This window comes from Oncorhynchus tshawytscha, linkage group LG04 (assembly GCF_018296145.1).
Source record: "Oncorhynchus tshawytscha isolate Ot180627B linkage group LG04, Otsh_v2.0, whole genome shotgun sequence".
Classification (NCBI taxonomy): domain Eukaryota; kingdom Metazoa; phylum Chordata; class Actinopteri; order Salmoniformes; family Salmonidae; genus Oncorhynchus; species Oncorhynchus tshawytscha.
In genome coordinates this window covers 15,955,608-16,027,696 of record NC_056432.1, presented here as the reverse complement: position 1 = coordinate 16,027,696, position 72,089 = coordinate 15,955,608, and the positions used below count along the sequence as shown (strand labels likewise).

General features: G+C 42.0%; 1 long non-coding RNA gene across 1 annotated transcript; it reads right to left on the bottom strand.

The window, feature by feature from the left end:
• Positions 1–14,291: 14,291 nt before the first annotated feature.
• On the bottom strand, positions 14,292–70,007 carry LOC112249645. The gene is made up of 2 exons (XR_002953370.2): positions 69,931–70,007; positions 14,292–15,053 (listed from the first exon to the last, which is right to left on the bottom strand). It is a non-coding gene; the product is annotated as an uncharacterized LOC112249645 (long non-coding RNA).
• Between the last annotated feature and the right edge of the window lie 2,082 nt (positions 70,008–72,089).

Below are 72,089 nucleotides of genomic sequence, written 5' to 3'. Positions count from 1 at the left end.
ACTGCAGGGATGACCCACTGTAGGACGGAATGAAGAGTGCCACTAGAGGCATGGCATTCATGTATGTACCTCTTCTTGAAAGCTCTGAAAATGTTGCCAGTTTCTGACTCAATAATGCAGCAATTTTCCAATGGACAAGTGTTAATATAGTGAGTCATCATTGGTTGTGGATGAGGTGAGTTTCCCACTTACTATGTAAAGTGCTTTCAGTACCTCGGTAGAAAGGCTCTATATAAATCCAATCCATTATCAGCATTATTATTATGATGGCATCTGTTGTAGTATTTGACTTCAGGCAGCTGTTGGATGATGATTAGAAAGAGTTAGGCCACGTGACAATAGTGTCCAGACTCATATTAATCCATATGTTACCAGTGAAAAACATTAGCTTCAATTTGAATTATTTCCAGTATTGTCTCATTACGTGTGTTCAGTACAAAACAAATGGACAGAAGTGATACCTTGCCAAAGACTCCCTGTGTAAAGGGCTGAGTTACCCTGCTCAGATGTTGCATGGGTTAAAGGAAAACTCCACTCAAAAACTATCATTTGGTCTTTTTTTCCTTAGTCTACCATTGATACAGTCCCAAAGTGTTTTGCATGTCAGCAGTAAAGTTTTCAAGATATTGGACTTTTAAGAAGCCAAGTGTCACTTCATCATGAAGTTTCAAGTGACAACTTTGATTCTTGAAAGTCATATCTTGAAAACTTTACTGCTGACATGCAAAACACTTAGTCCACTGTTGATACAGTCCCAAAGGAAAAAAATACAGATGAGTGGATTTTTCCTTGAAGTGCCATGTCATCGACTGTGGAGTCTAGCACCAGATTTCTATAACATGGTTAGCTGATACGTTAAACGCCAATCCAGGAATTGTAAGATTGGCATGCATCAACAACACCTGAGCAGGGGAACACAACCATGTGTCCTTATATTGTCCCTCTCTCTGTGTCGACACCTCTCTGTGCTCTCTTCTCAAAATCATAACAGGAGAACCATTCTTTCCTGTTTGAATGTGGTTTTGACAACAGTGAGTTTATACTGTTTGGCACACTGTGTGTGTGTATAGTGAAATTATTCCCAATGATTTAACAGTTCTCTGTAGACTATAACAGGCAAGTAATTACTTATTTTTACTGAGTGGAAAAACTGACTGATTTTATACATTGTCTGAATCTAAATTTAAATTCAAGACTCAAATTGTCTGAATTTGAGTCTTGAATTTAAATAGTGGCATTTGTTTTGTCATTTTCTTTGTCATGTCTTATTATGACCTATGTTTAACTTATTTGGTTTAATGTGGAGGAAAGTTAGACTCACTCTCTGATATGGTAAGCAGGAATCTGATGACAGTCAGTCAGTCATACTGATGCATGCCAGATCTTACAACACCTGGATAGGTATTTTACCTATCAGCTAACCACATAGTGTTATAGCAATCTGGTCCCCGACGGCACAGTTGATGATGTGGCACGCAATCATTGGTTGATGCATGTAACGTCTGAGCAGGGGAACACGACCCATGTATTGAAAAGCCCACCATGTTATTTACAATCCAAAATGGCTGCCGTGCATCACCCAGGTGGATGCTACATATTGTCAGTGGATGGGATGAATTAACCCCATGCAATTATGAGTGTTTTAAGACCTCAGTGAAAAGTGCTGCTTGAATGTAATACATAGCATTGCTGTTTGTTTACATTATGACACTACACCACTGCTTTTATTTATTTCAGGAGTTACAGTAGCATGTGTAAACTGGCTACAGGCAACAGCATTTTACAGTTCCAAAGTTAAACAGAAACAAATAAAGAAATGAACTTTAGTAACTGGCCTTTTCATTCCTGATGTCTTCCTCACATTTGGCTCTGTCCTGGTTGTGCTCCTAACAGGGTGTGGCTTAGCATCAGCCTGTCAACTAGACTGATAATGAAAATTCTCTGATAAAGCCCCTCACTGTAAATTACTTGTGTTCATTTTGGCTTTCCAAGGCCTCCATCTAGTCACTTTTGAGGACACATTTTCGGCTTCATTGTAAACCAGAGTCTCAAGATTGCGTTCAATATTGTTTTGTCGTCATATCTTTTTATTTAGCCTCGAGTGACACTTTAGACTAAATGGAAGTCCTTGTACCAACTGAAATTTATTTAGCCATTCTCTATTGATTTGCTTTGCCTGTCCTCTGATGTCCTTGTATGTTGGAGTGAGGTGATGAGTTGTACGACAGGGGAGTCATACTCAAACTCAGGCATTATGAGGCATTCCTTGAATAGTACAGCGCTATAATAAAGGCTGAGTGTCATTGTCCATACTCCATATGAACAGGGGAAACTGGGCCAATACATTCATTTCAAAGGCAGCTGGATCAATTGAGACAGATCCCAAAACCAACCTCTGGTGAGGCTCTTTTCTGTCCCTTGAAAGGGGCCCATTCAGATCAGTCTGTTCACCACAGAGGGCCACAGAGCACCCCTTTGGGGGGTTGGCGTACCCCTCCAGACCCCCATCTCACATTAAGAATGATGGAATCTTCTGGAGAGGTGTCCCTTTAATCACTAGGTCTCTGAGGGAGAATAGGAATTCAACCATTGTGTTATTGGAACTGGGAGAAGTAGCAATAAAGAGGAGCTACTCCCTGAATGACCTAACCTTGTAGAATGAATGGCTCAAAAGAGGACACTTCGGTTCTCCTGGACACCTCTGACCTGTTTTTATACATGTAGATCATTTTTGCAATTCTACTTCAGATTTGAAAAAAGGAAAAACGTGGCCTGCTTTGGTATTATTTTCTCAAGTATGCGGTGCCGTGTATTCACGGATGCCAAGAGAAGCCAGGCTTCCCCCAAAAATGGACCAATAAAACATTTGAAAAACATACATTTTTTTCTTTCGTCTCTCTGAGTTTCATCATTTTCCTTAAATTCACAAGAGGATAAATGTATCTCACAGGAGAAAGCATCCGAGCGAGTGAAACAGCACCCCTCTGTCTCTCTACGTGTAGGCCATCTATCTGATTCTTTCTGGTCCAAATGAGTATGACATTGTTGCCGCCCGTAGCATTGAATCAAATCAAATCAAATTTTATTTGTCACATACGCATGATTAGCAGATGTTAATGCGAGTGTAGCGAAATGCTTGTGCTTCTAGTTCCGACAATGCAGTAATAACCAACAAGTAATCTAACTAACAATTCCAAAACTACTGTCTTATACACAGTGTAAGGGGATAAAGAATATGTACATAAAGATATATGAATGAGTGATGATACAGAGCAGCATAGGCAAGATACAGTAGATGGTATCGAGTACAGTATATACATATGAGATGAGTATGTAAACAAAGTGGCATAGTTAAAGTGGCTAGTGATACATGTATTACATAAGGATGCAGTAGATGATATAGAGTACAGTATATACGTATGCATATGAGATGAATAATGTAGGGTATGTAACATTATATTAGGTAGCATTGTTTAAAGTGGCTAGTGATATATTTTACATCATTTCCCATCAATTCCCATTATTAAAGTGGCTGGAGTTGAGTCAGTGTCCGTGTGTTGGCAGCAGCCACTCAATGTTAGTGGTGGCTGTTTAACAGTCTGATGGCCTTGAGATAGAAGCTGTTTTTCAGTCTCTCGGTCCCAGCTTTGATGCACCTGTACTGACCTCGCCTTCTGGATGATAGCGGGGTGAACAGGCAGTGGCTCGGGTGGTTGTTGTCCTTGATGATCTTTATGGTCTTCCTGTAACATCGGGTGGTGTAGGTGTCCTGGAGGGCAGGTAGTTTGCCCCCGGTGATGCGTTGTGCAGACCTCACTACCCTCTGGAGAGCCTTACGGTTGAGGGCGGAGCAGTTGCCGTACCAGGCGGTGATACAGCCCGCCAGGATGCTCTCGATTGTGCATCTGTAGAAGTTTGTGAGTGCTTTTGGTGACAAGCCGAATTTCTTCAGCCTCCTGAGGTTGAAGAGGCGCTGCTGCGCCTTCTTCACGATGCTGTCTGTGTGAGTGGACCAATTCAGTTTGTCTGTGATGTGTATGCTGAGGAACTTAACTTGCTACCCTCTCCACTACTGTTCCATCGATGTGGATAGGGGGGTGTTCCCTCTGCTGTTTCCTGAAGTCCACAATCATCTCCTTAGTTTTGTTGACGTTGAGTGTGAGGTTATTTTTCTGACACCACACTCCGAGGGCCCTCACCTCCTCCCTGTAGGCCGTCTCGTCGTTGTTGGTAATCAAGCCTACCACTGTTGTGTCGTCCGCAAAATTTATGATTGAGTTGGAGGCGTGCGTGGCCACGCAGTCGTGGGTGAACAGGGAGTACAGGAGAGGGCTCAGAACACACCCTTGTGGGGCCCCAGTGTTGAGGATCAGCGGGGTGGAGATGTTGTTGCCTACCCTCACCACCTGGGGGCGGCCCGTCAGGAAGTCCAGTACCCAGTTGCACAGGGCGGGGTCGAGACCCAGGGTCTCGAGCTTGATGACGAGCTTGGAGGGTACTATGGTGTTGAATGCCGAGCTGTAGTCGATGAACAGCATTCTCACATAGGTATTCCTCTTGTCCAGATGGGTTAGGGCAGTGTGCAGTGTGGTTGAGATTGCATCGTCTTTGGACCTATGGGGCGGTAAGCAAATTGGAGTGGGTCTAGGGTGTCAGGTAGGGTGGAGGTGATATGGTCTTTGACTAGTCTCTCAAAGCACTTCATGATGACGGAAGTGAGTGCTACGGGGCGGTAGTCGTTTAGCTCAGTTACCTTAGCTTTCTTGGGAACAGGAACAATGGTGGCCCTCTTGAAGCATGTGGGAACAGCAGACTGGTATAGGGATTGATTGAATATGTCCGTAAACACACCGGCCAGCTGGTCTGCGAATGCTCTGAGGGCGCGGCTGGGGATGCCGTCTGGGCCTGCAGCCTTGCGAGGGTTAACACGTTTAAATGTCTTACTCACCTCGGCTGCAGTGAAGGAGAGTCCGCATGTTTTCGTTGCAGGCCGTGTCAGTGGCACTATATTGTCCTCAAAGCGGGAAAAAAAGTTATTTAGTCTGCCTGGGAGCAAGACATCCTGGTCCGTGACTGGGCTGGTTTTCTTCTTGTAGTCCGTGATTGACTGTAGACCCTGCCACATACCTCTTGTGTCTGAGCCGTTGAATTGAGATTCTACTTTGTCTCTATACTGACGCTTAGCTTGTTTTGATAGCCTTGCGGAGGGAATAGCTGCACTGTTTGTATTCTGTCATGTTACCAGTCACAGGCAAGGGAAGCCAGCAATATTTGGCCTTCCTTGACAAAAAAATGTATTAGTCAATCTGTGTTGAGCTATACTTTGCGAGCTCAACTGTGAATGGTCCTGGCGTACCAAAAACAAGTGTCAAGGGAAGCCAGCTTGGATTTGGAGTCACTCCTATCAAATCCCATTGAGAGCATATAGTCGTTGACAGAAAAATTTGAAGTGTTGCTTCTTGGAATTGTTGTTGTCTTTGGGTGGCTAGCTAGCCAGCTAGCTAAAAGTGTCCCTTTCCTAAATCAGCCATGGATGGACTTGTGGTTTTACTTAATTCTCTGTACTGGCCAATGATTGCAATGGCAATTCTAATCCAACCATTAATTCATACATTGTTGTACCCCTGGCCTGAGAGGATGGAAGTTCAATATGTAGCTATATGTAAAAGTCTAATATTAACTAGCTAACGTGGCCCATGAATGGAAGTTAGGATAGCGAGCAAGCATTTTTAGCAAGGTAGCCTATGACAACAAAAACTTAAAGCGTGTACTGTATGACAGAGTCATAGACCGATTCGTCAACATGAAAGAGGGGAGGATGGCACTGGCATTTCTCTACAAGTAGTGTGAGCCAATGCGTTTTTCTACTTGCACGAATGCGCACACACACAGAAATCAGAACCATGGACAGCCACATCATATTTAGCTTATGTTGATTGGACTAAATTGTTTTTGGTATCTTTTAGTTTAGACTGTATTCGACTAAGCAGAGGTGATTTGATGATGTTGAAGTTGAAATGGTGCTGGAATAGCAGAGGCAGCTTCTGTTCTCTTGGCGACTTCTAAATCAATCATGTTTAGTGATCTGAAAATGTTGGAAACATTAACTTGCTTTAACCATACTGTAGGTCATGTAACTGTACATGCAATATGCTTTGTGGAATTCACTGGACAGAGGTTGCTATCCGGTTTGGTGATAAAAACAACGTTGTGGTTGAATTTATTCTGCCACTGTGTCTTCTTATTTTCTCTGCCTTCGGCCTATATGTCACAGTGGCAAGGCATATGAACTAACAGGTCATCGAGCAAACAACGCAATTATCACAACACATATGTTGTAATATGGATTTGGGGGGCTTTGCAAGGCATATGAACTTACAGGTTATCGAGCAATCAACGCAATTATCACAACACATATGTTGTAATATGGATTTGGGGGGGACTTTGCTTCCCAAGTGATTTTACTCACATACTGCAAGTATGTAGTACATTTTCACAACTCTTAGTACAAAACTACAAACTGGTCACACTTGTAATGCCTTTCATTCAAAACATGTCACTGTGCATTCATTGTTGTGTGTTTCACCACACAACCATTTATTCAAAATCTAAGTTTGTGAAATGTAATGAGAACATTGGTTTAATCACCAAAGCACAACATACATGTTTTCAATTTAGTCATTTTAACTACCAGTCAAGCCAATAGTAAACAATGCAAGATACGTGTTTCAAATCTCCTTTAGAAGTACAAAGTAATATGATACAGTACTGTAAATTACAGTAGATTAGGCAGAAACATGTGACATTACCCAACAAAATATACAGAAAATCTATCATTTCCATAATATATATCCAATGTGTAATGAAAGCTGTGATTAATGAAGACATCCTCCACAATCATTAATGCCAAATATATACAGAACCAGTCAAAAGTTTTGACACACCTACTCATTCAAGGGTTTATCTTTATTTTGACTATTTTCCACATTGTACAATAATAGTGAAGACATCAAAACTATGAAATAACACATATGGACTCATCTAGTAACCAAAAAAGTGGTTACTTTTTACATGTTTTATATCTGAGATTCTTCAAAGTAGCCACTCTTTGTCTTGATGACAGCTTTGCACACTCTTGGCATTCTCTCAACCAGCTTCATGAGGAATGCTTTTCCAACAGTCTTGAAGAAGTTCCCACATATGCTGAGCATTTGCTGGCTGCCTTCCCATCACTCTCTGGTCCAACTCATCCCAAACCATCTCAATTGGGTTGAGGTCAGGTGATTGTGGAGGCCAGGTCATCTGATGCAGTACTCCATCGCTCTCCTTGGTCAAATAGCCCTTACACAGCCTGGAGGTGTATTTGAGGTCATTTTAGGTCATAAGCGCAAACCAGATGGGATGGTGTATCGCTGCAGAATGCTGTGGTATCCATGCTGGTTAAGTGTGCCTTGAATTCTAAATAAATCACATTCAGTGTCACCAGGAAAGCACCCCCACACCATCACATCTCCTCCATGCTTCACAGTGGGAACATTCATGCGGAGATAATCCGTTCACCTACTCTGCATCTCACAGCGGTTGGAACCAAAAATCTCAAATTTGGACTCATCAGACCAAAGGACAGATTTCCACCGGTCTAATGTCCATTGCTCGTGTTTCTTGGCCCAAGCCAGTCTCTCATTATTATTGGTGCCCTTTAGTAGTGGTTTCTTTTCTTTCTTTTTTTCGACCATAAAGGCCTGATTCACGCAGTCTCCTATGAAAAGTTGATGTTGAGATGTGTCTGTTACTTGAACTCTGTGAAGCATTTATTTGGGCTGCAATCTGAGTTGCAGTTAACTCTAATGAACTTACCCTCTGCAGCAGAGGTAACTCTGGGTCTTCTTTTCCTGTGGTGGTCCTCATGAGAGCCAGTTTCATCATAGCACTTGATGGTTTTTGCGACTGCACTTAAAGAAACGCTAAAATTTCTTGAATTTTTCCGTATTGAATGAGCTTCATGTCTTAAAGTAATGATGGACCCTCGTTTCTCTTTGCTTATTTGAGCTGTTCTTGCTATAATATGGTCTTGGTCTTTTACCAAATAGGGCCATCTTCTGTATACCACCCCTACCTTGTCACAACACAACTGATTGGCTCAAACACATTAAGAAGGAAAGAAATTCCACAGTTTAACTTTTAAGAAGGCATGTTAACCTGTTGAAATATATACCAGGTAACTACCTCATGAAGCTGGTTGAGAGAATGCCAAGAGTGTGCAAAGCTGTCATCAAGACAAAGGGTGACTATTTGAATCATCTCAAATATAAATATATTTTGATTTGTTTAACACTTTTTTGGTTAATACGTGTTATTTCATAGTGTTGATGTCTTCCCTATTATTCTACAATGTAGAAAATATTTTTTTTAAATTAAAAAACATTGAATGAGTAGATGTTCTAAAACTTTTGACTGGTAGTGTACTTTTGAGAGAAAAAAAACAGTAAATCGTATGCACCATTCCAATAGCTGTAGTCCAGTAATAGCTTTTTTCCTCAAACATGAAATCTATTTTCAAAATCTTTATCAGTTGAACAAGGGTAAACTGTAAAAAAAAATATATATATATATATTTTCAACTAAATATAATTACGTAACTGGTTCCACAGCCTTTTTTTGTTACTCAACTTTTACATTTTTTGTTGGTCACAAAACTTAGCTCCAACACGAGAAAATGTTGGCAAAAATTAAATCAACGTAAAATGATGTGTTTGCTCAATTTGACAGCAGAACAAGTATACGGAACTAGTGATACGCACACACAGTGCTTTTATCATACTATGTTTTCAACCTTTTCACACACTAACCCCCCCCCCCTGAAATAGAAAGACTTGTTATGCTATTTTCAGTCATGTTACAATGCTTGTCGGGTGTTAACATTACAGTTCCATTGATTGTTCCATCCATTGATTATGACAACGGAGACATTTAAGCATTTTATTGTTATGAATGAACAAGAAAACAATGTTTTAGTTAGTGGCAGTGTTTCTCTACCAAATGTTCATGATATCATTGGTCGACATAAATGCACCATCTCGTCTTACCTAAGTTCTGTACAGCAAAGGGACCCACATTGTATTTGTACAACCTTTAATATTTCAGTCAATCACATTTTAATAAATATAGACAAAATATTTTGGCCAGAATATTTACAGTGCTTCAGAAAAGATTCCTAAAAAATGTTGTATGATTAAATATGGAAATATGAATACTACAGTTAGCAGCTATGGCAACATCAGTACTTACAACAAGTCATGATAAACATTTTTTTTAAACTTAGGCAAGTCAGTTTTAAGAACACATTCTTATTTACAATGACGCCTACACCGGCCAAACCCAGACGACACTGGGCCAGTTGTGCACTGCTCTATGGGCCTCCCAATCACAGCCAGTTGTGATACAGCCTGGACTCAAACCAGGGTGTCTGTAGTGACACCTCTAACACAGAGATGCAGTGCCTTAGACCGCTGCACCACTAGGGAGCCCAAACATGATCTTGAACATGATCTTGAATCTCCTCAGAGCCATATGAAATGTCTTGCTGCCCTCCTCGTAATCACCAGTACTCTTACATTCATTCACATTGAGATGAACATGGCTCCTCTGGGGTCTCTACGGTGCATTCTAGCGTGGCCTTTAATTAGAAGCTTTCTGATAGTCTGAGCTCTGTGTGTGTGTGTGTGTGTGTGTGCGTGTGTGTGTGTGTAATCAGTCAAGTAATATAATGATCATTCATAGTAGTTTATAAAACAGAACTACAGTAAATGTGATTTTAAAATGAAAACACAATAGCTGTTAGATTTGGTAGTTGACCCTTCTGTGGGACATATTCTAAAAATAATTGACGTACAGAAGGACAAAAATAGGGCATTCATGAGACTTCTACACTGAAAAGGAACAAATCGGGAAATGTATTAGAATTGTTACAACATGTCGGAAAACACCATCAAAGTAAATGCCAATCAACTGATCATTTTAAATAGATGTTTTTTTCTTTTTATATACATTTAGATTTGAACACTTCTAGGGATCGGCTCACTGAGGTGAATAAACAGGGTTGACTTCCCCCTAGTGGTCTTTGGGCAGAACTGCACTGTAAGCCTGAAAATCAGCAGCAGAATCCTCAACCTTCAGAATGTCCAATGAGAAAGCATCTTATAAAGTGTTCATATCCAATGGAACCAGGTGAAGAATGCAAGTACATATTTTTTTCAGCCTAAGAATAAGATCAAGGTTTCTCCTTGGCAATGGTAGGGCACTTGTATTTCTTTCAAGATCCAATCATGATAATAACAAGAACGTTTTGAATACCCTGAAATTCAGCTATTTAAGGATGGGCAATGAGGGTGTATTTGTCATGAGATATTAGTGTCCCACATGGAACAGCAGGATGATTGACAGATTGTTATTGTGATCACGGAAATAGTGGTGTTGTCCTCATCCATAAGCCTATTGTGTGCTATCATTACATTGCATCGAAGAGAGTGGGGGAAAAAAAGTCTACCCAATGAGTAATCTGTCCTAATTCAATTAAATATCGGTCTGTGGATTGCATTTTGGTTGGACAGGATTTAGACTGTCATAGATTGATATAGTGTGTAACACCAATACTTGAACATCCAGAACCCTGTGCATTCCCTCCTCCTCCACACACACACACACACACACACACACACACACACAGCCGACCGATGCCTGCATTATTGTGCTACAGGGTATGTTTCCTGCATGCCTTAATTCTAATAAGAGTTCATTTGCAGCACTGTATTTCATCAAGGCTGACAATGAACAATACATTCCTGGAGTGCTACATGCCCAGTCCTTTCACACCGTTCTTAAAGATCAACCTATGTTCCTCATGACGGCAATTTAACACTCTACTATACATTCAGGAAATGTCATTTCAATTCTGATTAGAGTGAGATCAATAGAATGTCATCATACAGAGGATAGTATACACACATCAACTTTTTCAAGTTTCGTTATTAATCTGGGCAAATATGCTGAACACACAGAATTCTTACAGTATGTGTCCATATTTATAGCTCTATTCAATCAGATCCGCTTTAGCCGACATCCACATAGCGGTTGTTTTGACAGTGTCGGAGGGGGAACTGTGTTAGAGCTGTCAAATGCACAAACGGCTCCTGGCATTATACCGAAATCTACACCTCCATTAGGCTGATAGATGTAATCTGCACCTCCATTAGACTGATAGATGTAATCTACACCTCCATTAGGCTGATAGATGTAATCTACACCTCCATTAGGCTGATAGATGTAATCTACACCTCCATTAGGCTGATAGATGTAATCTACACCTCCATTAGGCTGATAGATGTAATCTGCACCTCCATTAGGCTGATAGATGTAATCTACACCTCCATTAGGCTGATAGATGTAATCTGCACCTCCATTAGACTGATAGATGTAATCTACACCTCCATTAGGCTGATAGATGTAATCTACACCTCCATTAGGCTGATAGATGTAATCTACACCTCCATTAGGCTGATAGATGTAATCTACACCTCCATTAGGCTGATAGATGTAATCTACACCTCCATTAGGCTGATAGATGTAATCTACACCTCCATTAGGCTGATAGATGTAATCTACACCTCCATTAGGCTGATAGATGTAATCTACACCTCCATTAGGCTGATAGATGTAATCTACACCTCCATTAGGCTGATAGATGTAATCTACACCTCCATTAGACTGATAGATGTAATCTACACCTCCATTAGGCTGATAGATGTAATCTACACCTCCATTAGGCTGATAGATGTAATCTACACCTCCATTAGGCTGATAGATGTAATCTGCACCTCCATTAGACTGATATATGTAATCTACACCTCCATTAGGCTGATAGATGTAATCTACACCTCCATTAGACTGATAGATGTAATCTACACCTCCATTAGGCTGATAGATGTAATCTACACCTCCATTAGACTGATAGATGTAATCTACACCTCCATTAGGCTGATAGATGTAATCTACACCTCCATTAGGCTGATAGATGTAATCTACACCTCCATTAGGCTGATAGATGTAATCTGCACCTCCATTAGACTGATATATGTAATCTACACCTCCATTAGGCTGATAGATGTAATCTACACCTCCATTAGGCTGATAGATGTAATCTACACCTCCATTAGGCTGATAGATGTAATCTACACCTCCATTAGGCTGATAGATGTAATCTACACCTCCATTAGGCTGATAGATGTAATCTACACCTCCATTAGGCTGATAGATGTAATCTACACCTCCATTAGGCTGATAGATGTAATCTACACCTCCATTAGGCTGATAGATGTAATCTACACCTCCATTAGGCTGATCGAAATCATCATTCTTTTGTTTAAGGATTTTAAATTTGAGCGTCATTATTTCTATATAGGATACACTTTCTCGTTCTGAACTTCTAACGCGAGTGAGACGGGTGTGGCTGCATGACAATGATCCCAAGAGCAGCTGCTCACGCCTCCCGGGTGGTGCAGTGGTTAAGGGTGCTGTACTGCAGCGCCAGCTGTGCCATCAGAGACTCTGGGTTCGCGCCCAGGCTCTGTCGTAACCGGCCGTGACCGGGAGGTCCATGGGGCGATGCACAATTGGCCTAGCGTCGTCCGAGTTAGGGAGGGCTTGGTCGGTAGGGATGTCCTTGTCTCATCGCGCACCAGCGAATCCTGTGGCGGGCCGGGCGCAGTGCACGCTAACCAAGGTTGCCAGGTGCACGGTGTTTCCTCCGACACATTGGTGCGGCTGGCTTCCGGGTTGGATGAGCGCTGTGTTAAGAAGCAGTGCGGCTTGGTTGGGTTGTGTATCCGAGGACGCATGACTTTCAACCTTCGTCTCTCCCGAGCCTGTATGGGAGTTGTAGCGATGAGACAAGATAGTAGCTACTACAACAATTGGATACCACGAAATTGGGGAGAAAAAGGGGTAAAAATAAATAAATAATTTAAAAAAAGAGCAGCTGCTCAACTCCAATGCATTTCCACCTCCGACACCACCTAAACATCAGCTATGCGGGTGTCGGCTATCTTCAGCTACCGCCTGATCTGATTAAATCTAGGCTTTCATTTCTACACCATCGTGTAAAAAAACATGTGGGGTCCAAATCTCATCACCGTGTACAGCATGGTTGAGCTCTTATTCTGATTACTGTATTTGTTTAGTTTTATCCATTCATTTTCAATAAGGTTGACTTGACCTAACGAACCAAAATAAACACATACGAATGTAATTTCTGCAGAGGTAATTCATGTCATTGAAAATACAACTTGAAATTAGCCTGTTTGACAAAAATGAATAAGGTTGTGTTTTAGAGTCCATTTACTGCTGTGATTGTGTTAGGTAACATATTGACACACACATTGACTTGATCTTTCACCCCTGCATGCCATGCCACCTGTTAGAGCGTTGGCCGGCGGCCTGGGAGCAGCTCAGGTCATTAGGGCCATTCAGAAGAGTCAATGGAGGTTCCCAGGGGAGACTGTGGAGACTGGCCATTCCTGCACTGCACACTCCACTGTCCGCAAGGCTGATCCTCTGCTATAGCGCGGAGCTGGCGGATGCATGGAGAACCAAACCACTCTTGCATTTTGGGGGCCCTAAACAGGCGAGCAAACATTTTTAGTGGCCCACCTTTTGACTGGGGAGATAAGAATGTACGTTTAAAGTTAATTTCCAATTCCACACATTTTGCCATGGGGTAGAGAAAAGTTTTTGTTGTTGTTGCAGTTTTAAAGCAAGTTTTCTGCAGTTCTACCCATTTTGCCATGGGGTGAAGAGAAATCTTAGCAGATTTAAAGCACATTTCCTACAATTCTACACATTTTGCCATGTTAATGATACCTGAGTGAGAGTGACTAACAAAATCAGTGGTGGCCCCTTGGAGGTCAGGGTCCCTGGGCACATGCCTTGCATGCCCAGTCCATATTTGGCCATGACTATTACAAGTTTAGATAACTGGCTAGACTAACTTACCAATCTAAAAATGGTTAGCTAATTGAGTGACTGTCAGTGGCCCTAAAACCACTGTTGTGGATCTGCTGTTGACCTGTGTGTGTGTGTGTGTGTGTGTGTGTGTGTGTGTGTGTGTGTGTGTGTGTGTGTGTGTGTGTGTGTGTGTGTGTGTGTGTGTGTGTGTGTGTGTGTGTTTCAAATTATATCCACAGTGTGTCTTTACAGCCAGTTTCACACATGTATACACTCGGGAAAATCACAAACAGTCAAAATGGGAAAAGCATTGCTTTATTGTCTATTCTCAACCATACTTTATCCATGAATATGAAAAATAAAAACAAGGTACCTTTGAAAAGAAGATTGATCAGTGTACTTTGATCAGTAGCAACTTTGAATCTTATGAAAGAACAGGAATTATATAACTAGAACATTAGGGGAAGAATATGACCAAATAACGAATTCCTTTTGAAGGTATTTCTTTGTTTTCCTCTTACCAGTAGGCTATTATTTGTTAAAGGCTAATGTGTATTAAGTCTAAAAGCAACTATCATTCATCTTCCATAATGCTTGGCTGTAAATTACAGCATTATCTCTGTAGACATGGATGAAGAGAAGAGAGTGGGGGTGGAAATAAAGAGAGAGAAGGATATAAAAAAAAAATAAGAAAATGAAAAATCCTTAGTCTGGGAAAGATTAGGCCCCTTCCAGTAGGGCCTGTCAGATTTATTTCCAACATCAAGGGCTTCTCTTCTCTCTCCAGCCCCATCCATCAGAGGCCTGTCTGGGGTTTATGTGTGGCCAGAGCCCTGGACTGGGGACGCTGGGTGAAGGGATGGAGGGTTGAGGGGGTGGAGGTTTGGAGAGTGGAGCTGTAGGCTCCATGAACGGTTGCCAGGGTACCTGGGCTAGAGGCATCCTCCATCGTCTGGTATCCCAGGGTGCAACAGGAGCACCGGCCCCCAGTAAGTCACCAATGGAGGTGAAAAGCGGTGTCACCAAGATAAAAAGGGACTTCCCCACCCTCTGATCTGTGAGAGAAATGAAAGAGAGAGAGAGAGATGGGGAGAGAGAGAGAGAGAGAGAGAGAGAGAAAGAGCGAGATGGGAAAGAGGGTGAGAGAGAGAGAGAGAGAGAGAGAGAGAGAGAGATGGGAACGAGAGAGATGGGGAAAGAGAGAAAGGGTGGAAGGAGGGAGAGAAAGAGAGCACTGTATTACATGTCAATACGTCTAATTTGAAATTATTATTATGGATTGGGTTTGTAAAAAGGATGTGCGTTCATTGTTTGGGGACAAGTCCCCTCCTCAAACAAACCCCTCCCTATCCCCCACCACTACCACCCCCCTCACCATGTGCCTCTGCCACCACACACCCCTGCCGTCTTGCTCTGTGTAACCTAGCAACTATTTAATTAAAATAGCATCAGCAAGGATAGGGCTTTTTTTTCTTCCAAGCCCAGGATTTCCTCCAATCTCAGGTCTTTTCATCACAACGTGAATCAAAACCGTGACACGTCTGCAACTGTATAATACCGTTCATTTTCCCTGCCTTCTTTGTTGCTTTGTTTTACCTTTGCCATTCTAACATGGCCACAGTTCGTCTTCTTCCACCATCTCTCTATGCTTATCTGATTGAATGCAGATGATGTCATACCCACACCAACAGCACATTAGTGGTGCAGGAGGCTTTAAAGGTGTGTGTAGGATTTGAGCCACAGAGAACTACAAACAAGGCCTTCACCTCTCTTTCCTTTACTTGCGTATATCAAGAGCAATGAGGCCCCTACCCATCCTCTTTTACCTCTCTCTCTTTCTCTCTCTCTCGCTGTGCCGTCTCACTTGACCCTAAAAAAATGCCATTCACCACCTTCTACAAATGTGCCAGGCTCGAGTAAGGCGGAGCAAAAATTAGAAATGTAAAGCAGGTTCTCACATCGCCGTGCATCGCCCGTGATGTCATTCAAACAGCATCCACCACTTCTATTCAGAGAAATAAAACAATGGGGCAAAATGTGGCTCAGGGCTGCCAGCGTGAACATCTCCATCTTTCCCTTCTTCTCTACAGAGCCCATAGAGCCTACAGATATAATGGAGATGCCTATGCATTCCATAGTGATGTAATAACAGCCCAGGCTTTCTCTCTGAAAGTACTGTATTGTAAGTGTGCTTTTGTAGGATTTCCACCATTTTCTTCGAAGTACTTGAGAGGAACCTACAGTGTGATTACTAGGGTGTAGGGAAAAGTCATGGTAAATGGCTCTAATGATGCTCCCTACAAATTGGTATATTATGGGGTTGACCTGCTCTCCAGGTTCACGCCTACCTTCTACCTTCTCCAGTCTAATCTTCCCTCTTACTGTGTTTCCCACTCTCACCTCCTCCCACACTCACCCTGCTTCCAATTTTACCTCAAAACCTATTCAGACATTTTGATTCAAACACAGACACTTCAGGCCAATGAAAACGGAGAGAGTTTAAGAATTGTAAGGGATAAAGCTACGTAATACTTTTATATCTAGTATGCTCTGTGAAAATCTTTTAAAAACCAAATTCAGAGGTTAAGTCCATGCAAGGACACGTCTATTTAGTGTGATATTTCCGAGAGCTGGTATCAATGGATGAACATCCTGTTAAAGTGAAGCATATTCAAAAAGCAGGGGAGACATGGCTCTGACTTGTGTATGACATATATACTGCTTGTCTCTGGTTGCTTGTATAATTGTACAGTAAGGACAATGAACACGCTTTGTAATTGTGTAGCAATTTTTGTTTACTCCTGATTACCGTTGTCATTCTCACTCTCTGATTCACACGCACACACACACAATTCTGCACACATACACACGTAATCACGTACACACACACAATCACGCACACACAAACACATAAGCGAGTGCAGACAAACACAATCACACACACACATCCATTAATTACACAATAAAATACTCATTACAGAGGTGTAGAAAATCTGTTCTGAGGTAACATTTGAGTTCTTTCCCTCAGAGCATCATAATACATGTAGGCTTTTAATTGATTTGAAAATATCAAAATAGCATCATAGATTATTATTGTTGACCTTTGTCATTAGAATTACACACCAACATACTATTGCTATTTTGACACACAATACAAATACACAATTCAATTGATTTAAAAAATAAATGGATTGTAATACGCAACATCAAGGCAAATGTCATGTGAAATGTTTTTGGTATTTGTCCTTTGTTGTGTCACAGTGGAAATAATTATAGTAGGTCATGATAATGTAACGTCACATATTATGATTTTATATATATTGAGGATGTGTGTCTTATTTTCCCCCAAATACTACAATACTTATTGAACATTGATGATGACCAAATGTTATGTGAATTGAGTGTTTTGAGCTTTGAAAGCAAATGCACAGTACTCACTGTATTTCATACATGTATAGACGCCTGTTTTTGCTATACGCCTGTTTGGTTAGTATCATTGTATCACCATGGCCACAATGCATGTCATCACCAGTTAAATATGTTAATCCTTCACCAGAGTTTATGTTCACAAAACCATTTGACATAACGACATGTGGTTTTGAAATGAAAGAGGGAAAAGCCCTTAACATTTTATAATGGCACTTTACATTGGAGGATGAGCAAGAACAACATTTAAGTTCCTCAAAATGGGTCCAGAACAGACACCTGTGATAGGTTATGCTATTTTGTATTTTATACTTGCTATTTTGCATTTTATACTTGCTATTTTGTATTTTATACTTGCTATTTTGTATTTTTGTTGTTGGGAATACAGGGGGTAATACTTAGGCCATTTAAGACTATGGGGAAATGTATTTGTGATACATCTGATGTTTGTCTGTATTGAATGGCGAATAAAACATTGACATAAAAATCTCTGTGGTCCAAGAAGGGAGAAGAGGGTGGATGTTTACAGTACCAGTCAAAGGTTTGGACACACTCACTCATTCCAGGGTTTGTCTTTATTTTGACTATTTTCTACATTGTAGAATAATAGTGAAGACATCAAAACTATAAAATAAGTCATTACATTTTTGTAAATGTTTTTTTTATTTTTATGTAAACTTTATTTAACTAGGCAAGTCAGTTAAGAACAAATTCTTATTTACGATGACGGCCTACACCGGCCAAACCCGGACGACGCTGGGCAAATTGTGCGCCACCCTATAGTACCACCAATCACAGCCGGTTGTGATACAGCCTGAATTCAAACCAGGGTGTTTGTAGTGATGCCTCAAACACTGAGATGCAGAGCCATAGACTGCTGCGCCACTCGGGAGACTTTTTTATTAGATTTTATTTAACTTTTATTTAACCAGGTAGGCTAGTTGAAAACAAGTTCTCATTTGCAAATGCGACCTGGCCAAGATAAAGCAAAGCAGTTCGACACATACAACAACACAGAGTTACACATGGAATAAACAAACATACAATCAATAATACAGGAGAAAAATCTATGTCGAACATGTGCAAATGAGGTAGGATAAGAGAGGTAAGGCAATAAATAGGCCATGGTGGCGAAGTAATTACAATATAGCAATTAAACACTGGAATGGTAGAATTTGCAGAAGATGAATGTGCAAGTAGAGATACTGGGGTGCAAAGGAGCAAGATAAATAAATAAATACAGTAAGGGGATGAGGTAGATTGGATGGGCTATTTACAGATGAGCTATGTACAGGTGCAGTGATCTGTGAACTGCTCTGACAGCTGGTGCTTAAAGCTAGTGAGGGAGGTAAGAGTCTCCAGCTTTAGTGATTTTTGCAGTTCGTTACAGTCATTGGCAGCAGAGAACTGGAAGGAGAGGCAGTCAAAGGAAGAATTGGCTTTGGGAGTGACCAGTGAGATATACCTGCTGGAGAGCGTGCTATGGGTGGGTGCTGCTATGGTGACCAGTGAGCTGAGATAAGGCGGGGCTTTACCTAGCAGAGACTTGTAGATGACCTGGAGCCAGTGGGTTTGGCGACGAGTATAAAGTGAGGGCCAGCCAACGAGAACGTACAGGTCACAGTGGTGGGTAGTATACAGGTATGGGGCTTTGGTGACAAAACGGATGGCACTGTGATAGACTGCATCCAATTTGTTGAGTCGAGTGTTGGAGGCTATTTTGTAAATGACATCACCGAAGTCGAGGATCGGTAGGATGGTCAGTTTTACGAAGGTATGTTTGGCAGCATGAGTGAAGGATGCTTTGTGCGAAATAGGAAGCATAATCTAGATTTAATTTTGGATTGGAGATGTTTAATGTGAGTCTGGAAGGAGAGTTTACAGTCTAACCAGACACCTAGTTATTTGTAGTTATTTGTAGGTATTTGTAGTCCACATATTCTAAGTCAGAACCTTCCAGAGTAGTGATGCTGGACGAGTGGGCAGGTGATCGATTGGTTGAAGAGTATGCATTTAGTTTTATTTGCATTTAAGAGCAGTTGGAGGCCACGGAAGGAGAGTTGTATGGCATTGAAGCTCATCTGGAGGTTAGTTAACACAGTGTCCAAAGAATGACCAGAGGTATACAGAATGGTGTCGTCTGCATAGAGGTGGATCAAAGAATCACCAGCAGCCAGAGCGACATCATTGATGTATACAGAGAAGAGAGTCGGCCCGAGAATTCAACCCTGTGGCACACCCATAGAGACTGTCCAGACAACAGGCCCTCCGATTTGACATACTGAACTCTATCAGAGAAGTAGTTAGTAAACCAGGTGACACCAGGTGAACAGGCGGTGATTGACAGAGTTGAAAGCCTTAGCCAGGTCGATGAATACGGCTGCACAGTAATGTCTCTTATCGATGGAAGTTATGATATCGTTTAGGACCTTGAGCGTGGCTGAGGGGCACCCATGACCAGCTCTGAAACCAGATTGCATAGCGGAGAAGGTACAGTGGGGATCGAAATGGTCGGAAATCTGTTTGTTAACTTGGCTTTCGAAGACCTTACAAAGGCAGGGTAGAATAGATATAGGTCTGTAGCAGTTTGGTTCTAGAGTGTCTCCCCCTTTGAAGAGGGGGATGACCGCGGCAGCTTTCCAATCTATGGGAATCTCAGACGATACGAAAGAGAGGTTGAACAGGCTAGTAATATTGCAACAATTTCAGCAGATAATTTTAGAAAGAGAGGGTCCAGATTTTCTAGCCCGGCTGATTTGTAGGGATCCAGATTTTGCAGCTCTTTCAGAACATCAGCTATCTGGATTTGGGTGAAGGAAAAGTGGAGGAGGTTTGGGCGTGTGGCTGTGGGGAGCGCAGGGCTGTTGACCGGGGTATGGGTAGCCAGGTGGAAAGCATGGCCAGCCGTAGAAATGTTTTATTGAAATTCTCAATTATAGTGGATTTATCGGTGGTGACAGTGTTTCCTAGCCTCAGTGCAGTGGGCAGCTGGGAGGAGGTGCTGTTATTCTCCATGGACTTTACAGTGTCCCAGAACTTTATTAAGTTTGTGCTACAGGATTCAAATTTCTGTTTGAAAACTGCCTGTGTATATTTGTTCCTAACTTCCCTGAAAAGTTGCATATCGCGGGGGCTGTTCGATGCTATTGCAAAACGCCACAGGATGTTTTTGTGCTGGTCAAGGGCAGTCAGGTCTGGAGAGAACCAAGGGCTATATCTGTTCCTGGTTCTAAATTTTTTCAATGGGGAATGCTTATTTAAGATGGTGAGGAAGGCACTTTTAAAGAATAACCAGGCATCCTCTACTGACGGGATGAGGTCAATGTCCTTCCAGGATACCAGGGCCAGGTCGATAAGAAAGGCCTGCTCGCTGAAGTGTTTTAGGGAGCGTTTGACAGTGATGAGTGGAGGTCATTTGATCGCAGACCCATTACGGATGCAAGCAATGTGGCAGTGATCGCTGAGATCTTGGTTGAAAACAGCAGAGGTGTATTTGGAGGGCAAGTTGGTCAGGATTATATCTATGAGGGTGCCCGTGTTTATGGATTTGGGGTTGTACCTGGTGGGTTCATTGATAATTTGTGTGAGATTGAGGGCATCAAGCTTAGATTGTAGGACGGCCGGGGTGTTAAGCATATCACAGTTTAGGTCACCTAGCAGCACAACCTCTGAAGATAGATGGGGGGCAATCAATTCACATATGGTGTCCAGGGCACAGCTGGGGGCAGAGGGTGGTCTATAGCAAGCGGTAATAGTGAGTGACTTGTTTCTGGAAAGATGGATTTTTAAAAGTAGAAGTTCAAATTGTTTGGGTACAGACCTGGATAGTAAAGACAGAACTCTGCAGGCTATCTCTGCAGTAGATTGCAGCACCGCCCCGTTTGGCAGTTCTATCTTGTCGGAAAATTTTATAGTTAGGGATGGAAATTTCAGGATTTTTGGTGGACTTCCTAAGCCAGGATTCAGACACGGCTAGGACATCCGGGTTGGCAGAGTGTGCTAAAGCAGTGACTAAAACAAACTTAGGGAGGATACTTCTGATGTTAACATGCATGAAAGCAAGGCTTTTACGGTTACAGAAGTCAACAAATGAGAGCACCTGGGGAGTAGGAATGGAGCTAGGCACTGCAGGGCCTGGATTAACCTCTACATCACCAGAGGAACAGAGGAGCAGTAGGATGAGGGTACGGCTAAAGGCTATCAGGACTGGTCGTTTAGTGCGTTCAGAGCCGAGAGTAAAAGGAGCAGGTTTTTGGGCATGAGAGAATAGAGTCAAGGCATAATGTACAGACAGAGGTATGGTAGGATATGAGTACATTGGAGGTAAACCTAGGCATTGAGTAATGATGAGAAATATAGCCTTGATGACAGCTTTGCAGACTTTAGGCATTCCCTCAACCAACTTCACCTGGAATACTTATCCAACATTCTTGAAGAATATATGCTGAGCATTTGTTGTCTGCTTTTCCTTCACTCTGCCGTCCAACTCATCCCAAACCACCTCAATTGGGTTGAGGTCAGGTGATTGTGTAGGCCAGGTCATCTGATGCAGCACTCCATCACTCTCCTTCTTGGTCAAATAGCCCTTACACAGCCTGGAGGTGCGTTGCGCCATTGTACTGTTGAAAATCAAATGATTAAGCGCAAACCAAGTGTAATTGCCATGCTGGTTAAGTGTGCCTTAAGTTCTAAATAAATCACATTCTGTGTCACCAGCAAAGAACCCCCACACCATCACACCTCCTCCATGCTTCACAGTGGGAACCACACATGCAGAGATCATCTGTTCACTTACTTTGCGTCTCACAAAGACACCGCAGTTGTAACCAAAAATCTCAAATTTTGACTCATCAGACCAAAGGACAGATTTCCACGTCTCATGTCCATTGCTCGTGTTTCTTGGCCCAAGCAAGTCCTTTCTTATTATTCGTGTCCTTTAATAGTGGTTTCTTTGCAGCAATTTGACTATGAAAGCCTGATTCACGCACTCTCCTCTGAAAAGTTGATGTTGAGTTGTGTCTGTTACTTGAACTCTGTGAAGCATTTATTTGGGCTGCAATTTCTGAGGCTAGTAACTCTAATGAACTTATCCTCTGTAGTAGAGGTAACTCTGGGTCTTCCTTTCCTGTTGTGGTCCTCATGAGGGCCAGTTTTATCATAGCACTTGATGGTTTTTGTGACCGCACTTGAATAAATGTTCATAGTTCTTGAAATTTTCCAGATTGATTGACCTTCATGTCTTAAAGTAATGATGGACTGTCGTTTCTCTTTGCTTGTTTGAGCTGTTCTTGAGATAATATGGACTTGGTCTTTTACCAAATAGGGATATCTTCTGTATACCACCCCTACCTTGTCACAACACAACTGATTGGATCAAACGTATTAAGAAGGAAAGAAATTCCAGAAATGTAACTTTTAACAAGGCACACCTTGTCACAATCATGTGTATATGTGGCAGGGAAGTCAGGCGCAGGAGAATCAAACTTGGTAAAATGGAGTAATTAAAAATAAAAAAAAACATAACTCCAAAACCATAAATACAAAAGAAACAAATTGGGTACGAGGACCCGTCGCGCACCAAATACAAACAACACAAAACTGAATATAAAACAATCTCTGACAAAGACATGATGGGAAACAGAGGGTTAAATACACAACAGGTAATGAATGGGATTGAAACCAGGTGTGTAGGAAGACAAGACAAAACCAATGGAAAGTGAAAAATGGATCAATGATGGCTAGAAGACCGGTGATGTCGACCGCCGAGCACCGCCCGAACAAGGAAAGGCATCGACTTCGGCAGAAGTCGTGACACACCTGTTAATTGAAATGCATTCCAGGTGACTACCTCATGAAGCTGGTTGAGAGAATACCAATAGTGTGCAAAGCTGTCATCAAGGCAAAGGTTGACTACTTTGAAGAATCTCAAATGTAAAAATATTTAGGTTTGTTTAACACTTTTTTGATTACTACATGATTCCATATGTGTTATTTCATAGTTTTGAAATATTATTATTCTACAATGTAGAAGATAGTAAAAATAAAGAATAACCCTTGAAAGAGTACAGTAGGTGTGTCCAAACTTTTGACTGTTACTGTAGGTGATGTCAAAACTAGAAGTAGTGTTTAGTTAATTCTGCAGAGAGCTCTACCAGGTATATTTTTATGGTATGGTTGTTCAGTCTAAATTCGTGACACAATAGGCACAAGTCCGTTTTTCTAAATAGATTGCAACAGTTTCCAGGTATGGACTGTAGAAGAGGAACAGAATTTGTTAGCACAGAACATCAGTACACTGGGGAAGTCTCTGAGAGATAATCATTTTGATGTGGAAGAGCTTCAACCTTTAAAAATAATTTCCATTGATCAAAGTCAGCAATTTGAAATTTCAAACAAAATGTCCCATGACAGACCAAAGAACCAAAGAATTTAGCCCATTTCAGCCCAAGTAATTCTACCTATATTTGAACAATGTTTATGGACACTATTTACACTTACTTGATAACCATGATAATGAGATCAATATCAAGCTTTGTAAAAAATATATATGAAATAATAATACCTGTCAATTCTATTGATAAAAACACTCATTGTATTTGTGGAGTGGGCATTTACAGGCGACAGAGAGGTATGCGGGAGAGAGCTTGGGCAGTTTGGAAGGTCCCACCCCCCATTGGCCATCTCTTTACTTTGACACACGTCTAGTCTTGATGACACATGCAACAATGCTGTCTCTCCACTCCACAAACCTAACACGACTGGCTCAGACAATGTTGTGGCCTACGGACCATATGCTGTGCTTGCAGCCAGAGATGTGTCCTCTGCCCAAAGGTCAGTGGGAACAGGGAGCAGCCAGACCAGGTCGTCTAGGGTGAGGCCTAGTTCAGAGCTCCAGGGGGAATCTTTCAGAGACCCAGACATAACAGCCCGGAGAGGAGAAAAAAGGAGAGGAGAAGAGAAGAAAGGAGAGATGCTCAAAAGTTCTGTTTTTGGTGGCAAGTTGTGTCTCGGCTTGTAAACAATTACACAAACAACTGTCACATCAGACAGAAATATTGGTTTATCACCCTGTGCACTTGGGCCACTATTCCCTACCCAATCCTCTCATCCCACTCAGCCCACTCAGCCCCATGCTTCAAAACCCTTTCACCACCTGCATACACGCATACACGCACACTCTCATATCCCTCATTAAAATGCAGAACCCCTCACACCCCTGCCGCATACATTAATTAGCACTCTGGTAACAAGCTAGCTCCATTTATTCAAACCAGAGCCCCTTAACCATTAGTCTGACAGTGGTTAACAGCAGCTGAAGGCCCACAGGCTGCAGTGCTCTCTCCTCAGTGCCCCTGATTAAAAGGAGAACCCCTCGGACACAAACCTTTCGACTCCTTTCAACATCTCTGACCCTCAGATGATCCCTTGACCGGACCGCCAACTGTCAAGTGTACCTGTTTCCACGGGCTCCACCCCCATCCCATCTCTGTCCTCTCCAGTCTCCATGCCTCTCACCTCACGCCAGTCTAATCCAGCCCACCACCTCCTGCTCAATCTAATTGTCACTTTATATTCCCCACTAGACCCTTGTGGTTTTTATTTTCAGCTTAAGCCCTAATGTACACCGAACAAAAATATAAATTCAACATCCAACAATTTCAAAGATTTTACTGAGTTACAGTTCATATAAGGAAATCAGTCAATTGAAATAAATAAATTAGGCCCTAATCTATAGATTTTACATGACTGGGAATATAGATATGCATCTGTTGGTCAGAGATACGTTTTTTTTAAAGGTAGGGGCATTGATCAGAAAACCAGTCAGTATCTGGTGTGACCACTATTAGCCTCAGGCTATTGATTGTGGCCTGTGGAATGTTGTCCGATCCTCTTCAATGGCTGTGCAAAGTTGCTGGATATTGGCGAGAACTGGAACACGCTGTTGTACACATCAATCCAGAGCATCCCAAACATGCTCAATAGGTGACATGTCTGGTGATTATGCAGTCCATGGAAGAACTGGGACATTTTCAGCTTTCAGGAATTGTGTACAGATCCTTGCGACAATATCATGCTGAAACATGAGGTGATGGCAGAAGATGAATGGAACGACAATGGGCCTCAGTATCTTGTCACAGTATCTCTGTGCATTGAAATTGCCATCGATAAAATGAAAATGTGTTCGTTGTCTGTAGCTTATGCCTGCCCATACCATGACCCCGTTGCACACTGTCTGCCATCTGCCCAGTACAGTTTAAACTGGGGTTCATCCATGAAGAGCACACTTCTCCAGCGTGCCAGTGGCCATCGAAGGTGAATATTTGCCTACTGAAGTCAATCACAGTCAGTCACAATGCTCAACTGCAGTCAGGCCAAGACCCTGTTGAGGATGATGAGCAAGCAGGTGAGCTTCCCTGAGACGGTTTCTGACATTTTGTGCAGAAATTCTTTGGTTGTGCAAATCCAAAGTTTCATCAGCTGTCCGGGTGTCAGACAATCGCACAGGTGAAGAAGCTGGATGTGGAGGTCCTGGGCCGGCGTGATTACACGTGGGGTGGTGTGGGGGGGAGGTCTACTAAGAATTGTTTTAAGAAATGTTTGAATTGTTTTCAGAAGTTCATAATACGGATCACATAGCTATTTGATTTGGAATTTTAAGACCCCTTTAAGTCCTCTCACTGTCAACTGCGTTTATTTTCAGCAAACAAAGTGGTGGTCAAAATCAAAAGCAACAGTCAGTATCTGGTGTGGCCATCAGCTGCCTTAAGTACTGCAGTGCATCTCCTCCTCATGGACTGCACCAGATTTGCCAGTTCTTGCTGTGAGATGTTACCCCACTCTTCCACCAAGGCACCTGCAAGTTCCCAGACATTTCTGGGGGGAATGGCCCTAGCCCTCACTGGGATTGAGATCCGGGCTCTACTCTGGCCATGGCAGAACACTGACATTACTGTCTTGCAGGAAATCATGCACAGAATGAGCAGTATGGCTGGTGGCATTGTCATGCTGGAGGGTCATGTCAGGAGGAGCCTGCAGGAAGGGTACCACATGAGGGAGGAGGATGTCTTCCCTGTAATGCTCAGCGTTGAGATTGCCTGCAATGACAACAAGCTCAGTCCGATGATGCTGTGACACACAGCCCCAGACCATGATAGACCCTCCACCTCCAAATCGATCCCGCTCCAGAGTACAGGCCTCGGTGTAATGCTCATTCCTTCGACAATAAATGCGAATCCAACCAACAAAACTGTGACTTGTCAGTGAAGAGCTCTTTTTGCCAGTCCTGTCTGGTCCAGCAACGGTGGGTTTGTGCCCATAGGTGACATTGTTGCCAGTGATGTCTGGTGAGGACCTGCCTTACAACAGGCCTACAAGCCCACAGTCCAGCCTCTCTCAGCCTATTGCAGACAGTCTGAGCACTGATGGAGGGATTGTGCGTTCCTGGTGTAACTCGGGCAGTTGTTGTTGCCATCCTGTACCTGGCCCGCAGGTGTGATGTTCAGAGGTACCGATCCTGTGCAGGTGTTGTTACACGTGGTCTGCCACTACGAGGACGATCAGCTCTTCGTCCTGTCTCCCTGTAGAGCTGTCTTAAGCATCTCACAGTACGGACATTGCAATTTATTGCCCTGGCCACATCCGCAGTCCTCATGCCTCCTTGCAGCATGCCTAAGGCACATTCACGCAGATGAGCAGGGACTCTGGGCATCTTTCTTTTAGTGTTTTTCAGAGTTAGTAGAAAGGCCTCTTTAGTGTCCTAAGTTTTCATAACTGTGACCTTAATTGCCTACTGTCTGCAAGCTGTTGGTGTCTTAACGACTGTTCCACAGGTGCATGTTCATGAATTGTTTATGGTTCATTGAACAAGCATGGGAAACGGTGTTTAAACCCTTTACAATGAAGATCTGTGAAGTTATTTGGATTTTTACGAATTATCTTTGAAAGATAGGGAAGGTCTTTTTTTGCTGAGTTTATATATATATAAATATATATATATATAAATATATATTTGCAGAATGTTTTTTATTACATGTACAGTATGTCACGAATCCCACCGAAGGTGGTTCCTCTTCCTGTACGGGCGGCGCTCGGCGGTTGTCGTCGCCGGCCTACTAGCTGCCACCGATCCCCTTTTCTGTTTCAGTTTGTTTTGTCTGATTAGTCTCACCTGTTTCTTGTTTGGGTTTTGATTTGGGCTATTTAAACCAGGTATGCCCGCCTGCTTTTGTGCGGACTTGTTTTTCTGTTCATGTGTGTGTGGATTCTCGTGGACTCTTTCCTCCGGACTGTTAAGTCCTACTGTTGGGCTAGTTAAGTGATGCGCCTTAGTGTTTGGCGTCACCGTTACTTGACCTGGAATAAACAACCACGATTGAACTACCTCTGCGCCTGACTCCTCCACCCACTACTCCTTAGCAGCCGTGACAATGTACAATTGAAGTCGGAAGTGTACATACACTTTAGCCAAATACATTTAAACTCCGTTTTTCACAATTCGTGCTTCACGTTTGGGATAGTGTTCCTCGGCTTGCAAGCCTCCCCCTTTTTCCTCCAAACATAAAGATGGTCATTACGGCTAAACAGTTCTATTTTTGTTTCATCAGACCAGAGGACATTTCTCCAAAAAGTACGATCTTTGTCCCCACGTGCAGTTGCAAACCGTAGTCTGGCTTTTTTATGGAGGTTGTGGAGCAGTGGTTTCTTCCTTGCTGAGCGGCCTTTCAGGATATGTCGATATAGGACTCGCTTTACTGTGGATATAGATACTTTTGTACCTGTTTCCTCCAACATCTTCACAAGGTCCTTTGCTGTTGTTCTGGGATTGATTTGCACTTTTCGCACCTTTTTTTCACTCTTTTCTGAGCGCTATGACGACTGCGTGGTCCCATGGTGTTTATACTTGCGTACTATTGTTTGTACATATGAACGTGTTACCTTCAGGCATTTGGAAATTGCTCCCAAGGATGAACCAGACTTGTGGAGGTCTACAATTTTAGTTTTTTTGATTTTCCCATGATGTCAAGCAAAGAGGCACTGAGTTTGAAGGTAGGCCTTGAAATACATCCACAGGTACACCTCCAAATGACTCACATTATGTCAATTAGCCTATCAGAAGCTTCTAAAGCCATGACATCATTTTCTGGAATTTTCCAAGCTGTTTAAAGGTAAACTTAGTGTATGTAAACTTCTGACCCACTGGAATTGTGATACAGTGAATTATAAGTGAAATAATCTGTCTGTAACAATTCTTGGAAAAATGACGTGTGTCATGCACAAAGTAGATGTCCTAACCGACTTGCCAAAACCATAGTTTGTAACAAGAAATTTGTGGAGTGGTTGGAGAACGATTTTAATGACTCCAGCCTAAGTACATGTATGCTTCCGACTTCAAGTGTATTTAACTTTTTTGTGGGCACTAAACTGTCTAAGACCTGTCTCTGCTGGGGGGGGTTCTACGAAGCTAAATGGAATTGCTTTAAGATGATCATACCAAGGATCGGCTGGCTTGCTGGCTGGCTGACACTCTCTCTCATTCTTTCTCGTTCTCTTTTTCTCTCAGGATGCATCTGTCTTGGGGATTTGGACAGGTGTACCTGTCCCAGATTCCATCTTTAGGCTCTTCCCAACAGGGTCTCCCCATTCAGAGCAAAACTTCTCATTAGCTGGTGCCCTTGAAAGACGTGGCACTGCATTTCAAATTCAGTTACACATTCTGTTTGAATGGGGGGTAAAGGAGAACGGCGGAGAGAAAGAGAGGGGGAAGAGAGAGAGAGTCTTCTGAGACTACAGTAATTTCATGCCATCATAGTTACCTTGGGCAGGAGACATTCTAATGGGGTTTCTGTGAGGAGCTCCTGGACAATAAAGCTTTTGAGAGATGAAAATGTGGTAGGCTTCCCATGCCACATAGTATTTCTACTTGAAATTGAAAGGTCTAAGCATAGTGAGAAATTGTAATATGTGGTGAATGTTATGGACTGAGTGAATTGAATCCACTATAATTTTAAGCAATTGTCTGTAATGGCTTTAATTGTGTGTGAATTGGAAGGGTGATATTTTCAGCTAAATTTTCTATCATCTCTACGCTCAAAGAGCAAAGCAGAAGACTATGAACAAACAGTTATTGGCCTGACAGTATAATAATCCCTCCTTGTTCTATTCACCCTTCCTGTAGCAGAGAAGCAGCAGATCAATGATTCATTGATCAATGTACGAGGGCTGTGTCTGGGACCCATGGTACTACCCCGCTCTCTAGCTGGTCAAAACACCATCACAGCCATACACTTCTCTGCCCTGTTTTCACAAGCAGGAAAGTGGAATCACCTTTACCCATTCAACCTTCCCCCAGCCCCCACAGAGTACTGTGCCCAGACATACTTGATACTAGCTCAGTGCCATAGTGGCACCATAGCTCTGAGCTGATTGGGGTTTGCTTTGGAACAACTTCCAGTCTATGGGCGGGTGGGTAGGTTAGGACCTGTTCCGGTTCATAATTGTCTTCAAGACTGCTGCTCTGAAACTCTCCAGCACATCTCCTAGCCATGAGCAGTGGCATTGTAGCCATGGCAGTCCTTTACCTCTGTCTCTACCTGTCTCTAATGATGCGGACGACTGTGCTGGAATACAGCAGGGGGGAACTGGGTCTCTCCTAACGAGCACATTCTCAGAGAGAGGGTGGTCAGAGGTGGGAGGGCCAGGGAGGTCAAACAACACCACAGCAAGAGAGACGTTCCTCATTCTAGCCCTCCAAATGTGCTAATAACTGTGATTAGCTGATGCTACAGAAACCACTGAGGAGAGGGAGTCTTGGTGGCCCGCTGGTTCCATGGTGAATGTCCTACATCTAATAAAGCAGAAGAGGGGGTGTGTTAATAGGATTATTGCCACAGCTGTGATGCAGTCAAAGGAAAGAGGCGTAGCCAGAAGAATTGACAAGTCCAAATGGTATACCAGTCAATTGTTACAGACCATACAGTGTAAAGACCTCCTGTACTCACAGATGGATTGTGGTAGTGACTGGCCGGCTGTTTGCTCTATGGCCACCCCTCAGTTGTTGAGGTGGATAGGAGTATTTATTGACCACCTGTCACCCCACCACTCCCCCTCAGCAGACCCCTTAATAAACACTTCAGAGGCCCAGGGCTGGTGGTCATGAAACCAAAAGATTAAGACCTTGTCTTTGCCAGACACCGACCTCAGATGAATGGGACCAGACTGTTGAAATGAAATGTTTATGGTGGTGGACAGTCTTGGTTGTAGATTTTACTTTTCTATATGACATGTGTTTGTATTTTTTTTCATTATCCATTTAGACAAATCCATTTAGAATTTTCAGTCTTCCCATACATTGTGTAGCAGTTTGTTGGAGAGGGGTAGCTATCTCACTTTACCACTTTATCATTTTAACAGGTAACAGCCTGGAAAATGGTCCTGACATGCTTCGATGTGATTTGATGTATATCCTCTCACTGAATAGATGTACGCAAGTATTGCCAGTTATTAAATTCATTAATTGACTTAATTTTGATTGGCAGTCATGGAGATTGATTTCGGTACGTATAAACTCTACTTTTCTAATTAATATTTGGGCTATTTCCGATGTCAGTACATGTAACTATATATTTAATCCATTCTGTAACCAAGTACCGATCATGTTTGTCTATGGAGATTGCATGGCGGTGTGCTCGATTTTATGCTGAAACAGCCGAATCCACTCATTTGAAGGGGTGTCCACATACCTTTGGAAATGTAGTGTCTGTTTTGTTTTGCTTAATCCATTCTATAACCAAGTGCCTGTCATGATGAACAAATACATGAAGCAGATAATAGAGAAAGAATTCTCTTCACCCTAGACATTGATGTACATTTGTAGACATATGCATGCTCAACCCTAATGGCAGTCAAAGGCTATTTTCTCCCCTTACGCCACCTCTCGTTGCTGCCAATTGAAAGCTACCTCATGGACACCCTCTACAGTAAGACTGACACAGATGAAAGCTAATAGGTTATAGCATGGAGGAACTGTAGAACATGACCACGGTAGCAGTGCGGGCGGGCAAGTGTTTGTGCCCCACGGCACACTACAAGGGTTGAAAGGTTCCCCCACATCTGCCAAGACACCGGGAGGCAGATACAGGATTAGCATCCCGTGCTCTCGCCGTAGGCAGTTGCTACCAGAGGCACACAGCTGCTCACACACACATACACACACACAAATACACACACACAAAAATGCAAATTAGCAGGGAAAACCCACACGGAACTCACTGAGTCTTTCCTCTGTCAGGTTTGGACTGAATTTGAAAGCATATTGCCGATGGTGATTCCGGGAGGATATGTTGAAGCTGTGTGGGGTAATAATAGTTAGAATCAGCTTTATTAGAGGTACTAATGATTTAGATATATTATGATATAGGCCTACTTTACCTGATGATTTAAAGGTATTGATATATAGGCCAAGTGCATACTATGTCATTATATATACTGTATATGTATGTACTGTAGTTGTTTATATGGTTTAAGAAAAACAACTCAGTGAGCTCCTCCTATCCAACCATATACACACACAGTATACACACACACTCTCCACGCTCCCCGTGGCATGTCTGAGGACGTGAAAGCAGCCCAGCTGCAGTGTCTCTGGCGTTATACAGTAAGACTCAGGGGGTCTCCCAGCAGGAAACAGAAACAGACACAGTACAGTATGCCTTACAATGAACCCACAAAGTTCATATCAGTGCACAACAGATGTACAGTCTTCATTTGATCACCCTGTTGCAGGAGAACTGCAACAAAGGGAATTTAAAACTTGCAGTATATTTGAGGTTTAAAAAGTCTTCTAAAGTTTTTAATTTCCACTTTTAGATTTCAGACTTTATTTTCCCTCACAATTTTTTTTGTCAACACCTACAAAAATGTAAATTCATTATAATCCACATAATGATTCACACTTCCTGTTGCTGCAGGATTATTTTCCTGCTGTAGGAAACTGGCTCAAAAACATCTGCAGTTTTCTGGTAGGTAATAACTATGAAATTCCCTCACTGGGCAATATAACCGGTTATAACATCGTTATGGTAGGGTAGGAGTTAAGACTCAAAGAGGGCCTCCCGGGTGGCGCTGTACTGCAACGCCACCAGAGACTCTGAGTTCGTGCCCAGGCTCTGTCGGAACCGGCCGTGACCGGGGGTTCCGTGGGGCGGCACAATTGGCCTAGCGTCGTCCGGGTTAGGGAGGGGTTGGCCGGTAGGCATATCCTTGTCTCATCGCGCACCAGCGACTCCTGTGGTGTGCCGGGCGCACTAACCAAGGTTTTTTATTTTTTTATTTTACCTTTATTTAACTAGGCAAGTCAGTTAAGAAAAAATTCTTATTTTCAATGACAGCCTAGGAACAGTGGGTTAACACCAGAGGGGCAGAACGACTGATTTGTACCTTGTCAGCTCGGGGATTTGAACTTGCAACCTTTCGGTTACTAGTTCAACACTCTAACCACTAGGCTACCCTGCCGCCCCAGGTGCACGGTGTTTCCTCTGGCACATTGGTGCGGCTGGCTTCCAGATTGGATGCTCTCTGTGTTAAGAAGCAGTGCGGCTTGGTTGGGTTGTGTATCGGAGGACTCATGACTCTCCCGAGCCCGTACGGGGGTTGTAGCGATGAGACAAGATAGTATCTACTAAAACAATTGGATACCACGAAATTGGGGAGAAAAACAGGGTAAAATAAAAATAAATAAAACAGACTCAAAACTGATTGACCTTACTGTAAGATTACAGTTTACAGACAGTACAGGGCATGTTTTTTTCAAATCTGTGAATACATTTCAAGTCTTAATTGTACTTCCCTCTGATGATTCAAAGAGAGATATCAAATAAACGACCAAAACATTTCTCTCACTCTCTTTCCATTTACAGTGAGTCAGAGTAGCTGTGATTGAAAGTAACCCAGAATATCTTTTAATGATTGCAATGATCCACAGAGAGAGCACAGGTAAAGTGCTTTTTATGAGGGGCCCCTATTCCAGCAGTCAGAGCAGTGCCACTTCTACTCCACATCCAGCTTCAAAGCAAGGCTTCAAATCAAGCCAACGAGACTCCATCTCCTCTTATCTCCCACTGTATAGATCCTCCAGGGTGAGAGGGAGCACAGGGAAGGTGGAAATGAATGATGGGGGAGGATGTATTGCACCTACCCGAGGACACAGCGGAAGAGCCAAATTAGCTGAATATTAGAAAGGAGAGTTCCAGTGAGTTGTTAGAGGCCCGACATCACAGCTCTGTGCTTGGCGAGTCGGAGCGTTCAGTTCTACCTTCCTCTCTCTGTCCATGTTCTTCCTTCTTCAGACAGAGCCGGAGAGAGACTTTATAATGTTATTGTACCGTAGTGGAACCAGGTCCTTTCAGTTGGAGTCTGTACAGTACCAGTTCGATGTTAGATTTAGTTAGATGCTTGGTGTCTTTAGCTGATCCAGTTTCTGCTCTTCTGCCTGCGGCTTCGGAACCCTGACCTGTTCATCGGACCTGCTACCTTATCCCGGACCGGCTGTTTCCACTCTCTCTTTGACATTTACTCCTGAGGTGCTGACCTGTTCCACCCTCTATAACCACTGTGATTATTATTTGACCCTGCTAGTCATCTATGAACGTTTGAACATTTTGAAGAACTATCTACCTTTAATGGCCATGTACTCTTATAATCTCCACCGGCACAGCCAGAACAGCCTAGTTCCTCTCTAGGTGTCTTCCTAAGTTCCTGCCTTTACAGGGAGTTTTTCCTAGTAAACCATGCTTCTCCATCTGCATTGCTTGCTCTTTGGGGTTTTAGGCTGGGTTTCTGAATAAGCACTTTGTGACATCTGCCGATGTAAAAAGAGCTTTAGAAATACATTTGATTTATAAGATGGCATTTTTGGCAACATCATGGTTTTATGTGCATCAAAATATAATGGTGACAAGTGCGCTGGAAAACGGTTCAAACAGACTTTAGGTGCAGTAGAGCACAATAGATACATTAGCTCAGAACAGGTGGTTTTATTTATGTTGACATTCCTTCTTAATTCGCATGATAACATTATGAAAAAAGGGTTTGAGTGAACAACCTTGTGGTGACCTTTGGAGGAAGTCAGGCACACCACTGCGTCCTTTGTGGGGCTTTTAATGCCCTCAGTCATTCGTTTATATATTCAGAGTGGAAATTAAACAGCCACCTGAACAACTTTATGTGCCCTCGTAAATAAAGCCTAGGACTTCCAATACTTTTTCCACAAAGGAGATTAATGTGTGTGTGTGTGTGGTGTGCATGTGTGTGTGTGTGCGTGTGTGTGTTTGAGCGTGCGTGCATGTGTCTGTGTGCTTGAGTGTGCGTGCTTGTGTGTTTGCATGTGTGTGTGACATGGGTGTGTGCTTGTGTGTGCTTGTGTGTGTGTGTGTGTGTGTGTGTGTGTGTGTGTGTGTGTGTGTGTGTGTGTGTGTGTGTGTGTGTGTGTGTGTGTGTGTGTGTGTGTGTGTGCGTGTGTGTGTGCGTGTGTGTGTTTGAGCGTGCGTGCATGTGTCTGTGTGCTTGAGTGTGCGTGCTTGTGTGTTTGCATGTGTGTGTGACATGGGTGTGTGTGCTTGTGTGTGCTTGTGTGTGTGTGTGTGTGTGTGTGTGTGTGTGTGTGTGTGTGTGTGTGTGTGTGTGTGTGTGTGTGTGTGTGTGTGTGTGTGTGTGTGTGTGTGTGTGTGTGTGTGTGTGTGTGTGTGTGTGTGTGTGTGTGTGTGTGTGTGTGTGTACACTGTAGATATCTGGTTATACTGTGCAAAGATGGGGGTAAAAAGTATATGCTGTTTAGGGTTAGATCCTTACTCAATTCTACTGGTGTTCCATTACTGTGTGATATATATCCTACTGGGTAACTACATCCAACTTCAACGGTCCCTTCTAGCTTACAACAAAGCATCTTGGGCCAGAGAAATACAGCTGGGATTGGATTGAATGAATGAAAAATGAAAATGTCACCAATTTCATACCCGAAGATCTCAGATGGAGGCAGACAATGAATGTACATCAAAGGGGGCTGCAGACCCCACAGTCTTCAAAAGGTACACTAAGAAAGCACATTCAGGGTTATTAAATATATGAATATTGACAGGATCTCTCCTATTCGAGGTGAGCGGTAGCTCAGCTATCTCGGCAGATCCAAAGTGGGCAGAGAGGCGGTAAGTACAGCCTGACACTCTCCACCTGTCTGGCTTTCACAACTGCCTTAATTGACAGGCAAAACTCTAGGATGACTATTCCCCCCCAACATGTTCATTGGACCGAGCTGTTGCTGAGCCAATCACGATAAGTTTTGTTTGCCAAACTTGGAGATGTCCTTCAGCACTCAGACCCCATTCATTTCACCAAACAATCCCCTAAGAATTTAACTGGTGGGAAAACATCAAGCACTTCAGTAATGGCAGGGGAACCTTGGCTGTCTGTGTGAATATTGACCTGTCATCAAAGAAGGTGCATACATATAAATCTCCACCTGGGTTTGGAGGCTCAGGATCAGGCTTTAGGGAAGGGAGAGGAGAGGAGAGGAGGGAGGATGGGGGAAAGGATGAACTGGAAATGGCTGTCTATGGAGGAGAGATTACTCAGAGAAGCACAGCCAGCTAGATGGGTGTAGGAGGGAACACTAATCAAATCAAATCAAAATGTATTGGTCACGTACACAGATTTGCAGATATTATCACAGGTGAAGCAAAATTATTGTAAGAGATAATATAACAACAATATAGAGCAAATTTGGCTTAAAGCTAGAAACTGTCTTATCTTTTCATCTTATAATGGGAAAACACAATGATAGGATTGTGCTGATAGATTTGTGCTGTCTATCGTTGTCTCTGATTGGGGATCATACTTAGGCAGCCCTTTTTCCCACTTTCTGTGTTGGGATCTTGTCTTTGGTTGTTGCATGTGTTTGCACTTCTAGCTTTACGTTTGTTGAGTTGTTTCTTGTTTTTTGGTGGAACATTTTAAAATTAAAGGAAAATGTACGCCTACCACGCTGCACCTTGGTCTCATTCTAACGACGAACGTGACAGAAGATCCCACCAATAACGGACCAAGCAGCGTGGTCAGGAGGACTTGACCTGGGAGGAAATCTTGGAGGGAGCAGGACCCTGGACAAGGGCCGGGGAGCATCGCCATCCGAAGGAGGAGATGGAGGCAGCGAAAGCAGAACGGCGACATTACGAGGAGTTATACCAACAAAGCAAGCACGAGAGGCAGCCCCCAATTTTTTTTTTTTTTTTTTTTGGGGAACACGGGGAGATTGGTGGTGTTAGGGTTTAGACCTGAGCCAACTCCCAGTGCTTACCGTGGAGAGCATGTGACTGGTCAGGCACCGTGTTATGCGGTGATGCGCACGGTGTCTCCAGTGAGCATTCACAGGCCGGTATGCATACCACGCTGCACCTTGGTCTCATTCGAACGACGGACGTACCATGTGTGTTCCATGCGAGATAAATATTCCTCTCTTGCGAGAGCCATAGGAGGAAACGTATTCTGACAAGCAGTCAATGCACAGCTATTCTTAATGCAATCACGGGAAAACACTTTTGAAAGCAGGGTTGGAAAATGTATTTTGAAAGCTTTTTTGGACGGCGATCCCAGTTTTACATTACTACCACGTTTGTTTATCTAGTCCTTCAATTGTGCCATGCTTTTAGAGACGCAGCAGAGCTCTTAATATACTTTGTATATATGTACATTTTATATACATTTATACATTTATATACAATGATTTATATACATGTTTCTAATAATAATAACAATCAGGATGTTGTGTCCAATATGATAACCCCATGCTTCAGTCATTCAAATGAAGATTCCCAATTTCCCCAACCCTCCAACTTCCTATGATTCACTAATACAGTAGCCTGATACATTATACAACCTGTTACCAATGAAATAAGACAGCAAAAAGTGATAAAACATGATCGTCCTGGGATACAGAGCGATGCTTACTTGTAACATTCCAGTGAAATACTTTTCACACCTCTTTTTACTGGAGGGAGTAGTGAGATCCTAGTATCTTTAATGCATAAAAACAAAATGGCTTCCATTCTTCAGTTGAAATAAGCACTACTGCTCTAAAGGGAAATGGCTGATGGAGTGGCAAGGAACCTCTCCTTACACACATGGGAATGTGTCTCGCCCTCAAGTACTGTAATCCTTTTCCCCTTTTCCTCTCCATGGGAATGCGAGAGAATGTGGAAGGCAGGCAGGAAGGAAGGTTTTCTGCCGTCATCTCTCAATGCTAGCGAGTGCGCTCTGCTCTCAGATCAACAAAGCCCCAGTCACATACTGTATTATGTGTCGGCTCTACGTGGCTCCGCAAACCTGTCAGAGACCCTAAAGATGCGAGTAAATTAAAAAAGGATGACCATATCATGAGGTAGAAGAAAAAAAACGGTTATATTTTTCTGGTATGTAGACAGATGAAAGGTGATAATGGCAGGATAAAATGTTTTCTTTATTCATTTGTTGATGTCTATTCATAATTCAATATCTCACTGTGTTAGCTTCAAATGACGTCCTACAAGACTACACGCGGCATAATGCAAATACCCATCTACTTATCAGGGTTGAATATAACAAAGAAGCAACTCACGGTGTTAATATTTCAAGATCATGATCTTCTGTATCATAGCCATCGACATATTGCATAATATTTACATAAATATAACTCCACAGCCAAAATAATAGCATAAAACATTGTGAGAATAATCTAACAATGTCCTCTTTTAGTTTGTGGTTTCACCAGAGTCATAGAGCTATGCCCGGCAGCTTGTAATCAAAATGTCAGACAAAACAACTAAACAGTATAAGTCTCAGTCATGTTCCTCTTTTCACATCTCAACCACACACTGTATTACTTTCCCCAAAATGAAAGACGGGTAACACTTTACATGACACCCGGTGTCACAACACATTATGACATGGTCATAACAATGTCATGATGTATCATAACATCTGATATAACTTGTCATAATCAGTCATAATATGGTCATAACAATGTCATGATGTATCATAACATCTGATATAACTTGTCATAATCAGTCATAATATGGTCATAACAATGTCATGATGTATCATAACATCTGATATAACTTGTCATAATCAGTCATAATATGGTCATAACAATGTCATGATGTATCATAACATCTGATATAACTTGTCATAATCAGTCATAATATGGTCATAACAATGTCATGATGTATCATAACATCTGATATAACTTGTCATAATCAGTCATAATATGGTCATAACAATGTCATGATGTATCATAACATCTGATATAACTTGTCATAATCAGTCATAATATGGTCATAACAATGTCATGATGTATCATAACATCTGATATAACTTGTCATAATCAGTCATAATATGGTCATAACAATGTCATGATGTATCATAACATCTGATATAACTTGTCATAATCAGTCATAATATGGTCATAACAATGTCATGATGTATCATAACATCTGATATAACTTGTCATAATCAGTCATAATATGGTCATAACAATGTCATGATGTATCATAACATCTGATATAACTTGTCATAATCAGTCATAATATGGTCATAACAATGTCATGATGTATCATAACATCTGATATAACTTGTCATAATCAGTCATAATATGGTCATTACAATGTCATGATGTATCATAACATCTGATATAACTTGTCATAATCAGTCATAATATGGTCATTACAATGTCATGATGTATCATAACATCTGATATAACTTGTCATAATCAGTCATAATATGGTCATTACAGTGTCATGACCCATATATTTACACTTGACATGCTGTATACTGCATTATTTTACAGCTGGTTATGACACCTGTAGGTAGCCTAATGGTTAGATTGTTGGGGCGGCAGGTAGCCTAATGGTTAGATTGTTGGGGCGGCAGGTAGCCTAATGGTTAGATTGTTGGGGCGGCAGGTAGCCTAATGGTTAGATTGTTGGGGCGGCAGGTAGCCTAATGGTTAGATTGTTGGGGCGGCAGGTAGCCTAATGGTTAGATTGTTGGGGCGGCAGGTAGCCTAATGGTTAGATTGTTGGGGCGGCAGGTAGCCTAATGGTTAGATTGTTGGGGCGGCAGGTAGCCTAGTGGTTAGATTGTTGGGGCGGCAGGTAGCCTAGTGGTTAGATTGTTGGGGCGGCAGGTAGCCTAATGGTTAGATTGTTGGGGCGGCAGGTAGCCTAATGGTTAGATTGTTGGGGCGGCAGGTAGCCTAATGGTTAGATTGTTGGGGCGGCAGGTAGCCTAATGGTTAGATTGTTGGGGCGGCAGGTAGCCTAATGGTTAGATTGTTGGGGCGGCAGGTAGCCTAGTGGTTAGATTTTTGGGGCGGCAGGTAGCCTAATGGTTAGATTGTTGGGGTGGCAGGTAGCCTAATGGTTAGATTGTTGGGGCGGCAGGTAGCCTAATGGTTAGATTGTTGGGGCGGCAGGTAGCCTAATGGTTAGATTGTTGGGGCGGCAGGTAGCCTAATGGTTAGATTGTTGGGGCGGCAGGTAGCCTAATGGTTAGATTGTTGGGGCGGCAGGTAGCCTAATGGTTAGATTGTTGGGGCGGCAGGTAGCCTAATGGTTAGATTGTTGGGGCGGCAGGTAGCCTAATGGTTAGATTGTTGGGGCGGCAGGTAGCCTAATGGTTAGATTGTTGGGGCGGCAGGTAGCCTAATGGTTAGATTGTTGGGGCGGCAGGTAGCCTAATGGTTAGATTGTTGGGGCGGCAGGTAGCCTAATGGTTAGATTGTTGGGGCGGCAGGTAGCCTAATGGTTAGATTGTTGGGGCGGCAGGTAGCCTAATGGTTAGATTGTTGGGGCGGCAGGTAGCCTAATGGTTAGATTGTTGTGGCGGCAGGTAGCCTAATGGTTAGATTGTTGGGGCGGCAGGTAGCCTAGTGGTTACAGCGTTGGGCCAGTAAGCGAAAGGATGCTGGATCGATTCCCTGAGCTGACAAGGTAAAAAATCTGTTATTCTACCCCTGAACAAGGCAGTTAACCCACTGTTCCCCGGGGCCGTCATTGTAAATAAGAATTTGTTCTTAACTGACTTGCCTAGTTAAATAAAGGTTCAATAAAAAAGTGTCAAAACTCACATTTATTCAAATGAGTTTTTTTCTTGCCAAGAAGTTTCCTTTTGTTTGAAAGTCTGTTTCTTAAATCCTTTGTTGTTGTTGTGATGAATTCTTTACAGTCATGTTGTTTTTCATCATATTTTAAATAACTTGTAGAAAATACACTTTATGACACTGTCAAGAAGCATTATGACCATCACAATCATTTAAGCCAGATTGGCCTGTCACGTACACGCCTTTATATCAGTCATCAGTCAAAAAGAGGGCGTCTTGAGATCTGCTCCTGAATTCATCCCAGACATCAGCAACAGAGCACTGGGCTAGGTGCATGTCTGACATCAATGTAAGCATAACTACAATGATAATTTAATATGGTCAATTTCACACAAAAATATACAGCATAAACATACTGTTGACATGTAGGCTATGGTGTAATGGAATGTTTTGCCTTGTGTGGTAGGTTTTGTGGGTTTTGACACTCTTTTTATGTAGGTGTCATAACCAGCCATAGAATAATGCAATATGTGTCACAACAGGTGTAAATATATGTGTTGTGTTATGATAGTGTTATGACCATATTATAACAGGTTAGGACAGGTTATGTCAGCTGTTATGACATATTATGACATGGTTATGACCGTGTCATAATGTGCTATGACGCTGGGTGTCAAGTAAAGTGTTACCGAAAGTTGTATTTTAATCTACAGCATACCGTAAGTCACAAGTGATTCATTATTATCCAAATATAAAATAATACAAAGATCGTGAAACCCTCACTTGGTTTTTGTTGTAATACTATTGGCAAGATTCTTGAATCCAAGACTCCTCTTCAAAATGGATTTTCCTATGAACATGACCCTCAGTTTTCCATTGGTTACTTGGAGATGTGCCAGACTAATCCGGATCCATGCCTCACAATAGCAATGACATCACCACAGCAGTGTCATCAGCATACATCTCTAGGGCCTTGGCAGTTATTCCACGTTTCTTCACTGGTTTCTCCCCGTTTCTCTCTCTCTCTATCGCCTACACACAACTTATTTATTTTCAGTCATATGTCTGTAGACACACAAACACCCACATACATAAAATAACCATCTGACCACACACAAATACTCTTACTCATACAAACTCAGTCCCCCCACTTCACTAACACACGTCCACGCACACACGCACACGCACACGCACACACACACACACACACACACACACACACACACACACACACACACACACACACACACACACACACACACACACACACACACAAAGCCCTTTGTGCTCTCTTCAACATCAGCTCTCCTCTTGGGGCCTATCCCATGCTCCAGACCCCTTTAGAGAGGCAGCAAGCCGTAAAATGACCCCATGCTGTCCCTGCTGGGCCGCGCCTGGTTACGCCTGTTTCCCAGGGATCCGCAAAGGGGCCAGCACCCCCCAGGCCCTCCTCTCAAGCCACACCACCTCCCAGGGCCAAATGCTACAGCGGGCTCCCCGCCCAGGACAATGGGGGCTGGGGAACGTGGGAAAGAAATGTCATAGGCCTCTCTGACAGCGACGGTGCGACCCCCTGACCCCCAGGCCTAGTCCCATGTGGGTCCTTTATGTAAACAGAGGTTGGCCAAACAAAAGCATGCCTCTGTGTTAATTAGATTCATAACCCTTGTGAGGAGCTGTAGAGCTGAGGAGGTGAGTGAGGCTGTGTATGGACCACCTACTAGCTCATGATAGAGAGCTGTTCTGAATGTACCACAGAATGTCCTTATACCAGTCTGTGGAAGACTCCACTAATTGCAGACCATTTATCGATAAGAGAGTGATCTTGGCAACCCTGAGCCAAATATATTTCCTATTGACACATAAAAGTTATACACACTAATTTGCTATCAAAAGTAATCAAAACTGAGAAGTCTTCATTTGGGTAAAACAAGGCTTTAGTCAACAGCAGGGATTCAAATTACAATATTGAAGAAAGTACTATTTAAGAGGGACAACAGCTCAAAAGCAGTGTGGTGTTTACAATCTAATTTCCTTCTAATCAGTCCTGGTCATTTAACCTTTGACCTTTGGGGATGTCCTCACTAATTCAGACCGCTGCCCTTTCCATATGGGAGATAGAGATGCAGGTCAAATAGGGATGGCCAGACAGTCAGTTGGGTTGGGGAGGAGGAGGAGGAAGATGTAACACCGATAGACATGCCTCCGTGGTGTGGGACGGTTGACCAGTCAACGGAAAGCGCGGTGGTCACTTCCCTCATTGACCTCTGACCTTGTGTCTTGTTGATGGGGTAAGCTCAAGTGAGAGCTTCATATCGGGTCATTTGTATGATGTCATAGTAGTTTTACTGGCGTGTCGTTGGAGCCTTCACACTACTGTGCTGCTTGGCTAGATATGTCCTACTATTCATATTAACTCAATTGAAAATAAATCTAGCAATGTTTAACTGATTACTTGTACTGTTGGTGGTTTTTGTTGGAATCTTTCAATACACATTTTTTGTGTACTGAAAGTTATGAAAAGACTTGATGAAGAAAATTGTGGTTATGGTTAACTGTATTTTATTTAACTAGGCAAGTCAGTTAAGAACACATTCTTATTTACAATGACAGCCTAGGAACAGTGGGTTAACTGCCTTGTTCAGGGGCAGAACGACAGATTTTTACCTCGTCAGCTCTGTGATTTTATCTAGCAACCTTTTGGTTACTGGCCCAACGCTCTAACCACTAGGCTACCCGCTGCCGTGTATCCCACCTCTTGTTGAGCATTTGACAGACAGGCATCTTAACCATTGACCCTTAATGGTGGTATTATCACCAGTAGCGTGGCTTGAGACCCCAATAAAGCAGGCCACGTGTCAACTACCCAGGTTCAGAGGTCAGCCCATTATGGTGTTGGACAGCATGACGGTTGGCTGTCCCATTTATACACAATGGCCTTGCCTGTTTGCTCACGGCCCCAGACAACATCCCATTGGTAACCTCATCTGGACATCAGCACATGTCTGGGTCAGGTCACTGTGGTGGCTGAGGGTCAGAGGTCGTGACCTTTCCACCATGACCTGGTTCCCAGGGGGTCACGGCTATGGACTCCATGGTCATTTAGTGGACCTCATTAAACCATTCAGCCCGGACAAGGATGAGGAGAAATCCCCCCAAGACATTGCTGATGGCTGGTTGTATGATTTCACCATAACATTAATATTAAAAACATTGTGTAGAGGGGAATGAAGAGGGTATGGATGGACAGTCATTAACAATACAGTGTATTATTTGGGAATGTTAATACACTTTAATCTCAAAGAAGGTTAAGGTTAAAGATGCCAGGTGTAAATAGGGGCTGAAGGCACTACATTTCAGACCATGTTATATGTTAGGAACCCTATTGTACAGGATTGGATATGGGAATATTTTATATTAAGAGGAACACCCTCTCACATCATCATGTTGAACAAAATCTATATATAATCTATATCAAATCTATATAATAACCCAATTGTGGAGATCATCATCCCCATCATCATCATCATCGTCACATGCCCCAAACCACCATATGATGTACCCAGTTAGAACCTCCATGGACATAAATCTATATTTATGGGACTTTACAAGAATTTCACATGAAGATCCATCTTGCAAACAATGCCCTTCATCCAGTCACCCAACCTAAGTGTTCAGGTTAAAGACCAATGTTATGAGATGTGTGATGTCAGAGTTCGGTTTATAGAAGTAGATGTTCAGATAAATGATCGGACAAAGCAAAGGCTATGCTGCAGGACTGCTTTGCTAACACTGACTGGATTGATTATTATCATTATCATTATCATTGATTATTGATTGCCATTACCATTAGTATCTATCTATTTATCTTGCTATATATTACCACTAGTATATTAGTTTCCATAAGTATTAATATATTCCTACTACCAGTCACTTTTTGGGCCTTGTTTACATAATATCCACCTACCACTCCTAAACTGCCACTCTCTCTCTCTATCACACACACACACACACACACACACACACGCACCCACCCACCCACCCACCCACCCACCCACCCACCCACTCACCACTTGTGCTGCTGCCATAATATATTATTATTTATCCTGCTACCAGTCACTCTATCCTAATCCCTCGCCTACATGTACATATCTACCTCAAATTACTCCAGTATCCCTCCACATTCAAATGTGGTACTGAACACTGACCCTGTATACAGCTTCCTCTTTTATTTCTTATTTCTCACGCAAGTTAAGCATTTCACTGTACTTGTGCATGTGACCATAAAACTTGAACTTGAACTAGCACACAACTATAAAATGGACTTTAGGTAACATCTATCCCATATGAAAGAGGTGAATGAGAAGAACGAAATACATTACAGTAAGCAACCTATGAGGGAGAGGAGCGGCCAGGGGGGATCCAGAGGTCAAGGCTTAAATGGCTGAGGTCAGAGGGTCATGACCCCCTGTCTGGGGATCCCTTAGATCACTGAAAGGGTGTTGAACATGTGTACTCAGAATGGGAGATGAATTGGGATAGAGACAAGTGTAGGTTTTTTTCGGGGGGAGTTTGGCCATCGGGTGAGCTGTGAACGTGGACAATTGCTGTGTTAATCAAACCTGAATATGTTGGAAGTCCTAATTATTGAGTGGTTATTTTGATAAATACAGGACACCCCAACAATATGTTTGTTTTCAGAATTTAATACAATATCATTTAGATGTGGTAATATAAGCAAGCAATATTAAAAACGGAATAATCCCTGTCTTGTAGCCACTCCCCTACCTAAGTGTTGTCAGCCCAGACTTGTGTTGGTGCTGCATGGTGCTGGTGCTATGTCAAGGCCCTGTCTGTGTCCAGGCAGGTAGGGGCTCAGGCCAGGCCAGGTTAGCGCAGCGCACCGCTCTCTCAGCAGGCAGATTAGAACACGTCCCCCCACAGCCCGCTTTCATCTACGGCCAGCTCTCCAGCAGAGCACAGACATGAGACAGATCAGCTTTCTAGATTTTTCCTCACCCCATCCTCCTCCTCCCTCTACCTCTGCTCACACAGAGAGGATAGAGAGCTGAGGCGCGCGGGGACAAACCTGGCGCCGTGAAAAAGGAGGAGGAGGAGGAGAATCAGGGGTGGAGAAGGAGAGAGAAAAGAGAGAAAAGGAGAAGCGTGCATTGTGCTTTTCAAACGGATGGTAAATGATTTGGTGGGATTAGTTGACAATTATACGGTGGGGTTTAATCAATTGGGCCCATTCAAAGTGTGGAGAGGGCTGATCCTGCAGTACAAAGGGTCTGGCCGTGGGGGGGGCGGTACCTGAGAAAGCACTGGCCTGGTGTAAGTAGCATGGGGCACACTCCCCTCTCTCACACGGCATAGGAGCATATGGCCCCGCTCTGAATTTATTAGCTGGCGGATTAAAGGCAATCCCAGAGCCCTAAGGCCCCCCCAGGAGTAGGGTTGACTGACAGGGGACATTGTGTGAGGTACCCAGCTTGTCCCAACCCTTACTTACCCTGTCACATGCTCCTGTTTGATGAGGTTATTTGGAGGAGAAACCTGGTTCTGACCAACAATCTACATCAGTGGTCACCGACCTTTTCTGAGTCAAGATTACTTTCTGAGCCAAAATGCAAGTCGAGAGCTACCGCTCAGATGTACTTTTAATGGTACATAAAAAACGTAAGCCTATGCAACATTAACCTATTAAAAACAGTACTGTAGCAATGAGGTTTGTGTAGTTGGCTATTGGCCCAACACATTATCACTGCATATTGGCTTTGCTTGAATTGCCTTGCAAATGCATTGTTGTTCAGACCAATTAAAAAAATATACATATTTCCAAATTTGAGGTAGGCTATATGATCAGATCTGAGCATACATTTAAATAATTTGCTTTTTATTTTAATTTTACTGGGCTGATGGTGCCTGCAACTGATGGTCAGTCTCAGTGGAGGGAGAGAGCAGCAGACTGAGGGTCCGCCTCTCAGCATCCCTCCACTCTCTCTTTCCTCCACTGACATTGACCAAAAAGGGACACCGTCTTCCAGCTGATGGCATTATTTCTGCCTCATGCACAAATTAATGTTGTTACTCATATGAACAGAGAAAGTGAAATATTCCTTGTTATTAAAAACGAAACAAGCCGCTAATAATAACAACGCAAGCCTATAGATACACTTTCCTACACATTCATTGCTGCTGCAGTGCTTGTCGTAGCACTGAGTGGAAATAGGAAGAACGCACATTTTATGGCTTATAAAAGTGTTGAATACAAAGTGTTGACAGTTCTGAGTAAAAACTTCAACTCAGTCATAAAATCAGCAGCTCTTTGCTGTTTTCGTTGACATTCTCTCTAGTCATGGTTTTAAAAGTTTTGAAATCTCACAGTATGAACTTCGCTTTCTTGTACGCCTGCTATGTTACTGCAGACACGGTAATCTAAGACATCTGATTGGCCAGCGGTAGGCTTATAGTGCACTTGATTTGCTCTCCTGCCCCGCCGGGAAGGCAAAGTTTGTACCTCCAGACACATGAAACAGTTCAAAATGGGAACACTTCTCCTACCAGTCACACAGGGCAGCTGAATCGGGTGCACCTACCGCCAACAGCGTGAGACGAATAATAAAAGAACAGGAACGCAAAGCTACATCCATCATGTCTGAGGACTTTGTTTTGTGTTCTAAATGTCTCATTTATTCATACAAAACCTAGAGTTTGTACTGTATTTCAACCTTTTTCTTAAAAACATGTTGTACCTTGAGATTTTATGCTGAGAGGACTAAGTGCACCTGAATGTGCCCACTGATTATCCCTCTGGATATGAGGGCTAATTAACATCTCATTGCTGCTCACCAGGCCTGCTCAACATGGGGACTGCAAGTAGAGAAAAGGCCTAGTGGCCATGGGGTTGATTATAGGGCCATTATGCACCATTGTATTTAGTGACTAGCTGAGTAAGGAATTAAGAGCTTGATGGGAGCAGGGAGGGGCTTGGTGCTGGAGGGAGTGTGGGTCTGTGTAGCAGTGTAGCAGTGTAGGGTCTAGGACAGGAGCTTTAGCTGAGGGAGGTCACCCGGTAGCCCCTGCCTGGCCTGTCTGAGTATTCATGGGGAGATTTGGTGAGAGGGGAGCCTCCTCTCTAAGACCTCATTTGATCTGGAGAGTGGCAGGTGATCCTCCGGCTCTTTTTGTGTGGCACCACGGGGGTCCTTGACCCTGGCGACCTCCCTTACCTGGTGCCTGTCAGCACACCTCATTAAGGGGGAACAGAGGGGCTAATACAGCCTTCGGTGCCCACCCATAGTGGAGCTACACCCGGTCTCACAGGGTACAGAGTCACTGGGTCAGCTACACACTGTGACGGTGGGGATTCTTGGGACCTACTCTGCTAATCCCCTCACACACTGTGCAGACCCAGAGGTCAAGGCAGAGCAGAGAATGCCATCCTCCTGGTTCTTAAAACAGGATTACAGGCCCAGCAGGGGTGGGTCTTCAGGAGCCAGGACTCACGTCGGAGACCACAGATAGATCATACCTAAGACTACAGAGAGGACCTTAAAAAGGGACAGAGGTGCTCAGCCATCTCCCCCATCTCCTGAGACCACCTGTGACCTCTGACCTCTAATACACTACCCACCACAGCCCCACAAGACTGACGGCCAGTCACACCTTTTTCAAAGCGTCCATTTTGGGGCCGTCTCTGCTAATGTCTAGAGTCCTGTGCCTGTGTCTTATGGTTGGTTACCTCCGAGTGTTTGTTCACTTTCAAGAAAAAGGGCTCGTTAGTCGAGCACTGAGCGGTTGATTTTTAATGAGAGGGGAATTTCTCTTCCCCCACCCCCTTTTTCTCAACAGGTGCTCTCTCTATATCTTATCTTTAAAACCCCTCGCTGGTGTTCATGTGTCTCGTCATTGCGAAGTGAGCAACGGCTCCTTAGAGAGGCTGGTGTCTTTGAGCGCCATTGATAAATGCTCTTTGAGGACAGGAGAGAGGCAACCAACACTTTACATACAAAGCAAAGAAACCCTGTTTTCTACACAAACAGTAATGCCATGGAAGAAAATTGCCTTGGTGGCAGTTCATATTAATGGACGTAAATGGCCCCCTAATGGTCAAGTCTTTTCTCTCACAATCCACCGCCAACCACCAGGGCTCAATCAGTTGCTTGTGTGTTTTGCATATCACCACCGTCTTTCTTGACACTACCTCACCTTTCCAAACACTTCGGGAATTCAGTATCGTTAAAAGCATTTCTCATGACAAAATTTGCCACGATATGGGTTATGCTAGCTATTTCAGGAATTTATCAAAAAATAAATAAACATGGCATGGCAGATGCATTCAAATCATATCTTAAAAGTTATTATCTTTAAAATGTCAAATGTAGGCTAGATATTTTATTCCTCATTGGAATTGCTGGTCAGCAGCATGCCTAATAAGACATAACTGAAAATGGCCTTGGATATGCTTACAATGATTGCAATGCTAAACCTTTTTCACACTGTAGTGCATTTAGCTTAATGGGAGTGGATGATCATAATGATAACCATTGGCAGAGTTTGAATACATCCACACACGTTAACATAACAGATTAGCTTAATGCTAAACCTTTGGTTAATTTGGCTGCATTTGCTGCCATCAACGGCTTAAACCTGGCAAGAATCCAGCTCTCTCGTCATAGCTCTCTCGCTCTCTCTCTTGCTAACTATCAGAGCCCAGTCAAATCGAGTTAGCTAGTAAAATCTGGTTAACCTCTCTTTAGCGTCGACCACACTTTTAATTCAGAGCCTCATTTCATCAGCACCACGTTCCTGACCGCGGCACTGATCCGTATCTGGCAGGGTCAGCCCGGATCAGGATAATGGCCCAGTTTTTGGGCCATAGGATGTGGGTATGTGATGAGGAGAGGAGTCACTGACACTCCTGACACTCCTTCACTGTGACATGTGTGTTCAGAGGTCCCCACACCCTGTCGTCCCCCTCTGTGTCACTTCGGCTGTCACTGGGGGTGGAGTGTGTGACAGTGTATCCCTGTTTGTGCTCCCATGGAGTGGGGTGGAGGGGGTGGCAGGGGCCATGTCCTGGCTGCCAGTCACTCCATACAGGGTTGGGCCTGATGGAAACACACACACACTCCCCCACCTCCACCATATCATCCTCTCTTCACCACCTCGCCTCCTGCCCCAAGTCACTCTGTGATAGGTCTACTCTCAGGCTCTCCCATTACTCAAAGTCCACCTCAGCTGGTGACCAAATATGTGCATGACCAGACACGTGCCCAAAGACAACAAGGACGGACATACACAAGTGCACGAGTGAGCTCACGCACGCACACACACCGTTATCTCACCGAAAGCCCGTTGGCTACCGCACCAGTCCATTTCCATTGGAGAAAAATGTCGTAGTGAGATACATTCAGGGAGCACATGAAGGAGAGATACTTATTCTCTCTGATGTTGATACTCTCTCTACTGTTGCCTTAGGGCACCTTCACCTCAGCAGGGACTAATAGCAAATCAAAGCATAAAGGGGCTCATATAAGGCTTTAAGGCTATGCAATAAGCACTGGTTTAACTCACCGTGACACACAACAAGCACGACTACTGTCAAACCTTCAGCCTACAACTCATACAACATTCTTTTGATACAGCCATGGCTTCCATACAGTATGTATATGTATACAAATTAACTTCACATCCACCACAATGGCTTTAGAATGAAGAAGAATATCTTGCCTCAGCATTCTGTAAATTCCTTTGAGACATGACCAATGCAAAAGTCACAACACTAAACCTGAGCTGATTTGGCTGATAATTGTTAAAGCATGGGCGTATAGGATGTACACATTGGAGCTTTATTTACACTTAATTAGTGAGGGAAATTAATGTATTTCTGATTAATCTCGATTTTCCTGTTTCATATTTGGCTAATTACTGTGATAAAGACACAGGCACAACGGTGTCGGCCAGGTCACCCACGATACAAGTCAGTATTCGACATCCTTTCATGTCTGAGGATGGTGGGAGATGACGTGGAAACGGTTCACTAGGGGCAACAGTGAGCGTTGTTACCTTCAAGTAGGTTTGTGTTTTGCTAGGGCGTTGTGGACGGGCATGGTGGATGGGTGTAAGCATCTGCCTCTGGTTAATGCTTAAACTTAACCTTAAACATTTCAAAATTTGATGTTTGGAAGAACTTCTAAATGTGAAGTTTGAGAAACACGGATGAACGTCTAATTCTGATGTGAGACTGTGTGAGCTAGTTGAATGTATATCTGTCTCTTGTGCGAAAGATTGCATGTTTGAATCCAGTGACAGAATGTTGTTTTAGAGATTTTTCTTTTAAGCCTAAACTTAACCCTAACCTTAAGATTTGGTAGTTAATGCCTAAACTTAACCCTAACCTTAAAAATGTGGAGTTATTGCCTAAATGTATTAACCTGAAACACTTTGAAATTTGACATTTGTAAGAACTTTGAAATTGAAAGTTTAAGAAGCACGGATGAACGTCCAATTTTGACATGAGTGTGAGAGCTAGTTTGATGTGTATCTGTCTCTTAATGCTGTATTGTTCTAATGCTGTATTTTAGCTTTACTCCTCTTTATAAATACATTGTGGGTGGGTGGATATTTGTATAACACCTATGTGTAAAGATGTGTAAATATGTACATGCACATATGTGATCAATGGTGATTAATTCAAGCATACCACCACAAATACTGGTAACTAGGGTTGTAGAATTCGGGGAACATTCAATAAATTCCCTGGTCTTCCCAAAATCCCGGTTGAAGGATTAACAGAATTTAATGAAAAAATTGGGAATTTATTGATAGTTCCCGGAATTTTGCAACCATAATGCTAACACACATTGTCTTACATCCTGTTCATTGAGTTAACAGAAGTAGCTCCAACCTGAATCAATGCAAATACCACAATCAATTATAGTCTTTAAAATAACTGGAGGCTACTGAAGCTGCAGGTGTGAGTCATGCATGCAGAGAGACAGCGTCAGGTGGCCTGTGAGTCTCAACAACAAGAGTGGGTGGAAGAGGAGCAGAGGGTAGATAGTTACAGTGTCCGGGAGGCTCCAAGGCCTTGGTGTAGGTGTAAGTCTCTGAGCGTGTGTGTCTGTGTGTGTGTGTGTGTGTGTGTGTGTGTGTGTGTGTGCGCGCGCGTGTGCTCGTGTGTGTGTGTGTTTGTGTGTGTTGAATTAAGCGAGCTGCAGGGTCTGAGTGTAGGTGTGGTACCCTAACTCTTCTCTGATAACTGCGTAGGTTGTGTTAAATACACTTCAGCCACATCCCACAGCCACTTTACCATACAAGATTTAGCCTGAGGGGCCTCTTTCTCTGACTCTCCCCCCATCTCTCTCCCTCCTTCACCTCATTTTCAAACACGTACATTTCCTCTGAAGGAGGATGCCTAACCCCTTTCAATAGTACATCTTTCCTTTCCTCACTTTATTTTGCAATACAGTATGTTGCATTCCTTTGCAGCCTAGTGCCATTGTGAAAAATACATGAATCCACTAAATGGAGGAAACATCCTCTAGTGGGATTGTCTATTATTTACAGTATTATCACGCCAAAGGTAAAGCTAGTTAATATCCAATTATTTATAAGATGTCCATCCAAATAATGTCTAGTGAAATGAAACTAACTTCAATGTATTTCCTAACAGCATAATTAAGATGTTGGTTAATAATTAGTAATGATGTGATCAAACTATTACAAAAGCACACACAGACAAATCATAGTCCCATTACATGTTTTGATTATAATTCACATTATTCATATTGATCCAGCAATTGAGATGTAGGCCAATGTTAGGCCAATGTTAGGCCAATGTTAGGTCAATGTTAGGCCAATGTTAGGCCAATGCACATCGGCTTCTGTTGTTGGAATAGGGAAGGAGCTATTTAATTGTTGAAAATGTTCACTCGTAGGCTACTGCACAAATTACCAGGTTTTTCATAATAGCATTTTAACTCTGCATATTATCAATTCAGATACACATTGTAGTAATGCATGAAATAACTGGTATGATTTAATCATTTTGTAAAAGCTATTTTAGCATTTAAATTGATGAGTGATGCAACATAAAATTCAAAAACAAAGATTGTGTGCAATAAAGGGAGAGGTCTGCTATAGCACAGAATGTGATGGATGTGATCAGCAAACAGAATAAGGTGGTTTTGATCAGGAATTTCCCCGGGATAATTGTCAGGATTCACTGTTTGGAAGATGACTGACAAAAGGAACAATTTGACACTGGTATTTGATGGGGAAACATGAATATCTGTCAAACCTCCGTCAAACAAAGAAATGTAATATTTATGGATTTTTGAGGAATCTCTCTCTAGACAGATATAAATACACACACACACACACACACACACACACACACACACACACACACACACACACACACACACACACATCCTTGTTAATAGCCACATTATTGTTATTTTATTGTGTATTTGTTTTTCCTTTAGTTTATTTAGCAAATGTTAATTTGTTGGTGAAGAGCTTCTAAGTAAGCATTTGACTGTTTTACTATTGTATTCGGTGCATGTGACAAGTAAAATGTTATTTGATATTGATTCAGATATTCACAAATATGCTAAATGCGAATTTTCTGCATAAATGTATTAACATGTAAAAATGCTTGTTTACATAACAATGACAAGTGTCCTCTAAAGTCTCCTCATAACGTGAGTTTCATCAAAGCAATACCATATGGTGTCTAAGATCATCCTAATTCTGATCCTAATGGAGGCAAATACAAAAATCACACATTTCCCTGAAATTAAATTGAAAGGATGCAGCCACTGAATATAATCTCCAGTATGTATTCAGATTCAGATCCTTCTCTATTCCCTTTAGTGGCAAAGAGAGAAAAACACACCAGAACCTGAACAGTCTTCAGTTGAGTTAGATGAATGACAATTTGCAAATGTTGCTAATTTTACAGTATCAGCCCAACTGGAGAGCTGCTCACTTTCAGAAATCATTCATTACAGAAGCTGATTAAAATGTATAAATTAAATATGAAATCACTTTTTAGATTTTTTCCTATATATGGCAACCAATGACAACCCCTATGGTAAATCTTATCAAATTAAAGCTCAGCAATCTTTTACCCTTGGTTTCACTTATTCATCGCTATTTCCTAAACTTGCACTTTCTCTTGGTATCCAGCAAACAATGAACGTGTGCATTTGAGAGTGTTGCATAAAAACACAGGATTACAAAAATACTAATTGAGCCGACGGATTCATTTTTTCATTTTTTAAAATGTATTTACAGACAAATTAAAGTCTTCCTGTGAATTTGTTATTTTATTTTTCAGGCTATATACACCCCGTTGTCTTTAGAAACATTGTGTGTGACATTGGATTGTGAGAAATGATCTACATAATAATGAAAAATAATTATATATATATATATCTAAAAGAAAGAAACTACAGTGAGATCTTTAATTCCTCTTTTCCTGAGCGGGGGGTGGGGGTAATTCTTGTTTGGGGGGTTCTGGCACAGGGTTTTTGTTGGTTTTAGTTTTTCACCCTCAATCAATACCTAACAGGAAGTACATTAATCATGTTTTTCATGTGGCGGTACAAGAGGTGGGCCGGAGTATTGTCCACATGTGAAAGGCTGGCCGGAGGGCCGTCCTCTGGCGTTTCTTTACATTCACCTGCTGGGCCCTATTCGGAGAGAAAGGGACAGGGGAAATGAATAAAGACCACAGGCAAAAGGGTCCGTTAGACGGGACTGTGGTTTAATGAAGGGCTACTTGTAATCTCCATAGTGGCTCACAGTGCTGGCTGTTTGTACATCTATGAAAGCTTCCCTCTCTCTTTCCCATGGCTATTCAGACCCACAGAGGACCTGAGACAAGACCAACAGGGCTGCCCATAACATAGCTATGAGCTAATGATATGCTACTCTAATGTGTGGAAGAGAGAGAGAGAGAGAGAGAGAGAGAGTGAGAGGGGTGGGGGTCTAGGGGGAGTGAGAGAGAGATCAACAATGGTGAATTGACAAATAGAAAGACATATTTCTGATCAAAAGTGTCAAACCTATTCTTATCATACTGTGATTCTTTAACATAAATATTTGTAGGTTTTCATGATTCATAGCAGACATATGGATTGATATAAGCTATAAGCTTCCTAATTTCTGCATGGTCATTATTAACTTCTATGTTATCCATAACCATATACACCCCACACTGGAGAAATCTTCCAGTAAAAGTTGACAAATGCGTCCTTGCATTCCTTTACAAAGAGTATTGTCTAAAGCATCAGGCACCCACACAATAGTACTGTGACACCATCTAGTGGTTATGAAATGTAATGTAGTTATCACTAACGCTGGGTGACATTTGCCTTTGTGGAGGTGCATTATCACACATGCACACACAAACAACAGAAGGTTGGTGGCACCTTAATTGGGGAGGACAGGCTTGTGGTAATGGCCGCAGTGGAATGTGGTGGAATGGTATCAAATACATCAAACACATGGTTTCCATCTGTTTGATGTCATTCCATTTGCGCCATTCCAGCCATTATTATGAGCTGTCCTCCCCTCAGCATCCTCCACTGACACAAACACACAGACACTTGTAATGAATTACTGACTGGCTGAATACCCGTGGCACGAGGTGGTTGGAGTTGTCAGCAAAGCAGCATGACAGAAATATGATGCCAAGTTTTCAAACTACCGGCAGTTTCTTTGAGAAGATATATAAAGCGATCTGTGCATTTGAACAACACCATATATACACTTATTTCAGTTTTGAACAGATTCGTCATGAATGAACTAGTGCACCTGAGAGACGCAACAAGTATGTAGATGCAAGATTTGAAAACACATGATCTAACTTATATTCAGTGCTGTGAGACAGTATTTCCCCCCTTCCTGATTTCTTATTCTTTTTGCACATTTGTCACACTTAAATGTTTCAGATCATCAAACAAATTTTAATATTACACAAAGATAACCCAAGTAAACACAAAATGCAGTTTTTAAGTGATCATTTTATTTATTAAGGGAAAAAGCTATCCAAACCTTCATGGCCCTATGTGAAAAAGTAATTGCCCCCTGAACCAATAACTGGTTGTGCCACCCTCAGCAAAAACAACTGCAATCAAGCATTTGCGATAACTGGCAATGAGTCTTTCACATTGCTGTGGAAGAATTTTGGCCCACTATTCTTTGCAGAATTGTTTTAATTCAGCCATATTGGAGGGTTTTCGAGCTGATGGCCGGACATTCTCCTTCAGGATTTTTTGGTAGAGAGCAGAATTCATGGTTCCATCAATCACACCAAGTCATCCAGGTCCTGAAGCAGCAAAGCAGCCCCAGACCATCCCACTACCACCACCATATTTGACTGTTGGTATGTTCTTTTTCTGAAATGCTGTGTTACTTTTACGCCAGATGTAACGGGACGCACACCTTCCAAACAGTTCAACTTTTGTCTTGTCAGTCCACAGAATATTTTGCCAAAAGTCTTGGGGATCATCAAGAAGTTTTTTTGCCAAAAGTGAGACAAACCTTTATGTTCTTTTTGGTCAGCAGTGGTTTTTGCCTTGGAACTCTGCCATGGATGCCATTTTTACCCAGTCTCTTTCTTAAGGTTGAGTCATGAACACTGACCTTAACTGAGGCGAGTGAGGCCTGCAGTTCTTTAGATGTTGTTGTGGGTTCTTTTGTGACCTCTTGGATGAGTTGTCGCTGCGCTCTTGGGGTAATTTTGGTAGGCCGGCCACTCCTGGGAAGGTTCACCACTGTTCCAAATTTTCTCCATTTGTGGATAATGGCTCTCACCGTGGTTTGCTGGAGTCCCAAAGCTTTAGAAATGGCTTCGTAACCCTTTCCAGACTGATAGATGTCAATTACTTTGTTTCTCATCTGTTCCTGAATTTCTTTGGATCGCGGCATGATGTCTTGCTTTTTGAGATGTTTTGGCCTACTTCACTTTGTCAGACAGGTTCTATTTAAGTGATTTCTTGATCTGGCAGTAATCAGGCCTGGGTGTGGCTAGTGAAATTAAACTCAACTTTCCAAAAAATGTGATTAACCACAGTAAATTCATGATTTAACAAGGGGGGGGCAATTACTTTGTCACATAAGGCCATGAAGGTTCGGATAGCTTTTTTCCCTTAATAAATAAAATGATCCCTTAACAACTGCATTTTGTGTTTACTTGGGTTATCTTTGTGTAATATTAAAATTTGTTTTATGATTTGAAACATTTAAGTGTGACAAATGTGCAAAAAGAAAAATAAATCAGGAAGGGGGGAAATACTGTCTCACAGCACTGTATATAGCTAGCTAACATAGTGTCACAAAGCATGATGCACAAGCCAGTTAACTTTCATTCTGTAATAACTTCATATTTCTGTGTCAGACACTAGTTTAGAAAGACGTGAAATTGGCATGGGAGCTAACTAGCTAGCAAGCTACCAGCTAGCTATACCTAGTTTCTTATCAAATGTGGATAAATGATTCACTTGACCAAAAAATCTACCAAACTATTTCTCAATGTTTCTCAAAATTACTGTAGCTGGCTAGTTAATTTGATCATGATAAAATTGGCCATGCTTTTTTGTCCTACCAGCTCCCCAAGAAGGTTCTAGCTAGTGTAACCCTCTGTCCTTCGAGTCTTGTTGGGTGTATACTGAACAAAAATATAAACGCAACATGTAAAGTGTTGGTCCCATGTTTCATGAGCTGAAATAAAAGATTCCAGAAATGTTCCATAAGCACAAAAAGCTTATTTCTCTCACATTTACACACAAATTTGTTTACATTCCAGTTAGTGAGCATTTCTCATTTGCCAAGATAATCCATCCACCTGACAGGTGTGGCATATCATGAAGCTGATTAAACAGCATTATCATTACACATGTGCACCTTGTGCTGGGGACAATAAAAGGCCACTCCAACATGTGCAGTTTTGTCACACAACACAATGCCACAGATGTCTCACGTCTTGAGGGAGCGTAAAATTTGCATGCTGACTCCAGGAAAGTCCACTAGAGCTGTTGCCAGAAAATGTCATGTTAATTTCTCTACCATTTCTCAACGTTGTTTTAGAGAATTTGGCAATATGTCCGACCGGCCTCACAACCGCAGATCACGTGAACCACGACAACCCAGGACTTCCACATCTGGCTTCCTCACCTGCGGGATCATCTGAGACCAGCCATCTGGACAGCTAATCAAACTGTGAGTTTGCACAACGGAAGAATTGTTCCACAAACAGTTAGAAACCGTCTCAGGGAAGCTCATTTACGTGCTCGTCGTCCTCACCAGGGTCTTGACCTGACTGCAGTTCGGCCTCACAACCGACTTCAGTTGGCAAATGCTCACCTTGATGGCCAATAGCACGCTGGAGAAGTGTGCTCTTCACGGATGAATCCCGGTTTCAATTGTGCCAGGCAGATGGCAGACAATGTTCATGGCATCGCGTGGGCGAGCGGTTTGCTGATGTCACCATTGTGATCAGAGTGCCCCTTGGTGGTTGTAGGGTTATGGCAAGGGCAGGCATGAGCTACAGAAAACGAACACAGTTCGTTCGTTTGGCAATTTGAATGCACAGCGATACCGTGACGAGATCCATTCATCCGCCATCATCACATCATGTGTCAGCATGATAATGCACGGCCCAATGTTGCAAGGATCTGTAAACAATTCCTAGAAGCTGAACATTTTCCAGGTCTTCCTTGGCCTGCATACTCACCAGACATGTCACCCATTGAGCATGTGTGGGATGCTCTGGATGAACGTGTGCGACAGCGTGTTCCAGTACCCGCCAATATCCAGCAACTTCGCACGGCCATTGAAGAGGAGATGAACAGCCTGATCATCTCTATGCGAAGGAGATATGTTGCACTATATGGGGCAAATGGTGGTCACAGTTTTCTGATCCATGCCCATACCTTTTTTTAAGGTATCCCAAATCAAATCAAAGTTTATTTGTCAAGTGCGCCGAATACAACAGGTGCAGTAGACTTTACAGTGAACTGCTTACTTACAGGCTCTAACCAATAGTGCAAAAAAGGTGTTAGGTGAACAATAGGTAAGTAAAGAAATAAAACAACAGTAAAAGGACAGGCTATATACAGTAGCGAGGCTATAAAAGTAGCGAGGCTACATACAGACACCGGTTAGTCAGGCTGATTGTAGATATGGTTAAAGTGACTGTGCATATATGATGAACAGAGAGTAGCAGTAGCGTAAAAGAGGGGTTGGCGGGTGGTGGGTGGCGGGACACAATGCAGATAGCCCAAGTTAGCCAATGTGACGGGAACACTGTTTGATAGGCCCAATTGAGGTAGTATGTACATGAATGTATAGTTAAAGTGACACTGCATATCTGTGACCAACAGATGCATGTCGCTATTCCCAGTCGTGAAATCCATAGATTAGGGCCTAATGAATTTATTTAAATTGACTGATTTCCTTATAGGAACTGTAACTCAGTAAAATCTGAAATTGTTACATGTTGCGTTTATATTTTTGTTCCGTGTAGTTGTCTGGTTTATCAGGTCCTAGGCTCCCATGACTGTTATGATTATTTATTTACAAGTTAATTACAATTATGTTTTTGCTTTCACGCCATCTGTACCTAATAGAGCAGATCTAGTCTGACATGCGGAAGTGGCGTCTGGCGCAAGACACTCATTGGGAGGGAGACTAGAGCAGACCCAGAAGTTCTGACTGAATGGACGCACAATTGAGCACCCAAGGATGATCCATTTACTTTGTGCTGTTATAATTTATACTATGAAATCCTGCGATTTCATTGGGGCAGTTCCTCCTCATAGCAAATAGCTGGCAAAACAATCCAAGCAATGTTCGCAAGATATGCTATGCACCCACAGAGGCAGAGTTGCTGCTGCTGACTGTCACTGACGGGCAGAGTAGTAACCAAAAAAATTTAACAGGAAATTGTACACATTTACCACACTTTTATGAGCATTTAAAACATAATCTATGAATTACATACATGCAGTAACCAAAAAAGTGTTAAACAAATCTAAATATATTTGTTATTCTTCAAAGTAGCCACCCTTTACCTTGATGACAGCTTTGAACAGTCTTGACATTCTCTCAACCAGCTTCACCTGGAATGCTTTTCCAACAGTCTTGAAGGAGTTCCCACATATGCTGAGCACTTGTTGGCTGCTTTTCCTTCCCTCTGCGGTCCAACTCATCCTAAACCATCTCAATTGGGTTAAGGTCGGGTGATTGTGGAGGCCAGGTGATCAGATGCAGCACTTCATCACTCTCCTTCTTCAGCCTGGATGTCTGTGCTGGTTAAGTGTGCTTTGAATTCTAAATAAATCACAAACAGTGTCACCAGCAAACCATCCTCACACCATCAGACCAAAGGACAGACTTCCACCGGTCTAATGTCCATTGCTCGTGTTTCTTGGCCCAAGCAAGTCTCTTCTTATTATTGGTGTCCTTTAGTAGTGTTTTTTTTGCAGCAAGTCAACCTTGAAGGCCTCATTCACGCAGTCTCTTCTTAACAGTTGATGTTGAGATGTGTCTGTTACTTGAACTATGTGATGCATTGATTTGGGCTGCAATCTGAGGTGCAGTTAATTCTAATGAATTTATCCTCTGTAGTAGAGGTAACTCTGGGTCTTCCTTTCCTGTGGTGGTCCTCAATAGAGAGTTTCATCATAGTGCTTGATGGTTTTTGAGACTGCATTTGAAGAAACTTCCAAAGTTCTTGACATTTTCCAGATTGATTGACCTTCATGTCTTAAAGTAATGCTGGACTGTTGTTTCTCATTGCTTATTTGAGCTGTTCTTGCAATAATATGGACTTGGTCTTTTACCAAATAGGGCAATCTTCTGTATACCACCCCTACCTTGTCACAACACAAGTGATTGGCTGAAACACATTAAGAAGGAAAGAAATTCCACAAATTAACAAGACACACCTGTCAATTGAAATGCATTCCAGGTGTGTACCTCATGAAGCTGGTTGAGAGAATGCCAAGAGTGTGCAAAGCTGTCATCAAGATAGAGGGTGGCTATTTGGAAGAATCTCAAATATAAAATACATTTTGATTTGGTTACTACATGATTCCATGTGTTATTCATAGTTTTGATGTCCTCACTGTTATTCTAAAATGTAGAAAATAGTAAAAAATAAAGAAAAACCCTTGATTGAGTAGGTGTGACCAAACTTTTGATTGGTACTGTATATATATTTTTTAACCCCTAGTGTCGATGTCCGCCTCAGAGAAAATCGAATTAGCATAATAAGAACATCCACATTGAAATCGTCTGTTTAAAATATAAATATTGTATCCGTAAGGGCTCAATCTCTGGCTGCTCAATCCACCGCATCCGCCAATGTCAGACCATGAGACTTCCCGAAATTCGGTCTTCTCAGGAGAAAGTATGTTGTGTCCGAACGGTTTGACCTACAAACTATGCATGACCACTATATTGAAAGATGAGACTCTCACGAAAACGTACATGCCGGTTGTTTTGATCTAGGACGCTCGCTGAAGCTTCACAAGACCAGCCGGTACCAGTTTAAAAACATATGTAAGTATATATGGAAATATTTTAGTGTGAAAATAATGTGTTCAATATTTGGAAAAAAAATGATAATTATAATTTCCTGATATTTCTTATATATATCTCAGATATAGTACACACTTCAAAACAAACTTCCTATAGGCTAATAGCAGTAAGGCCAAATTCAATATTTCATCAAATAATTTATGTTTTATTTTTTATCCCGTAATGGTGTCTGTCGTAAGATTCTAAATCAAATAGCTAAATGTCTTTGGTATGACCACCTTAAAACAATTCACCAATCACAAGTGTGGCAATGCCCCAGTGGGCGGGCACTACTTACAGAATCAAATAGCATACCATTTAAGGGAAAAACGCTCCTCAATACGCAGAAACACAATGCCTTTGCTATTGAGCGTGCACGTGGTGTGAGAAAGAGTACTGCCTAACTTCATGTATCAATGTAGCCTACAAAATGCAGAAATAATGTGTAACATACATTTTTCTAAATGTAGTAGTAGGCCAATAACAACAGAATTTTCTCAAATATGGTCAAATCAATCTGTGATACCTTGGAATTGTTTGAACCAAATCAAGCAATTAAGCAGAGCATTGTTGAATTGGACTTTAAGAGGACATTATAGAATTGGTGGACCCATTAGTGTCATAGGTTAAATCAAATTGTCTTTGTAGTTAGTGAAAGGGATAGGCCTACTTGCAAAGCCTACAATAATATGGCATATGCACATACCTTATTTTATTTAAATCATTAATTCATTAATTTATTCCCTCATTCCCAGATGATCGGAACAAAAATGATGACAATTATGCTTCAGTGTGCTCTTTTTGGAAATTAATATCATTCTAAATCCCTGCATGAGCAACAGACCTCAGATAGAAGCATTCAATTAAAAACGGATCTAATAAAATATGCATTGTATTATATGCCAGTTTAATAGACCATATGCTTAACTTGGTCCCAGGATATCATATGCTGTTGTTTAACTTGTCTCAGTCACGTCAAACTCTGATCTTTTTAGGTGTTCACTAAAAGGTTAGGACTTGCATTTGCAACATTTATCAAATAAAATTGCCAAACTTCTAGGGTTTTTAAACAATTCAAGTGTTCTATAAACGTAGCATTTGTCAGGGGAAACAGGGAACTGGTGACTTTGATGGCTGATTCTTTTTGTTGAAGTCCCTGGAAGCCTTCATACGTGTTCAGTGGGAAATCGTCACTGACCATTTAATGCTTTCAGATGTGAGGGAGAGGTTATTTTCAGATGTGAGGGAGAGGTTATTTCCAGATGTGTGTGAAAAACAATTATGTGATTATAGTGCAGCACTTTAGCCAATCAACACCCAGCTTCTAAACATAGAATAAAAAATGTGACTAGAGACTCGGGGTAGTCTATACCCTCCATATACAATATAAGAAAATACTGTAACCTAAATATTGAAAACAAATGCATGTATGTCATGTCTTAGATTAGCCTAACTATTTAAAACTGATAGTATTAGGACACGCCTAATACTAGTCTTTTATTTTTTGCAAAAATAAATCTAAGCTTCACCACATGGAATGCAGCAATTACAATATCAGACAGAAGTACCCTACACTACAGACCAGTGGAGGCTGGTGGGAGGAGCAAAAGGAGGACGGGCTCATTGTAATGGCTGGAATGGAATTAATGGAACGCTATCAAACAGATCAAACATTTGGAAACCACATGTTTGACTCCGTTCCATTAATTACATTCCAGTCATTACAATGAGGCCATCCTCCTATAGCTCCTCCCACCAGCCTCCACTGCTAAAGACACATGGAACACATATGGCTTGTTAATTGCCGTGAATTTGAAGTATTGATATGTCATAGCAATAAGGCTATACAAATGATTCTCATGACAATTCAAATAAGGATAACAAAATGTAGCTCTAACAAAAGGTTTTGCTTTATATTAATATGCGTGTAGATATGCAGATAAGGATGATGTCAGGATAAGCCTGCCGCAGACCTACTCTACCTGGCATAGGTGGGGGATCAATCATCGCTATGCGTTATTAATAGGCTAATCAGGTACTGTAATTAATCAACCAAACAATCTCTTAACACAGAAACTGCTCTATTCGAACACTTGCATACCGAGGTTTTCAAATAATATATTTCTGAATAGATTTTCTCTGCACTTGGATATGCCCTTCACGGTTCGGCTATTCCTATTGTCTTCAAGCCAAGTATCCTATATCCTGACTCAATCTCCATTCCAGTACTAGCTACTCATCTACAAGAGGATCCTAAAGTTGCCTACATTTATTTTGAATCAAAATAGTGAAGAAAACCTCCAAACTAAACCACAAGGAAAAGGACATAGGTTGCATAGCCTACCTATACTCTATCTTCATTCAGTCAACCTTGTGGCTCTTCCCAATGGATCCTCTCCATCTCTCCATATCTCGCACACGCACACACACGCACGCACACACACACACACACACACACACACACACGCACACACACACACACACACACACACACACAAAGAACACTGCACAAGCAGGTCGTACATTACTCAAGCAGTAGGCTTGGGCGGTATACCACCTTTACATTTGTTCACAAACATTATTTTGAGTATGTTTACAAAGACCACATGGTGCAAACATGGTAGCGATCCACTGTTGAGCAGCACAGGAGAGGTGATTAAGTTACTCTTGAAATTCACGACTAATGTGTGCCAGCTAAATACAGTGCCTTGCGAAAGTATTCGGCCCCCTTGAACTTTGCGACCTTTTGCCACATTTCAGGCTTCAAACATAAAGATATAAAACTGTATTTTTTTGTGAAGAATCAACAACAAGTGAGACACAATCATGAAGTGGAACGACATTTATTGGATATTTCAAACTTTTTTAACAAATCAAAAACTGAAAAATTGGGCGTGCAAAATTATCCAGCCCCCTTAAGTTAATACTTTGTAGCGCCACCTTTTGCTGCGATTACAGCTGTAAGTCGCTTGGGGTATGTCTCTATCAGTTTTGCACATCGAGAGACTGAAATTTTTTCCCATTCCTCCTTGCAAAACAGCTCGAGCTCAGTGAGGTTGGATGGAGAGCATTTGTGAACAGCAATTTTCAGTTCTTTCCACAGATTCTAGATTGGATTCAGGTCTGGACTTTGACTTGGCCATTCTATCACCTGGATATGTTTATTTTTGAACCATTCCATTGTAGATTTTGCTTTATGTTTTGGATCATTGTCTTGTTGGAAGACAAATCTCCGTCCCAGTCTCAGGTCTTTTGCAGACTCCATCAGGTTTTCTTCCAGAATGGTCCTGTATTTGGCTCCATCCATCTTCCCATCAATTTTAACCATCTTCCCTGTCCCTGCTGAAGAAAAGCAGGCCCAAACCATGATGCTGCCACCACCATGTTTGACAGTGGGGATGGTGTGTTCAGGGTGATGAGCTGTGTTGCTTTTACGCCAAACATAACGTTTTGCATTGTTGCCAAAAAGTTCAATTTTGGTTTCATCTGACCAGAGCACCTTCTTCCACATGTTTGGTGTGTCTCCCAGGTGGCTTGTGGCAAACTTTAAACGACACTTTTTATGGATATCTTTAAGAAATGGCTTTCTTCTTGCCACTCTTCCATAAAGGCCAGATTTGTGCAATATTCGACTGATTGTTGTCCTATGGACAGTCTCCCACCTCAGCTGTAGATCTCTGCAGTTCATCCAGAGTGATCATGGGCCTCTTGGCTGCATCTCTGATCAGTCTTCTCCTTGTATGAGCTGAAAGTTTAGAGGGACGGCCAGGTCTTGGTAGATTTGCAGTGGTCTGATACTCCTTCCATTTCAATATTATCGCTTGCACAGTGCTCCTTGGGATGTTTAAAGCTTGGGAAATCTTTTTGTATCCAAATCCGGCTTTAAACTTCTTCACAACAGTATCTCGGTCCTGCCTGGTGTGTTCCTTGTTCTTAATGATGCTCTCTGCGCTTTTAACGGACCTCTGAGACTATCACAGTGCAGGTGCATTTATACGGAGACTTGATTACACACAGGTGGATTGTATTTATCATCATTAGTCATTTAGGTCAACATTGGATCATTCAGAGATCCTCACTGAACTTCTGGAGAGAGCACGTCCAATTTTTCAGTTTTTGATTTGTTAAAAAATGTTTGAAATATCCAATAAATGTCGTTCCACTTCATGATTGTGTCCCACTTGTTGTTGATTCTTCACAAAAAAATACAGTTTTATATCTTTATGTTTGAAGCCTGAAATGTGGCAAAAGGTCGCAAAGTTCAAGGGGGCCGAATACTTTCGCAAGGCACTGTATCTTTAAACTATAAGTTTGCTCCAGCTCAGGGCTTCAGCTATGCATTTGGTTTGCTAACTTGCAGATACCGCCCAATCCTATCAAGCAACAGCCTGCATGCATCCAGGTTGTGAAATGGGCTGGCTATTTGGAAAGGTGCGGACATGGCACTTTGATATAAAGGGTCATTTGGGAGACTGTAGGGGCTGCGTACTGTGAAGGATTGGACTGTAGGGGCTGTGTACTGTGAAGGATTGGACTGTAGGGGCTGTGTACTGTGAAGGATTGGACTGCAGGGGCTGTGTACTGTGAAGGATTGGACTGTAGGGGCTGTGTACTGTTAAGGATTGGACTGCAGGGGCTGTGTACTGTGAAGGATTGGACTGCAGGGGCTGTGTACTGTGAAGGATTGGACTGCAGGGGCTGTGTACTGTGAAGGATTGGACTGCAGGGGCTGTGTACTGTGAAGGATTGGACTGCAGGGGCTGTGTACTGTGAAAGATTGGACTGCAGGGGCTGTGTACTGTGAAGGATTGGATTACATCTTTCTCTGCTTTTCACTCGGGAGGAGACAGTGAGTGACAACACAATATGGGTCTTCAGCCTGTGTTCACACACACACACACACACACACACACACACACACACACACACACACACACACACACACACACACACACACACACACAACCTTGAATCACGGTCTCTAACGCAAACATTTCTGGTAGGTCTACAGCTAACATTCACACACGTATGGCTCCATTCAAGAACAAAAGCAGAAACATTGCCATAGCGAATTAGTCTTCCGGGTGAATGTGTTGAAAAATTCCATCCAATAAATTCTCCATTTGTATATCTGAGAGGGGATTCTTGAGTGCACACCAAACCATTGTCAACCAAGGACGACTCTATTAGACTTCTATTAGACTGTGGCCCATGTGATTTCAGCAAACTCTCAAGTCAGTCTTTTGATTGAATCCTGAAATGAGTTGAAATGTGTGAAATATCCTGCCGATAGGTTGACAAGAAAAGGCTGGCTTAGGGCTTCTTAACATTCCCTTTAGGATGTGAAAATAAAAGGCTGGCTTAGGGCTTCTTAACATTCCCTTTAGGATGTGAAAATAAAAGGCTGGCTTAGGGCTTCTTAACATTCCCTTTAGGATGTGAAAATAAAAGGCTGGCTTAGGGCTTCTTAACATTCCCTTTAGGATGTGAAAATAAAAGGCTGGCTTAGGGCTTCTTAACATTCCCTTTAGGATGTGAAAATAAAAGGCTGGCTTAGGGCTTCTTAACATTCCCTTTAGGATGTGAAAATAAAAGACTGGCCTTGGGGTTCTTAACATTCCCTTTAGGATGTGAAAATAAAAGACTGGCTTAGGGCTTCTTAACATTCCCTTTAGGATGTGAAAATAAAAGGCTGGCTTAGGGCTTCTTAACATTCCCTTTAGGATGTGAAAATAAAAGGCTGGCTTAGGGCTTCTTAACATTCCCTTTAGGATGTGAAAATAAAAGACTGGCCTTGGGGTTCTTAGCATTCCCGTTTGGATGTGAAAATAAAAGACTGGCCTTGGGGATCTTAACATTCCCTTTAAGGATGTGCATGCATATTTAATGTGTAGTTAGGGGGTGCATTGAGGTTGTAATTTAATTTAGGACCAGTTAGGTAATAAAGTAATAATTTACTTGTATAAACACTTACTGCAGCCAGAATTCCTGACTCTGACTTCACTCTGTGTGTGTGTGTGTGTGTGTACAGCCTGTGTGCGTGTTCTGTATCGCAATAAATTTAAAGAAATTAAAAGCCAGCTATTAATTCTGCTATTTTGGATGGAGGTATGGATGAATGGATGCATGTGTTTCCAGGGGAGAGGAGTAGGGCTGGTCTCCTGCCTGTTTACTATGCACCTCACACAAAGTCGGCCTGTGTTCCTCATTTAGTTACTGTACAGCTGGGGAGCTGGCACACAACATATGCAAATGTCTCTGTATTTGAATGGAGAGGAGGTAGACACAAAGCTCAATTAGGGAGAGGGGTGGAGGGGGAGCGGTGGCTGTCTGAGGGGGAGGGGAGAGAGGGTGTTTAATGCCAAACTGGCTGGCTGGAGAAACATACACACTCAGACACAGAGATACACATATGCATTACGCACAAACACACAGATACACACAAAAACACACACAATGTTGACAATAACTCAAAGTTAATCTGATATTCAACATAGTGTGTACATTCTCAGACCAATGAGATTGGAGAAAATGTATGTGGAATAACACAACTAAATTAAACATTTTATTCATGCAAATGGGTTTCATGATTGATCAAGCACAGGTGCTTACACTGTAGCAGTGTAATTCCATACAAACACTCTAGTGGTGGTCAGTTCTGCTCTTGGGGGTGCTGTATGCCAATAGTCACCTGACACAACGGGAGCTTCTGACATCACCACAGCCACTCATGGTCACCATGGCAACTACTGCATCAATGGTGGGTGTGGAAATTAAAAAGGGGTGGGTATCATGGGGAGCAATAATTAATATTCACATGAAGGGAATTTAAATAAGGAAAATAAGGAATTAACTGAGTGTGTCTAAGGATTAGGAATTGATACATACTATACACAAAGCATAATTTCATACCAATCTCAAACAAAATGGTATATCATATTCTGCCTCAATGACCACTGCAAATAATTGAATGGCATCCAATAATTCTGAGGAAAATGAAGGACAACCATGTAAACTACAACAACAAACCCAAAGATAGGAACTCATCCTTTCCGTCTGCACTTTCATCATCATTATCATCAACCTGCTCAAATCCTGGTCTTCATCCTCATAATAAATGCAGAATTTATCACTGCCACCACCACAATCATCACCACCATCATCATCACCACCACCATCATCACCATAACCATCATCACCACCTCCACCACCACCATCATCATCCTCACCACCAATACTATCACCATAACCATCATTACCACCACCATCATCATCATCACCACCACCATCATTCCTGTAAAAATTTCCCTCATAATAACCCTAATACTGACGGGGTCCACAACATGAGGCTGATTGGTCAAGTATAGGTAGCTAGTCGACCCTTTGAACATGGTAACCACATTACAGAGGACATGTAGCTTGTTTAGAGAACACTTAGAGCTTCTCCATGCATAAAGAATAAAAAACAGTAGGCTAGTAGTTGACGTGCTCATTTCAATCATATAAAACATATATTCAATTTAAATAGATAGCCTTTAGGCTCTGGTATTCAGTTTTGTGGTATATATAATGCTAGTAAAATATGTGTGAATCAATCATTCGGATAGCAATATACACTACAATCAAATCACGATGACAAGATCACAAAAAGCAGCATCACACTAAAGTACAGCCAACAAGGCACTACCCATTCCCCATTATCATTGCTATGTCGTCAGTTGATACTCAAATTTGTGCTAAAATACTATCTCATTCTCTATGTAAGACTCTGGAACCAGCACTGTCACTGCCTCAAGCTTTTTATATGAATAAATATTTTTACATCATGCAGCACAGGCTAGAGCAATCGCAGTTCATTTCCGACTAAATGAGAGTAACTCAATCAGGGTATTGCTCAGATCATTTGGCTGATGTGGTGATGCCAAAGCAACCCTGCGTGATTTCCCACCACACAGTCTGTCAGAACACATAGATACTGCCTTTAGTCACACAGACAGTAATATGTAGAAGACTCTCGCCCGCTCTCTGTCTGTCTCACACACAGACAAACACACAAACAGTTTTATGGTATAATGCTTGTAAAAATATGTCAATTAATCCCTGTGATAGCTCACACACATACACACACACACACACACACACACACACACACACACACACACACACACACACACACACCTTCCTGTCAGTCAATGTGTGTATTAATGATTTTGTTGCACAAAAATAAGTTACACACAATTATAATGCAAATAGGGAAACTAGGCATCACGATGTTAGCAATAGGAAATTGTATAGATGTATGCTATATGACTTGACACAAAACAGAGAGTAACCTCATCATTGTTGTTTAGTCTGCTAAAATGTCTCAGAATTAAATTCAAATGTTCCTCTAATTTCTCACTGCTGAATCGTGCTTGAATAGGGGTAATGCAACCTAAAGGCATAGCTGCATGTTATCACAAATAGAACAACCACCTAGAAGTGAACACGGACACACGCTTGCGCGGGCGCACATACATGCACGGACATACGCGCAAACACACAATAGACTATAAAACGCTGCTACGGGCTCATCCATAATGCATTGCACTTCATGTTTATGCAATACACAGGGGGGGAAACGAGCAGTGGGTGTAGTAGATACAAGCTCCCTACATATCACGCCATACTAAAACCATATATGTAAATAAAACGCTCAAACGTTAAAGTTTGAATATTTACCGCCGATTGAGAGCGCGTGCAAGAGTGATAAAGATAGAAAAGTGAGTTTCACATAGGCCTACCTGTTAAAGCATTTCCTTTGATTTGGTTTATGCAGGCTTTAAGGCTTCATGATAACACCGCACACAGGATATACAACTGTAGTGCCATGGTGATATGCAAATGATTGGCTCTCGCTGAAGGCAAGTATATTTATTATTCATAAATTACTCATGTTTATGCAAATGATGGTGTACGGAATGACTGAGTAGAGTGGGGGTTGGGTTAACCTTTCATTCTATTATAGTAAACATTTTATTTAAATGGCTGATTTTCCTCTTCAATGCATACCTTTCTCAGATACAATCAAATGAACCAATTTTGCATATATTGCTTTGACTGACTATAGGCTAATTGATTTCCCTTTTATGTTTAGTCTATAGCCTATAATTTCAGTTGGGAAGGATCTGACAAATAAGCAAATAAAATTGTTCTCCAAAAGAGCAAGACTAGGCATCCTCAAAAGAAAATAAAGTCAAATGGAACATTTATTGGAATAATAAAAACAAATTACTATGTGCTGATAGGCAGTGCCTAACAACAACTAACCAATCCTCTTAGCTGATGCTCAGTTTTTGACCAATTGAATAGCCTACCACTGGGTATGTTAAGTTCTACTTTAGCCAAGAAGATAGTTTTTGTATGTATCCACACCTACCAATCTTTACATTTTTACCATTCTTCTTGGCTTCTCTCGCTCTCTCTGTGTGTCCTTCACAAAAAAAGATTGCCGTTTTGAAACTACAGTAAAAGTGCAGTAACTGCAGTCGACTGTGGTATTTTGGACGCAGTTATTGCAGAATAACTGCAGTTATACTGCAGGTACCCAGCTAAATTACTGCAGTAAAATTATACTGTGTGTGTGTGTGTGTGTGTGTGTGAGAGAGAGAGAGAGAGAGAGACAGGGTAAGGTTTAAGAGGACTGCTCTAGATGTAACATAGTAAATCAGGCACACTCCAATTAGTATGGTACTGTATGTTAAGTTTGGTATGGAATGTATTCATTTGAGGACGTCCATCATCCATTTCGTACGATATGTTGCAAATGACAATTTGTTTGATATGTTACGAATTACAATTCATATGATATGTTTAGAATTTGAAAAATGTTGTGGCTAACGTTAGTTGGGGCAAGGTGGCCAGTGGTGGAAAAAGTGCCCAACTGTCATACTTGAGTGAAAGTAAAGATACCTTAATAGAAAATGACTCAAGTAAAAGTCACCCAGTAAAATACTACTTGAGTAAAAGTCTACAAGTATTTGGTTTTAAATATACTTAAGTATCAAGAGTAAATGTAATTGAAAAAATGCACAAAAATATCAAAGGTATACGGGAGGCAGGGGCACACTGCAACACTCAGACATAATTTACAAACAAAGCATGTGTTTAGTGAGTCTGCCAGATCAGAGGCAGTAGGAATTACCAGGGATGTTCTCTTGATAAGTGCATGAATTTGACCATTTTCGTGTCCTGCTAAACATTCAAAATGTAACAAGTACTTTTGGGTGTCAGAGAAAATGTATGGAGTAAAAAGTACATTATTTTCTTTAGGAATGTTGTGAAGTAAAAGTAAAAGTTGACAAAAAAATATAAATAGTAAAGTACAGATACCCCAAAAAACTACTTTAGTACTTTAAAGTAGTTTTACTTAAGTACTTTACACCACTGTAGGTGGCTAACACTTGCGTTAGCAAAGTGGCTAATGTTACCTAGGCAGCTAACACTAGCTAGGCTATGTGTTAGCGCTAAGGGTCAGGGGAAGGGTTAGCTAACATGCTAAGTAGTTGCTAAGTTGCTAATTGGCTAAAATGCAAAAGTTGTCCGTGATCAGATTCAAAAACATTTTCCAATGTGGTTGCTCAGTGGGAGGGATGTCCTTTCTTTCAGCTTCTGTCATTCTGTGCGTATTATATTTGTTTTGTTTATTATAATACAAAATGTTAAATAACTTACCTACATTAGACATGTTTAACAAAACAAAACTAAGCTTTAAACAAGAAAATACTTCAATGCAAAACTAACAAAGAGAACGACCGAAAACAGTTCTGGCTGGTGCAGACACACAACAGAAAACACAAAACAATCACCCACGAAACACAATAGAAAACAGGCTACATAAATATGGTTCTCAATCAGGGCCAATGATTGACAGCTGCCTCTGATTGAGAACCATACCAGGCCA